Consider the following 72,089-nt stretch of genomic DNA (forward strand, 5'->3'; position numbering starts at 1 on the left):
TTTCTTTTTTTTTAAACCCTTACCTTCCATCTTGGAATCAATACTCCGTATTGGTTCTAAGGCAGAAGAGTGGTAAGGGCTAGGCAATGGGGATTAAGTGACTTGCCCAGGGTCACACAGCTGGGAAGTGTCTGAGGTCAAATTTGAACCCAGGACCTCCCATCTCTAGGTATGGCTCTCAATCCACTGAGCTACCCAGCTGCCCCCAACACTCCTTTTTCTTATCTTAGTGATGGACCTTGCAAACAGTGAGGCATTATTGGGTTAAATTAGATGTGAGTCAATATTCACAGATTTTGGAATGCCAAAACTGGAAGTTACCTTAGAACACAGAATTTCAGAGCTGAAAAGACCCTCAAAGGTCACCTATTCCTATTATATCATTTCAGATGAGGAAACCTAAGCCTAGAGAGGGAAGTGACTTGGCCAAGGCCACACAGCAAGTTGGTGGCAGAAAAGAGTATGTCTTTTCTCTTTAGACCATGTGAGTTTATCTTCCACAGCTTTGTACAATATCAATGTCCAATAAATGTTGCCGGTTAATAGATTGAGAAGATAATAAATAGAAAGAACCCTCATCTAAACCAGAGGACTTCTGTTCCCATCTAGGTTCTGCCTGGGACTCTGTGACCTTGAGTGGGTTCTTTCACTCCTCTGGGACCTTAGTCCCTAATAGGAGAGCTCATGCAGTTCTTGGAATCCATAATGGGCAGCCCAGGAGAGGTGGAGTGGAGGGAGGTGTTTCTGAGGAGTGGAGGTGAGACAATACTGCAGACTTTCCTGGGGGATAAATCTCCCTAGGAGCAATGTAGGGGAAAGTGGAGATCTCTATCCATGGCCTTTCCCTCCCCCCAACTCCTGCAGAGCCATTTGGATCTGGGTCACCCCCTTAGCTCAGACTGGCTGCTGGGTGATGGATGAGGCCAGCCTTGGAGTTGACATGCCTCTCCCTAATTGTGATTAACTACGGGGAGGCAAGGGGGTCCCTACACATCGGCTGCCTTTCCTTTACTCTCCCCTCTTCTTGGAGGGGGAGGCATGACAGCTGCACACTGGAGAGTCCAGGCCATGAAAGGGTTAATGGGAACCGTATCCATCTGAGGCCCCTAGACAAAGGGAAGGGTTAGAGAGCTGGGCTGGAGAGGGCTGTGCACTCATCAGCTGGGAGGGTGGGTGGATGGGTTGGAAGCCACTTCCCTAGGGGAAAAGGAGTGACTGGAGGAAGGGGTCAGGCAGGAGATAACTAAGGTTCTGGTTATGTCCCTGCCCCCATCACCCACCAGTATGCTTTTACTTCCTTCTTGAATCCAGTCCTGCTTGAAGTCTAGAGAGCACCAGAGGCCATTGTATAAAAAATCTTTGGTGCATAGAATCTCGGAATTATGAAATTCTAGAGTAACAGAGCCTCAGAATTATAGAGTACAGTGTCAGAGCTCACAGGACCTTAGGACATAGAATGTTGTTGTTTAGTTGTCTTTCAGCCCTATCTAACTCTCTGTGACCCCATTTGGAGTTTTCTTGGCAGAGATATTAGGGTAGCTTGCCATTTCCTTCTCCAGCTCATCTTACAGATGAAGAAACTGAGGTAAACCAGGGTAAAGTGACTTGCCCAGGTCACCTAGCTAGTCAGTGTCTGAGGCTGGATTTGAGAGTCTTCCTGACTCCAGGCCCAGAATTTTACCCACTGCCACTGCTCCAGAAAACATGGAATAGTGGATCTTTGATGGACCTTAGAATATAGAACATAGGATGTCAGAGCTAGACAGTGTTAAAGATGAGATCCAAAGCATGGAGTGACATTTATCTGAGGGTCACATTGTAAATTCTTAACAGACCTAGAGTCAGTCTCCTTTTGAAAGAAGTCACTATTTCAATTCTTAAGAGTTTATATTTACATTGATAATTGTGAAATGGAAAAGAACAGAGGGGAAACAGGGCAATAGGCCTTGATGGCAAGATAACCTGGCTTGGAGACCTGCCTCTAGAACTGGATATATCAGGCCCCCTTACCTGGAGAATGCTTTAATCTGGCAGTGCCCTAGGCTAATCTCTAAATCTGGGAATTGCAGATTAGTTGCTAATAGGCATTTCAATTTTTTTCACTTGCAGTTTACTGTAGGCTTACTACCATACTGAAATTACAGGTCTGTATTTTTTAAAAGTACAATTTTTAATGTGTAGACAGCTCTGCAACAGAAAATAATGTCATATCTTCTGATACAGAATTGAACCCTCTAATCACTTGCTACAAACATCTTGTGACCTTGGGCAAGTCCCTTAATCTCTCTGGGCCTCGGTTCCTTATCTGTAAAATGAGATTAGATTAGATGGCTTCTCTGGTCCCTTCTAGCTCCAAATCTATGATTCTCTGAAGTTTTTGCTTTTCTTAAACCCTTACCTTCTGTCTTAGAATCAGTACAAAATGGGGTCAGGCAGATGACTCAGTAGATTGGAAGCCAGACCTAGAGATGGAAAGTCCTAGGTTCAAATTTGAATTCACTTACTTTTTAGCTGTGTGACCCTGAGCCAGTCATTTAACTCGAAATGCCTAGCCCTTACTGCTCTTTTGCCTTGGGACCAATACATAGTATTGATTCTAAAACAGAAGGTAAGAGTTTAAGAAAAGCAAAACTTCAGAGAATCTTAGATTTGGAGCTAGAAGGGACCAGATAAACCATCTAGTCTAAGGTAAGGATTAAGAAAGATAAATTCTAGGTTCAAATCTGGCCTCAGACACTTCCCAGCTGTGTGACCCTGGGCAAATCACTTAACCCCCATTGCCTAGCCCTTACCACTCTTCTGCCTTGGAGCCAATACGCAGTATTGATTCCAAGAGAGAAGGTAAGGGTTTAAAAAAATATTTTTAAGAAGATAAGAAAAGAAAAGAAATAAAGTATATAAGTCCTGGTTCTGCCTTGGAACCAATACATAGTATTTATTCCAAGACAGAAGATAAGGGCTTAAAAAATTATTTTAAAAAAACCAATGAAAGATAAGAAAAGGGGAAAAAAAGTATATAAGTACTGGTTCCAAGGCAGAAGAGTGGTAAGGGTTAGGCAATTTGGGTTATATAGTGACCCAGATGGGACATATAGCAACTCCCCCCCCAGGAGTCCTACAACATTTATCTGTGGGAATAACCTGAGGTGGGGAGAGGAGGCTAAGGAAATGGGAGAATAATAATGTCTCAAAGACAGAAGTAGAATCACATAGGGAGTAATGCAAACTCCAAGGGGATAGGAGGAATGAGAGAATAGGTGGGGAGTATCAACCCCTTGATACTCCTAGACAAGAGAGTCTGCTTTGGGGGCGACAACGTTGCTATGAAAGAGTGGAGCCTCGGCTCCTGGTACCTCTATAGCAATAGTAGGTACTGGGGCGACTGAGTCGATATGAAAGAGATATAGTGAAGCAAGAGAGTAAGCTGTGAGGAGGGAACAGAGGGAGAGAGGAAATGAAGGGCGAGAGAACTAGTCAGAGAGAGCTGGTAAGAGAGAGCAAGAGAGGAGTTAGAAAGGAAGGAGTTTTGCTATTGTTCCCAGTATTTATTGAGGGTTTTAGGAACATATAAGTAATATGACATAGGTTTTTAACATTGGTTGAATTGACAATGACAAGATCAAAGAGGTGGACTTTTAATCCATCCCACGCTTTGGCTCCGAGTGAGAGTACCCGCATATTGTACTCCCAGCGGAGGCAGCGTGGCTGTCTATGCCTAGCCCAAGAATTTGCCCGTCCCTTGCTAGTCCCCTGAACTGTCCCTATTATACAATGAACATTAAGAGGTCTGACCATGTGTCTGGTAATACAATATCAATACATCAATCATACTTCCCAAATGCCAACGTGCGTGGTATGCTACAGGTTAAGTGACTTGCCCAGGGTCACACATCCAGGAAGCATCTGAGGTCAGATTTTAATCCAGAATCTTCCATCTCTAGGCCTGATTCTCAATCCACTGAGCCACTTAGAGTCTCTACTTTTTTTTAAAGCCCTTTTGTACTTATGGTCTCATTTTCTTATACCCTGAAAAAAAAGTGTTTTTTTTTTCTTTTTAAGCATATGGGTTCAAATGTATCCTCTGTCACTGACTCCCCCTGTGACCTTGGGGAACTAAAGAGTGGTCAGTTTTCCAGTCTGTAAAGTGAAGGAGTGAGATGGTCTCTAGAGTCTCTTCCAGCTCTAATCATGTCTGACCACATCCATATTTGCTTGTCCTCTCCCAGTTCACTATTCCCCTGACTAGAGCCACGGGGCCACCTGGTGGCACTGAACCACACTGCAAGGCAAAATTGTTGATGGAGAAAGATGCCCCAGAGTCCAGGAAAAAACCCACAACCATGATAGCCCCCAAATCCAGCAGTGGGCCACTGGCACATTATCTCAAATATCAGCAGGATTAGGAGGAAGGGAAGCCCACACACCTGTGTGACAGGGTAGAATTAGTCAGAAATCAGCAGGTGGATTGGGTAGGAATACTTCCTGAGGCAATTCTCCCTTCTCCCCTACTCCAGTAAACTCAGCCCTAGCCCTCTCCAGTACCCTTCTCTTCTCTTCTCCTTCTACCCTTTTGAACCTTCTGCTGGTGTAGTCTTCCCTCCCTCCTGGATTTCTTCCTCTTGAATTCCTTACATTACCTGGTACTCTCTACTGATGTGTGTATTCATGTGTTTAGCCCATATCTTCTGTCTTAGAATCAATACTAAGTATTGATTCCAAGGCAGAAGAGTGGTAAGAGCTATGCAATGGGGGTTAAGGGACTTACCCAGGGTCACATAGCTAGGGAGTGTCTGAGGCCACATTTGAACCCCGGTCCTCTTGTCTCTAGACCTGACTCTCTCTCCATCAATCCACCTAGCTGCCCCTTAAAACCCATTTTTTTTCTTAAGTCACTATCTCTTGCCATTCTTTCTGAAGCTAACTGCTCCTTCTCTGAGCAAACTGAGACACAGGGCCATAAGGAAGGGTTGGCATACTCCTTGCTCCCCACTGTCACTTTAAACTCTTCTTTCTGAATGTGTTCTACACTCTTTAATCTCCAGATATTTGTTATTGTCATCTATGAGCCTCTAGGCTGCTCTCTTTTTTCTTTTTTGTTTCTTTTCTTTCCTTTTAACTCTTAACTTTCTGTCCTAGTAACAATTCTAGGACAAAGGGGCAAGAGCTAGGTAAATGGGGTTAAGTGACTTGCCTAGGATCATACAGCAAGGAGGTGTTTGAAGTCACATTTGAACCTAGGTCCTCCTGACTCTAAACCTGGTACCCTGTCTACTGTGTCCCCAAATTCCTTTGGCCGCTCTCTTTTTCCCTCAGTAAGTTCAGGAATTGAAACTGAGTCTTTAGCCCAGCTACAACTTCTTTCAAACTCTCTGACCTCCCAGATTCCTTACCCTTGATCTCAGTCTCTAAGACTATCTCTACCTCTCTTTACCCTGACCCCTTACCCAACTAAATTTGTCCCAGGTACTAGAATTCCTACTCAGGGCTCTGCCTGAGTCATAGAACCTTAGAGATGATCTAGTCCAACCTTCTCATTTTATAGTTGTGTAAAAGGAAACCCAGAAAGGTGAAGAGACCCTCTAAATTCACATGGCTAGTAAGTGGAAGAGCTGGGATTTGAACTGGGTTTTTTCTAATGCTAAGTACCGGACTCTTCACTATATCTTGCACCTATGGTGAGTTCCCTTTGTACATTTCATTCCAGTGGAAGAATGGGTTTTTGGAAGGCTTTGGTAAGGTTGATGAAATCCTTCCACAGCTTATCAATCCCCTTCCTCATAAAAATTGGGCCTAGGATGGAAGGAGACTCCTCATGTTGCCTGTTGTAGCCCTGGGAGCAGGGCCTCCTCTTCTTTTTCCTTGAGGTGAGAAATGTGACCCATAGCAAAACCAGGAAGACAGCATTTGGGCTGTGGAAAGAGTCTGCTGGACTAGAGTTTAGGAAAGTTGAGTTCTATCACTGGATCTGTCTTTGACTCAGTATATGACCTTGGACAAGCCCATTGCCTTTAGAGGGGTTAAGTTGCCTCATCTGCATAATGAAGAGGTGAGAGGAGCTGGCCTTTAAAGACCTTTCCACCTTGCACATTCTGTGTTCTGTGATTCTTAGGAGTGGGGAAAAAACGCTAATGGTGGGATTACAGACAAAGTAGGAGAGATTCTAGGGGTGGGCTGGGGTAAGAAGCAAAGGTTTTCACCATTGAATGAGGTAGGTCCTCGGGGCCTCCAGCAGATTTAGAAACAAGCTGTGTATTAAACAGAGTCAGCAATTTGGACCTTCTTCCTAATTAGCTCTCCTGGTGGGTGAGATTCATTCCTTCTTCCCTTACCTTTCTTCCCTCATCCCCATCCTGCGGTCTTTACATTGTACCTGCCTCTGAAGGATTGGGGTCAACTCTGATTCAAGTGTCTGACTCTAGGGGAAGGAAATCCTGTGAACCACATCTTGTGGTCTTTATATTTGAATTTTGGAGCATTGGGACCCATTGGGAAAAGAGCTGGATTTTGAATCAGAGGAAGTAGAGTTTGAGCCCTGCAACTTTTAACCTGGTTAGGCCTAATTTTTTTTTCTTTTATGAATAAATGGAATGGTGCCTATAGTCTTAGGGCTGAAAGGGACCTTGGTGGATCCATATTCCATTCTCCTTCTGTGGCAGAGACTAAAGCCCAGAGAAAATAAATCACTTATCCAATGTGATAAATGGTTGAGGCAAGATCTGAACACAGGCCCTCTGACTTTTACATCCATGGCTTTTCCCAGAATACCACAATTTCTTCTATGATCTTTTCAATTTATCAATCTAGAATTCTATGAAATGAGGGGGAAAAAGTTTAAATAAGTATTCTATAGGGCAGTGATGGCAAAACTTTTAGAGACCAAGTGCCCACACTGCAACCCTCATGCTGCATGGGAACTGCTCCCTTATCCCAGACAGGGGTGGGGGAAAGTGTTCCCATTGGGCTGCTGGACAGAGGGGCAGGTGATGAGAAAAATGTCTTTGGGTGTGGCTGAAGAAGGGGAGGGGAGCAGCCCCCCTGGCACAAGGACCATACATTTGCCAACACAGCTGGGGGGGGGAGGGGGAGCAGGAAGGACAATTGGCTTCCACCCCTTGGCCTAGAGGTTAATGGAATTAATTGCTCTGTCACACTGTACCATGGGCTGGCCATCTAGTCCTGCCTCTGTCCATTATGATCTTGGTGAAATTACTTTCCCTCTCCAGGTCTTAGTCTCCTCATTTGTAACATGGGGATAAGAAACCTACAGTGCTTTCTTTAAAAGGCTGTTGGGGGGGCAGCTGGGTAGCTTGGTGGATTGAGAACCAGGCCTACAGATGGGAGGTCCTAGGTTCAAATCTGGCCTCAGACACTTCTCAGTTGTGTGACCCTGGGCAAGTCACTTGACCCCCATTGCCTAGCCCTTACCACTCTTCTGCCTTGGAGCCAATATACAGTATTGACTCCAAGATGGAAGGTAAGGGTTTAAAAAATAAATAAATAAAAGGCTGTTGACTGGGGCAGCTAGGAGATTTAGTGGGTAGAGTGCCAGGCCTAGAGTCAGGAGGACCTGGGTTCCAGGCTGGCCCCCTATATTTGCTTAGCTATATGACCCTGAGAAAGTCACTTAATCCCTTAACCCCATTTGCCTACTTCGTTACTAAGATAGAAAGTAAAACTTTTTTTAAAATGCCATTGGTGCTTTATAAGTTGCCCATCTTTAATGACTGGTGACTAGTTGTTATTGCTGGCAACTCCCGGGGCTCCCAGATACACATATACACTGTCTACTTCAGCCTCAGTTGTCCCATCTCACCATTTCTGGAACATCCAAGCTCCTTCCTATAATCTGTGTGTAGGCCATATGGCGCCTGGAAAGCGGGCTGGATTTAAGGTCCCAGGCCCTGTGTTTGAAGCTCAGCTCGACCACTGGGTGCTCTTGACTGCTATTTCTCCTTTTGGGGATCCTCCATTTCTTCATACAAAATGAGGGAAGAGGAAGAGGAGGAAGCACAGGGAGTGAAAAGTCTTCCTTGGATTCCCTCCCTCCCCCCCCCCCCCCAACACTGACCTCATCCTCCTCTGAGTATTTACTGTTAAAGACAAGGGCCTTGAACTGTTTCCCTTGGACCAGTTTGGTCCAGGCTGGAAAGCTAAGCATTCTTCTGTGGAATCCTGCCTGGAGTTGGGCCTGGCTTTCCCCTTCCCTCTCCTCTCTCTCTCCCCTCTGCTTCATCTCCTCCCTGTCCCAGCCCCAGCTCCTTCTGAACTGCTTCCAAGTGTCAGTAAGGACTTGTGGATCGCCACAACCCAAGCTTTTGTATTAAATGCTTTTTTGTTCCCCAAGGTCAGGAAATGTGAGGTTGCTTCAGATACGTGGGAAAAACGGAAAACCTTTGGGTACATTTTGTGCCTTTTCAAGGCTGCTTCTCCTGTGTTATAACTGGCACCACTTGAAGGATCAGAGGAGCCTGAAGTGGGGGTGGGGAAAGGCATGTAGGAGGGGTGAGGAGTGGGAGCAGGCTGGGTAGAGGCCAAGAAGACTTTGCTTTCTTCTCCAGGTGGATGGAGCCCTAGCCTAGGAAGAGGCAGGACAAGTGACTTCTATTCTTTGCTCTGCACCAGTGACAGATGTGCCCTTTGTACAAAGCTCCTGTTTGCTCTGTGTCATCCTCTTCTTTAATCAATCAATCAATGGCTAAACCCCTTACTTTGTTTTAAAATTGATACTGAATATTGGTTCGAAGGCAGAAGAGCTAGGCAATGAGAGTTAAGTGACTTGCCTAGGGTCATGCAACTAAAACGTCTCTGAGGTCACATTTGTACTCAGAACCTCCTGTTTCTCTTTCCACTGAGTCACCTAGCAGCCCTAATCAATGAGCTCTTATTAGACATTTATTATGTGTCAGGCACTGTGATGAAGGTGGAGGACTACCAATGCCTACAGCCAATCATTCTGTGCAAGAAGTTTGCATTCTAATTGTGAAGACAAGTTCCATGTGGAAGTGTAAACAAAATAACTAGAAAGGGAAGAGATACAGTGTAGTTGAATGCAAGGATGTTTGGGAGGAGGGAGGACATTAGTAACTGGTGGCAGGGGGATAAGGAAGTACCATATAGATGGTTCCTATCCTAAAGAAAGGGATTCTGTCCATAAAATGAGGACCTTAGATTGGACAATTCTGATCCTTTCTGGCTCTTAATATATGATTATGTGATTCCATCACTTCTGAAATATCAAGATTTTCTCAGGCTGGGGGCAGCTAAGGTGGTTCAGTGGAGAGCCAGATCTGGAGAATAGAGGTCCCAGATTCAAATTTAGTCTCAGATACTTCCTATCTTTGTGACCCTGAGCAAGTCACTTATCCCAAATTGCCCAGCTCTTGCTGCTCTCCCACCTTGAAACTAATACTTGGTATCAAATCCAAGACAGAAGGTAAGTGTTTAAAAAAATATTTTCAGGGTGGAAATACTGGGACTCCTCACATGATCAGCACTAGAGCTTTGACCTGCTCCATGTTTGACCTAGGTCAATTTGTTTTTTTCCTAGGTATCCTGGTGGCCCCCTCCTCTTTACAGGAGCTCACTTTATTGATGCCAAACTAATTGTTATAGCCAACTGCAGCTCAGAGTTCCCAGGTTCAGCTTGATATTCTTTATGCTAAACAACTAGATAGTATAGTGGATAAAGCTCTGGATTTGAAGTCAGGAAAACCTGAATTCAAATCCAGAACCAAGCTTGTCAGCTACAGGAGTGGGAAGGGAAGAGGAGAGGGAAAGAAATATTTTTCCATGGTTATATGATTCATATTCTTTCCTTCCCCTTCTCCTTCCCTCTCCCATAGCCAATGAGCAGTTCCACTGGGTTTTACATGTGTCATTGATCAAAACCTATTTCCGTGTTGCTGATGTTTGCACTAGAGTGATCATTTAGGTTCTACATCTCCAATCATATCCCCTTCAAACCATGTGATAAAGCAGTTGTTTTTCTTCTGTGTTTCTACTCCCACAATTCTTTCTCTAGATGTGGATAGTGTTCTTTCTCATAAGTCCCTCAGAATTGTCCTGGGTCATTGCATTACTGCTAGTAGAGAAGTCCATTACATTCAATTGTACCACAGTGTATCCATCTCTGTGTACAATGTTCTCCTGGCTCTGCTTATTTCACTCTGTATCAATTCCTGGAGGTTATTCCAGTTCACATGGAATTCCTTTCAGTACAATAGTATTCCATCACCAACTATTCAGCCATTCCCCAATTGAAGGGCATCCCCTCATTTTCCAATTTTTTGCCACCACAAAGAGCAAAACTATAAATATTTTTGTACAACCTTTTTTCCTTATTTTCTCTTTGGAGTACAAACCCAGCAGTGCTATGACTGGATCAAAGGGCAGATAGTCTCTTATTGCCCTTTGGGCATAGTTCTAAATTGCATCCAGAATGGTTAGATCAATTCACAACTCTACCAGCAATGTTTTAGTGTCCCAACTTTGCCACCTCTCCTCCAACATTTATTACTTTCCTTTGCTGTCATATTAGCCAACCTGCTAGGTATGAGATGATACCTTAGAGTTGTTTTGATTTGTATTTCTTTAATTATAAGAGATTTAGAACATTTTCCCATGTGTTTATTGATAGTTTTGATTTCTTTATTTGAAAATTGCCTATTCATGTCCTTTGCCCATTTATCAATTGGGGATAAAATAAATAAAATTAAAAAAAATCAAATCCAGAACCAGACTCCCTAGTGACCCTGGGCAAGCCATTCAACTCCAGTTGGCTAGCTTTTACTGCTCTTCTGAAGCCTTGGGATGTGTACTTAGATGTCAAAGTCAGAAGGTAAGGGGTTTTTTTAAGTGCTATGTAATTGCTAGTTTGGTCACAGCTGATTGAGGGCTGGAATTGCAATCTGGAAGACCTGAGTGAAAATCTTGCTTTAGACAACTTACTGTATGACTCTGGTTTAGTCACTTTACTCCTCTCAGGCTCAGTTTCTGGTTTGTAAAATAGGGGCAATAAAAGCAAAGGAATGTTGTGAGAGCCAAATGGGATAGGTAAAGCAGTTCTCAAACACTTAAAGTACTATGTATGGGGCAGCTGGGTGGCTCAGTGGATTGAAAGTCAGGCCTAGAGACAGGAGGTCCTGGGTTCAAATGTGACCTCAGACACTTCCAAGCTGTGCGACTCTGGGCAAGTCACTTAACCCCCATTGCCTAGCCCTTACCACTCTTCTGCCTTGGAGCCAATACACAGTATTGACTCCAAGACAGAAGGTAAGGGCTTAAAAAAAAAAAAGCACTATGTAAATGCTATTGTTGTATCACTAATGTATTGGTATCACTAACCATTATTATTATTCTAATAACTCCTCCAATCCTGAAAATAACTTTCATTTTTTGAAATTTAAGGATTTCCTGATCTAGAAATAGTCATTAGCCCAGATCCTTTATGCCTTGGAAGAGATAAAAAGCTGATTTTTATAGATTCCTACAGTGAGTGTATAGGCTGGTCTTTGAAGACTGTACCAAGTACAAAAGTAAGGAAGTTCTCTATTGATCCTGGAACACTGTGACTTCAGACCCATCAGAAGGCTGTAGTGGCTGGGCGTTAGGGGTGTTTGGGAACTTGTGATTCTGTGGACCTTGAACCAACAATCACAAGGCTATGAATGCAGGTTTCTCATTAAAAGGTATATTCAGCCAAGTATCTTCAGGCCCCTATTGCTGTTTATATTTACTGTTTCAGACGCTTGAACCAGTCTCCATTTTTTGTCCTCTGATATTTGAGAGAACAAACTGGTCTTGCCTTCCTTTCCTCTTTGGGTTAGGAGCCCCAGATGAATCTTATGGCTAATCCATCTTATGGTTTATCACTCTCCACTCCTCCGCTCACAAATCTTGTGGCGATTCTTCTATAAGGGAGTTGCCTACTTCGATGCTATTTGTATTTATCTTTCATTTCTCACTGGATCACCATCTTGCATCCTCCTCTCTTGATCTCATTATGTTCTCTCTCAACTTTAATCCGTTTTAGCTCTCTTGTTTCATATTCCTTCCATTTCTTAATAATCTTGTAAGCCACCCTCCACCCCTCAATACACTGCATCCCTGGTTACTTTCTCTGGCACTGAGTGTACCTTCCCTTATGTCCTTTTGACACTGGCCAAGGAGGAAGAGTAGACATATTCACTACTTCTTACTAGTCAGCCTCTTCTTTGAGGTTCAATTCAGCCAGCCTTATCAACCCATCAATATCCTTGTTTTAGCCACCCACTAGCCCTCAGGTCATTTTCCTTCCTCTCTAGTTCAGTACCTGACACACACAGATTTGCTTTCAACCTCAATCCTCATCCTTCAGTATGGAGTCCTTAGTATCTCTCTATATATTGATATCCCTTCAAATACTTTGACCTCCAAGTTCATCAACTTCCTTAATTCCAATGAAATAGATGGTCTGCTTATTTAGATTTACAGATGACATATAGCTGAGAGAAATAACTAGCATATTGGCAGGCTGAGTCAGACTTCAAAACATTTTTATCATGGCTAGAAAATTGACCTATATCTTAATAAGAAAATTTAGTAAAAACAAAAGTAAAATTTTATGCTTGGGTTCAAAAAATCAGAATCACAAGTATGAAATGGCATGGCAAAATAGCAGTTAATATGAATAAGATACTAGGATTTTAGCAAATATAGGGTGATATGGCAGCCAGAAAAGATAATACAAAGTTAAACTGCATTGAGAGTCAAGTAGAGAGTTGACACTGCTAGGTAGCATAGTGGATAGAGTGCCTGTGGAGTAGAAGGACCTGGGTTCAAATCTAGTCTTAAATACTTAACCATATTACACTTAACTCTGCCTAGCTTTTGCCTATCTTCTTTTTAGAATTGATTCTGCTTTCTCAGTCCATCATTCTTGCTTTGGTTTCACTCTCCTCTTTGTGATCTTGACTCTATTGTTAACCAGTTTAATTTTATATTTGAATCTTTTTGCCCCTCGTGTTGTTTCTGTTCATACTTTGACAGACTCTGACTCTGGGTCACCCTCTCTATCCAATTTCTTTACCCTTACTCCCTTGCTGTAGTGTGAAGTCACATCAGGTCCATTAAAAGCTAAATTCTCTCTTAAACCTAGGACTCACCACTGCATTGTTTCTCTCACTCCCAGACTTGGCTGCTCCAAATCATTTTTTCTCTCTTTGAGCATTAGATACCACCCATGCTTCCCTTGTCCTATTAGCAGAGGTCCTTGCTTCTTGCTTTACTGTAAGGCCATTCTTTGTGAGCTGCCCTTTCCTTTTCATTCTATATCTCATTCATCCCCACCTGCCCCATTTCCCTTCTCAGCACCAGGTTTTGGGAGAAATGACTGTTCACTTTGCCAAGGTAAACTGCTCTACCTGTGCCCTTGGTTGAACCTATCCCTTTTTGTTTGCTTCAGGACCTTGCCAATTGGACCAGATTCTCTTTCTTCTCTTATTCTCATGTTCAATCTCTCCTTTTCTGTTGGCTCTTTCCATACCACATGGGCTTAGATCATGCCCAGGTGATTCTCATTTTTAAAAAGGTCACCTTCCCATCCCCTCAAGCTAATATCTAATATCTCTTTTTCCTTTTATAAACACACCCTTCTTTACCTCTCCTCGTATTTTGATACATCTTCCTCTTGGATACTGTTTACTTCTTGACTTCTATGACATTCATTCTTCTTTGCTTGATCATTCTTTCTCAGTCTATTTTATTGCATGTATGGAATCTATGTCTTAACTCCTAACTATGGATATAACCTAATACCCTATGCTGGTTTCTCTTCTCTCTTTCTGCTTATTTTCTTTTTCTCTTTCTCTTTATTCCCGTTTCTCTGTCTGTGATCTCTTTAGATTCCATGTGTTTGATGATCATGTTTATGTACTCGACTCCAAAATCCTGACTCTCATCTCTTTCCTCACCTCCAGTCCTACACCACAAACTGGCTGTTGGATAGCTTTACTTGGATGTTCCATTTTAAAATTAACATGTCCAGTACAGAATTTTTATTTTCTCTTATTAAGCCCATCCTTTTGCTGGTGCAGTACCCCCATGTTTCTATTTCCAGTCATTCGGGTTTACAAACTCAAGAATAATCTTTGCTTCTTCTTTATCCCTTTCCCTGATTTCACCAGTTGCCTTTTTCAATTCTATCTTAAAAAAAAAAAACCCCAAAACAAAAAAACTCTTACCTTCCATCTTAGAATCAATACTATGTATTGGTTCCGAGGTAGAAGAGTGATAAAGGCTAGGCAATAAGGATTAAGTGATTTATTGCCCTAGGGTCTCACAGTTAAGAATTGTCTGACTTCCTATCTTTAGGCCTGGCTCTCAATTCACTGAACCACCTAGCTGCCCCCTCACTTCTGTCTTCATTACATCTCTGTCTCTCATTCTCTTCCCTCTACTCAAACTACTTCCCAGTTTAGGCAATAGGCAGGCAACAAACATTTAAGTAGTGTATGTTAGGAATTTTGTTAAGTGTTAGAAATATAAATACAAGAAAAAAAAAAGATAATCATTGTCCTGAAGGCTCTTATATTCTAATGGGGGAGAAAACATGAAAGAGAGCAGAAAAACTGGAAGGTAGGAGATGAAAATATTGAGAGTGGGAGAAGGGTATTAAAATTTAGAAAGTCAAAAGCACATTCTGGTAGGGAATGAAGCTTGGTTAACTTGGGCCTCTCCCCAAAATGAAGACTTGGGAGAACCTCACCAATGGATGAATGGGGCTAGTGATTCATCATTTATGACCTCTGTCTTAGACTATTTTGATAATCTCCTGGCTGGTTTCAGCTGTGATCTCTCTTTTCTCCAATCCTTTTTCTACATAAGTGCTAATATAATCTTCCTCCAGCACAGTCTTGGTTGACTCTATTGGTTCTAGGACAAAATATAAAACCTTTGATCTGGTGCTTAGAACTCTTCATAATCTAATACTAAGTCTCTCATTCCAGATATATCTTGTAATTCATCTTTTTGTGTGTTCTATATTTCAGCTATTTGCTAAATTCAGTATTCCTTCATTTATCTTTGGGACTTTCCACAAGTGCCCCCTTGTCTGGAATGTTCTCTCTTCTCATCTGTGGTTTTAGAATCCTTAGCTTCTTCTTTTTTTTAAACCCTTACCTTTTGCCTTAGAATCAATACTAAGCATCAATTTCAAGGCACAAGAGTGGTAAGGGCTAGGCAATTGGGGTTAAGTGATTTGCTATGGGTCACACAGCCAGGAAATGTCTGAGGTCAAATTTGAACCGTCTCTTTCCAGACCTGGTGCTCTATACACTGCTACACACCTCACTGCCCCACTTAACTTCTTTTAAAACTACTGATGCTACCTCCTATGGGAAGCCTTTCCCAGTAAACTCAGTTATTAACACTCTCTTCTTATTCCAATTATCATATGTTTGTTTGCTATTTACAAATTGGATTCCTCATTAGAACATAAACTTGAGGTGTGTGAGGATTTTTTTCTTTAAAGCATTTCCTCTTTGTATCCATAGTGTTATGCACATAGGAAGCACTTAATAGATAATTGTTGTATTGAATAAGATAGAAAACTGATTTTATTGATCTCAGAAATGAATGCATGAACTCATTTGAAGTACAAAAGCAAGGAAATGTGCTGTAGTGAATAGGAGGTCAGCCTCAGAAAGACCGAGTTCAAGTCTTGCCTCTGTCACACACTGGCTGTGTGATCCTGGACAAATGACTCAATCTGTCAGAGCTCTAGACAACTAGACTACTTTCCCCCAAGGCAGAGCAGGCACCCAAATGCCAATAACACTGGTTTCCAGAAATACTGACCTGACCAAGGTCCTGACTGAAGTGACTCACAGAGTCTCCCGGATGGCTCAGGTTCTGGGGGCTTTAACACTGCTTGGGGTAGGGGGGAGGAAAAGGAGAGGTGAGAGTGTCTGTGCCAGCGTCTGAGGGAAACTCGAGATGAGGTCATGGTTGTGTCGCCACGGCTTTAGCTCTGGCCAAGTAAAATTCAGTCTAGAAAAGTTGTCCTGGGCATGCTCAGCTGGGACACAGCTGGCTGTTTCCATCAGCAGACTTAAAAAGGTGAATCACGTTGACTAGAGGAAACATGAGTAGCGCCCCAAACGCTGAGCCCAACTGTTCCGCTGCACCGCACCACACGAGGGCGCTGTGGCTCAGGTTGCGCAGGTGCACCCCAGTCATCACCTTCACGTAGCTCAGGGTCCCCGTGAAAAGCACCCAAGAGATGACCTGAAGGCACAAAGGGAGACAGAAGCCCGTCGAGCTGATCTGCCAGTGTCGCCAGAGCCCCAGTAATACGCTATTTTCCCTTCAGCACCAATAGAGGCCACCCAAGATGCCAACCCCAAAACCAAACAGATGGTCTGAACCTTACTCCAGTCCAGAAGGAACAGAGGCAGAGAAGGGGAGAAGAGGGAAGGATGGAAGGAGAGAGGGGCAGAAGTACTCACGATGATGGCTTCTCCCCAGCGGGAGCCCTTCAGCAGAGGGCAGGGACTCAGGACAGCCATAGCCATGTTGTAGGCTGCAAAACCGGTGCCCACCACTGTGATGACCCCCAGCCACGGGAGAGACCTGGGGAGGGAAGCAGAAGATTCTGATGGGAAGAAGTGACCCTGACTCAGAATTTTCACTATCTGGAGTGTACATTTCACTTCCCTCCCATGTCCACACCTCTAAAGTACACTTAAAAAACAAAAAAAACAAAAACCCATATCTTCCACCTTAGAATCAATAGTGTGTATTGGTTCCAAGGCAGTAAGGGCTAGGCAATGGGGGTTAAGTGACATGCCCAGGGTCACACAGCTGGGAAGTATCTGGGGTCAGGTTTGAACCTAGAATCTGACTCTCTATCTACTGAGCCACCCAGCTGCCCCTAGTAAACTTCTAAGACGAAGAATTTATGTGACTCAAATATGATCATCTGCCAGCAGCCATGGAAGAATGTGATGAGCCTGGAGACTGAGAGAAGCTATTATTGTCTGGCCTATTTAGTCTATGTCCCCTTGGGGAAGTCCCTTCTCCTTTTTGAGCTTCAGTTTCCTTATCTATAACATGGAAGTTTTTGACTAGGGTTACCTTCCAACACTGACGTAGTTGACAGAAGAGCTACCTTTGAACCCAGAGAGACTCTGAGAGACTCTGTTCAAGCCCTGCCTCTGACATACTGACTATGGGGCCTTTGGCAAGTTCATTAACCTCCCAGGGCACTAGGCAGTTACCTCAGACTCTTGACAGAAGATGCCAAACTGCATTCCTAAAGGGAACCTCCTCCTCAGAAGTTCCCTACACAAATCAAATTACAGGTCCAGCCCCTATTCATGTCTTCCTTCCTTCTTTCTTTCTTTCTTTCTTTCTTTCTTTCTTTCTTTCTTTCTTTCTTTCTTTCTTTCTTTCTTTCTTTCTTTCTTTCTTTCTTTCTTTCTTTCTTTCTTTCTTTCTTTCTTTCTTTCTTTCTTTCTTTCTTTCTTTCTTTCTTTCTTTCTTTCTTTCTTTCTTTCTTTCTTTCTTTCTTTCTTTCTTTCTTTCTTTCTTTCTTTCTTTCTTTCTTTCTTCTTCTCTCTCTCTCTCTCTCTCTCTCTCTCTCTCTCTCTCTCTTTCTTTCTTTCTTTCTTTCTTTCTTTCTTTCTTTCTTTCTTTCTTTCTTTTCTTTTTTCTTTCTTTCTTTCTTCCTTCCTTCCTTCCTGTCTTTCTTCCTGTCTTTCTTTCTTTCTTCCTGTCTTCCTTCCTTCCTTCCTTCCTACCTTCCTTCCTTCCTTCCTTCCTTCCTTCCTTCCTTCCTTCCTTCCTTCCTTCCTTTCTTCCTTCCTTCCTTCCTTCCTTCCTTCCTTCCTTCCTTCCTTCCTTCCTTCCTTCCTTCCTTCCTTCCTTCCTTCCTTCCTTCCTTCCTTCCTTCCTTCCTTCCTTCCCTTACTTTCCATCTTGGAATCAATACTGTGTATTGGCTCCAAGGCAGAAGAGTGGTAAGAGCTAGGCAATGGGGGTTAAGTGACTTGTCCAGAGTCACACAGCTGGGAAGTGTCTAAGGCCAGACTTGAATCTAGGACCTCCCGTCTCTAGGCCTGGCTCTCAATCCACTGAGCTACCCCAGCTGCCCCCTACTTTCTTTCTTTTTTTGAACTCTCACCTTCCATTTTAGAATCAACATTTTGTATTGGTTCCAAAGCAGAAGAGCAGTAGGAGCTAGACAATGGGAATCTCACAAGATCCCACAGCTAGGAATTGTCTGAGATCAAATTTGAATTCAGGACCTCCTTGAATTCTAAGCCTGGCTCCCAATCCACTGAACCACCTGGATACCTCCTCCTTATCTACTTTCTAAGACCCTTCTAAGCTTTGATTTTCTGTGATACTCATTTGGATTTGTTTATGTTAACATTGTAAATATTCTTAAGCTTTTTCCTACTTACGAATACTGTCTCCATCAAGAACTTGTAATGTCTTGGAGGGAAGGGACAGTGCCTTCCATGTTTTGTCTCTCCCAGGCTCATAACCTCCTAATTTAGGGTTCTACACTTAAGGGAAATTCAGCTTATGTGATAAACACAGACTGGTGAGTTCAGAAAGATCCTTTGGCATTCTACTTTTCAGGGCATTCTATTCTCTTCTGCCCTTCCTGGACACAAGGTGGGAGGTGACACTCATTTGGGACCTAGCATACAAACAAGCCCGGTAGTGAAACTCATCAGGACCTCTCTCTCTACTTTTAGCTATCAATCTAGCTCCCACCCAAAGGTGGGCAAATCAAAACAGGATAACAGTAAAAGTGTTTTAAAAGAATCAAGACTTATGTGGTTGGGAGGAACTAGTGTAAGGTGACTTAAATGGTAACTTGCATTACAAACTAAGGCATATAGGCCTAGTCCTGCTCCAAGAACCTTTGTCCTGGAATGGACCACCTTAGAACATTGAATATTTGAGATGGACCAGCCTTAAAAATCAGTGGGAAACTGCATTCACTGATTTCAGAGTCCAATGACTCAGTTCAAATCCTATTTCTTGACCTTTTGTTCTTCTTCATCTAAGAATATCAGCTTCCTTCTAAGCTCAATTCTGGCTTTATCTACTCAAGAAAACTTTCCCTTCAGGTCCTTTTAATTGTCCTATAATCCTTTAATTCTTTTCTTCCTCTTCAGTTTATCTTATTTCTATTTGTCTATTTATATGTTATAAACCTAGTTTATAACTTATAAAAAGATTAACAGTCAATATTTAAACTAGGTAATTTATTTAACTTCCCTGGGCCTCAGCTTCCTTATCTGTAAAATGAGAGGTTGGACTAGATCAATGGTTTTTAATGTTTTTTGTATCATAGACTTCTTAAATTCTTTCTCAGAATAATGTTTTAAATACATACACTTAAAAAACAAAACAAAACAAGTTCATAGCTCCAGGTCATTGAACCCTGGACTAGACAGATTCTGAGATCCTTTCCAGGTGTGGATCTATTCTTTAATTTTGTTCAGGTTAGAGAGAGAGGAAATTGAGGCTAAGAGGGGATATGATTTGCCCAGGTTAATGACAGAGCTAGGATTAGACCAGAGGCCTTTATTTCCTGTCTCAGTCAAGCATTCTGTGCCCTCCACCTCTCAGTGGGGCTGCTTCTTGGTTGCTCTCTCCTTCCCTTCCCCCTAACTCTTGCTTATCCACATTGCTCACCCCTTCAATGGAGAGATCATTCAGGGGTCAGTCACCCACCTATTGGACAGGCACATTGCCAGGATGCCAGCTAAGGGGTTGGCCATAGCACTAAGAGCTGCAGACAGGTGGTAGGCCATGGAACCATAGGACATGCAGGAGTAAGTCTGAACAGAAGGGAGGATTCCATTGGTGAGGGCATTCACAAAGACCACCAGTGTATAGATGAAGGCTAATTGGGCCTGTGGCCAAACAGGGGTCTTCTTCTCCTCAGGCAGGGCCACTGATGTGCAGCTGTCTCTGTTGCTGCTGCCAGTTGAGGTTTCTTGGAGCTGGAAGGATCTGAGAGTCACCTGGCTGACCAGGAGGTCCTCAGTAGAGAGCTCCCACTGCTTAGGGAGTCGAGTCAGGCCAAAGAAGGCAGCCAGGCAGCTGGCCATCATGATTGACAGCAGAATAAAGAACACAAAAGGGGAGAAGTTGGCTGGCAGGTAACAGGACTCTGGCTGAGGGTTCAGAGTAATGTTCTGTGCCCGAAGGAAGAAGGATGCTTTAGTGATGTTCGGCAGCTCGTTGGTTATAGAGTCATTGGTGATCTGAGCACAGGTGTTAAGCCCTGAGCCTTGAGCCAGAGCCACCAGAGCAGGGAGGAGACCACTCAGCCCTTCCCCAACAAAGAAGGTAGTGAGGTACTGGGTTGGCAGGCGGGCCATAAAGGGCAGGAAAGTGACAGAGGAGGTACAGTCCACCAGGGCCAGGAAGAAGGTGAGGACCAGGAAGGCTGTGCTGTGGGGAACCCCTGCCACCACTGAAGTCTTCTCCCACAGGAAAGAGAAGAGGAGGCAGGCTGTTGTGCCCAGGACCAACACAGCAAAGATGACCGGGACCTCAGGGATGCAGCCAGGCCGGAATCGGTGGAACAGGGTGATGCAGAGTGGCCCCACATTGGCTAGCTGGATGATGATTGTGAGGTAGGAGGGTAGGTACCAACCCTCAGGTAATTGTGATACAAGCAGAGGCAACTCTACCCATAGTCCATTAATGGCCACCCAGGAGCCAGAGCCAAAGATGCAGACCAGTAGGTGGGTGAGCAGAGACATGGAGTTTCTTTCCCTGGGCTTCCAGAATTGTCTAGGGAGTCACCTATTGAAGAGAAGAGGAAGTTGTTAAATTTTATAAATTTATCCACAGAGCTTTTTGTCCCTTATGCCCACACTGTTGCATCTAATCTCAAGGGGGAATATTATGTCATTGCCATAAATTCTCCCTCTCCTTTCTCTCCCTTCCTCTGTTTCCCCACAAGGCTTAGCAAGAGCATAAGAAAAGGCGTAAACAGCATAGAATCATATGTATCAGAGCTGAGAGGAGCAAATGATCACAAAATTTTAGAGCTGAAAGTTGGACCTGTTTTATTCAGAAAGAAACTGAGGCTTATGGGAAGAGGCTGGAGATGGGCCAGGAGATAGATATGACCAGGAAGCCTAATAATGGATTACAAAAATGAGCTCTAGCCTTGAGGGGCTGTGGGGAGTGGGAGGAGTGTGGGCAAGTAGAAATAAGAAAGAATATGTTGAGATGGGAAGCAGGAGGAGGGCAGCTTCAAAATTGACAAATATGGGGATGAAGCAACCATTTGGGTATATGTGAGTGAAGAAGTATTGTGGAAGGGGAGAGAGGAACGTGGCCTTTTGGCTTGAAGTAGAGGTTTTGTTTGGGAATTGGTCAAATATCCAAGGAGAACCCAAAGAGATAATAATATAAAATGAATGAAGGAGACAGAATGAGAAAGAGCCAGAAGGCCTAAATGAGAGTTAGACATAGAGAAAGAGAACGAGAATGAGTGATTAGTAGAGAGACTGCAGAAGAAACAGACAGAAAAGAAATAGAACAAGAAAATTAAAGAGAAAGGGTGAGAGAGACAGAAGGGAAAGTCAGAGTGGAAGAAAGAAGCAAAAAGGAAGTAGCCAGAGAATAACTAAGGAAGAGAGATAAAGAGAAGGGAGTGAAGGGAGCCAGCAAAAAGGAAAGAGAACCAAGAGTTGGGTGGTGGATTTGGGGTCGAAATGGAGAGGATCTGTGACTAGTTAGTGGAACTAGCAATTCATTAATCTGTGTCTTTTCCCCCACCTCTAGGCAGAAGCTCCTCTTCCCTTCCCACTGGTCCCTCCCTACCACAACCCACCCTCTCCACAAGCCCCATCCATGGCCCTTGGCCTCCTTCCTGAACCAGCCAGAACTGTGAGAGGAGGGACTAGCCTTGGAGAGGACATAAGCTGCTATATCTGCAACAAATAATACTTTTCTAAGCACTTGTCCAATTCTTGTTTGGGTCTCACAGCCAGGAAGGGGGCAAGGCAAGAAATAAACTAATTTTATGTTTTTATTCAGGACTTATGTCTTGGGGTGGGAACTCCCTCCACTACAGTAGATAAGCAACTCATCAGTAACTTACCATCTTAGAAAGACTTTCCTGGTGAGTTGAGAAGTTAAGTGGCATTCTTGTGGTCACACAATATTTGTGATCACAGGCTTGCCCCCGACCCATTATGGTATGTCATATCTTTAAAAAAATTTTTTTTTAATTTAAAAATATTTTTCCATGTTTCCAGGATTCATTTTCTTTCCCTCCCTCCTCCCAAAGCTAACAAGCAATTCCACTGGGTTGAACAAATGTTATCACTTGTGGTATGCCATATCTTATACCCCAATTTCATAGAGAAGGAAGCAGAAACAAGGAGGAAGGTCCTCTGCATCGTGGCTGGGCTGACCTTGTTTGACAGAGGTGGAGCTGATGGGCATGTGTTTGACTGTAGTGAATCAGAATTACCAGTTGGGACTTTCATAATAAATAAAAGAATGTCAGGACATCGAGGTAGTGTGATAAGTGCATAAAGTGCTAGGCCTGGGTGTGGGAAGTCTTGGGTTCAAATCTGGACTCAGACACTTACTAGCTGTGTGACCCTGGGCAAGTCACTTAACTCCATTTGCTTAGCCCTTACCTTTCTGTCTTAAGAGTTGTTACCAGGACAGAAAGTAAGGATTTAAAGGAAAAAAAAGTATACCCTAGCATTTAGCACAGTGCCTGGCACATAGTAGCTGCTTAATAAATGTTTATTGGATTGAATTGGGAGTTGTGAGAACCTTGGTTTTTAATCATTCAGCTTCTTTCCCCACAGCAGTTTACCTTGACCCTGCTGAGACCTTTCAGGAGAGGGCTGAGGGCATGAGCTAACTGACTCCTTCCTAAGGATGGGTGCCTGGTCTATATCTAAAAGTGATCAGCTTTGTCCTGGGAAGGCTCCAGACAACCCCTGAGTTCTTTAGTAGGACATGCCCAGGGATTGTGGTGGGAGGTACCAAAGGGTTGCAAGGAGAGAGGTCAGAGAGAAGTAATAGCTCTCTTAGTTCTTCCACTCCTGGTTTTGGAGAAACCTAGAAATTTAAAGAAGCCTATTAAATCTTCTGAATCATGGTTGGGTTTCTTTACTACATTTAATTGGATTGGGAGTACTGTTAGTGGGAGTAGGAAGGGATGTCTCCTACATTCCAGAAAGTGCTAAGTTACCTGTCTCATAGTTATTTCACTACTCTGAAATGTGACTATAAGACAATATGATTTTGCATAACCTGAAGAGCTGAGATTTTAAGCACCTATTGAGACAGATAAAGAATAGGATATTGGATTTATTATCAGGTTCAAATTCTGCCTCAAAAAGTGACCCTGGGTAAGCCACTTAACCTCTCCGTGTCTCAGTTTCTCCATCTGTAAATGAGAGGAGATGGATTTGGTAACTTTTACTTTCCTCTTAGCTCTAAATATATGAATCATCCACATAGTGGAACAGAGCCAAGTAGGATTCCAGACTTAGAACTGGAAGGGTCTTCCCTTCTACCCAAACTTTATAAAGTTAAAATAACATGATTTAGAGCTAAAGACCTTAAAGATCCTCTGCTCTACTGCCTTTATTTTACCCAGAAAGCAGTCTAATAAGTTATGGAGCCAGAATTAGAATCCAAGTCTTCTGATCTGACCTTCCTACTGTACCTGTCATTCCTTACTCTTTCCAGGAAAGTCATGGAATTGAAAAATAAACCTTCCCACCCTGCAAAGGGCATAGGGATACTGAGGCTGAGCAGATGACAGATGGGCAGGTACCCAGCCACCCCCCCCCCCCCCCAGAACAAAGGAATCTCTTCTTCACATCAGATATTATAAATTAGGCAAACATTGACACTGAACATAATCCTGGGGTGAGGCTCAGAGTTGTTTTAATTGCCTGAGCCCTTTTCATGAGTCAGAACTGGATGGGTTAGTTTTCCTGCTTTTCAAGAGGACTTCCTGAAAAAAAGGGAATTTTCTTTAGACTACTTCTTGGTTCTTTTGCTGCCTCTCCTGGCACCATTCCTAGGGGAAGTGCTCAGTTTCAAAACCCCATGGGCTCATGGGATTTAGAACTCAAAGGACTTTAGAGTTGTTTTTTTTTTTAACTATAACCCTCTCATTTGGCAGAAGAAGAAACTGAGGCCCCATGAGGAAGATCTTGCCTAAGGTCACATGGAGCTGAGACTTAAAGCCTGTGATACCAAGGCCAACACTCTTTCCTTAAATCCCTCATATCCACTTAGCTTGAAACCCAACTGTGTTGGTTCCTGCTTTTTAATTACAACCCATGTTTTCAAGTTAGGTGATTTGATTATGGCAGAATACTTGAGAACAGAAAGGTCTGGCCAATATCATCTCTTCCAGTCTTCATTCTAATCAGGCTGTCTTCTAGTCATTGAACCACACTCCTTGCTCCCTCACAATCATTTCTCTGATCTTCCCTGAAGTACCATCTCCATCTCCAACCCAGACCAGGTAGTTCTAAATCCTACCTTTCCTGTAAAGGCCCATTTCCTTAAAATATTTATTTGTTTGTTTGTTTGTTATAGCTGAGGTACTCCTGGGTCTAGGACTAGGAATCAGGAGAACTGAGTTTAAGTTTTCATTTCTACATTTCTTGGGTGATCATGGGCCAGTCCCTTCCCTGCTCTGGACCTCAGTTATTCCACTTGTCAAATTAGAATATTAACATAGATTTTCTTTTTCTTAAAAGAAACCCCCCAAACCCTCTTACCTGCCATCTTAAATCATTGCTATGTATTGGTTCCAAGGCAAAAAAAAGTGAATAAGGGTTTGGCAATTGGGGTTAAGTGATTTGCCCCATGGTCACAAAACTAGGAAGTGTCTGCCACCTAGCTTTTGCATAGGTCTTTTTTTAATAGCTGGTATTCAATTTTCAAGTGCTTCTTCCCATTCCAACACTCTTTATCCTTTTCTGAGACCCTTTTGTATATTGATATTCCATATTCTAGATTCCCTGCTAGCTAAAAAACTATGAACCTAAGCTCCTACTAATCATAGCCCACTCTAACCATCCATCCTTATATCCTATTACTTCTCATTAAGGCCTTACATTTTAGCCAGTCCCACACAACAGACTCATTCTGTCCTTGATCATGTAATCATAATGTTCTCCATAACTTGGACTGCCAAATCTCCACTTCTACTTATTCCAATGCTTCCTCTCCAAACCTGGCCATCCTTCAAAGTCAGATCTGGTGTTGTCAGAAAATCTTCCTGAAATGATTAGAGTCCAAAAATATCAGGAAGAAGGGTTATGGACCATCCAAAACCCAGCAAAGGAAAGTGATTTCCCAAGATCACATTATAAGTTAGCAGCACAACTGGGACCATTCCTCAGTTCTGCCATTTTATGATCTTGTGGGACCTTGTGTGAGACATTTAATCTTCCTCAGCCCCAATTTCTCCTTAAGATGAAAAAGTTGGATTAGCTGCCTGATAAAGCTCCTTCCAGCTCTAAATCTATGGTCTTTTGAGCCCTAGGACAGGGATTCTCAAGTCCACAGTTATCACTTCATTTTGTGAACTGTTTTGGTACTTACAGTCTGTACCATGCAATCAGATACTCAAGCACAAGCTGTCTTCAATGGCTCAATTGTTTCTTGTGCATAAACTTTGTCTCCTTTGTCAAATTGTAGCTAAGAGGTTGTCAAATTATAACATTCACAGTGGAATGCATGTCTAATTCCTGGGTATACTCCTTGGCCTCATAATTATTGGGGTGTACTGGAACATGCTCTGGTTCTGTAAATAGAAGATCTGATTTCAAATTCTGTCACTGATAATCACTACCTGCAGGAACTCAGACATATCAATCTATCTCTCTGAACTTTGGTTTCCTCATCAGTAAGTTAGGAGGTTTTACTATATGTCTTTGGGGTCTCTTTCTGTTTATGGGTTCGCTTCCTCTGAATATCTCTTCCATTCAGTGATCCCTAGTGGGAATTTATGCAAGTTGGCGGAATCAGACAGCCAGAATGAAGAACATCATATATTAGAGATGGAAGGAAGAGAAGAGAAGGATCCTAGAATGGGTATGACCTGACTAAAGTGGAAGGTCCTCATCAGAAGGAATGAGTGTTTAGATGGCTAGATTGAGGCATGAGTAGAACTCCAGACTGCTTGAGCTGAGAGAGACCTTAGAACATAAAGAATATGGGCTCAACTTCTGATTTACTGACTAGATAACTAAGACAGAAAGAAGTGACTTGGTCAAAGTCACATAATTTTTAAGTAGAAGAGTCCTGAGTCCAAAGCTAGGCCTCTTCATTAGTGCAAAGTACCTGATGCTAGCCGCCATATCTGTGATGCTTTATACTTTATAGAACCATTGACAGAAGTTGTATCATTGCAACTTCCCTGTTATAGGGAAGGAAGGTTGGACTATTATCCTCATTCTACAGTCAGACTGGGAAAAGGGAATTAATATGCTCCCTATCACATAGCTAGTAAGTAGCAAGAAGAGAAACAATCCCAGGTCCTCCAAACCCAAATCCCGCCATGCCAGAACTGCTTCATCCAGTTATAGGGCAAGAAATTAATGAGAAGGGAGGATGCCAGGATGAGATAAAGAGAAGCAAGATTCCTAAAGGTCCTTAAGGCAAGAGAGGAGCAAAATTCCTCAAGTCATTCTCCTTTCTCAGGCAAGCTTGCTTTCTAAATCCTCCAGAAGGACTTCTCAGTGATATCCCATGGAGACTCCCAGAGCCTCCTCCAAAAGCTCCCAATAAATGTTTGTTGATCCATCATCAGCCATGATTGGGAATAGGCTTCTGCAAAAACTATGGCATAGACTTCTTCAATCCTGTCAGTTTAGTTTTCCCATGACACTGGTGCTCTTTGTCTTGGTCAGTATCATTAGTCAGTCAATAAATCTTAATAACTACTGTGTGCCAGGCACTGTGCTAAGAGGAAATAACCCCCCAAAATGGCAAGACAGTCCCAGCCCTCAAAAAGTTCACAATCTAACAGGAGAGTCAACAAGAAAATAAATAATATATCAACAAGCTCTCTACCTGGATAAATAGGAAACAGTTAACCAAGGGAAGGCATTCTATTCTAATTAAAAATGGGTGAGGAAACACTGACTATAGAAGTAAGTCCTCCTCTGGGAGTAGCAGAACTCCAGATACAATTAGAATGATTGGATTTGGTGCCAGAAGACTTGGTTTCAAGTCTGGACTCGGGCTATTTATTAGGAGTGGTGTAATCTTGGGCAAGTCCATCTCTGAACCTCCCTCATTTCCCAAACTGGGGTGGGGGAGATCTCTGGAGTTCGTGTTAAGTGATATCTGGAGATCTTGGTCCTGTAAACCCATGAAACCAGAAGTGTGTCCTGAAGCAGGGCAACCAGCCTCCATGCTCCACTCCCACCACCCAGGCAGCAGGAACCCCGGCTGCCCAAGCCTTTGCCTCGTCCTTCTCCTCCTCCTCAGCTATCCCTCTGTAGAACTCCCAGCTCCCTTTTCTTCCCTTAGCTTGGTAGTTCCCCATAGCCCAGTGTCCCAAGAGTATTTACCTGGAGGCAGCCCGTGTCGGAGGACTAGGGGAGACTTGTGAGTACTGGCTCTGGCCCAGGCCACTCTGCCCTGGCTTAGGAGCCTTTCTTCCCTCCTGGGCTCAGTCTGGGGACGTAGTGCCCTAGTGCTTGCATGAACAGATGCCAGATGTCTGAGCGAGGTCAGCACCAGCACGCCCCAGCAGGGGAGGGATTCATAAACCATTCTCTGGGTCCCTCTGTTTTAACCCCTTCCTCTAATTCCCTCCCCCAACTTCCCCTGTACCTCCCTTTTCCCCATCCTTTACCCCCTCCCTCTCAATGGGTGGAGATGACAAGTAGGGAAAGAGGGGGCCCCTAAGGAGTTGGGGGAGTGCCCCTGTCACCTTGCCAGATTTTCAACTGGGGAGGAGAAAAAGAAGCCAGGGAGCCTGTTGAGACCTTGTCCTTCCTGTTCCTACCAAAGTCTGTGACTGGAGGAAGGTAGGGGAAATCTACCCCAGACTTCCTTATCCCATTTTAACTGTTTGGAAGAAGACAGAAGAAAACGGGAAGGTCTCTCTCTCTCTCTCTCTCTCTCTCTCTCTCTCTCTCTCTCTCTCTCTCTCTCTCTCTCTCTCTCTCTCGCTTTCTCTGTCTATCTGTCTGTCTGTCTGTCTGTCTGTCTGTCTGTCTGTCTGTCTGTCTGTCTGTCTGTCTGTGTCTCTCTCTGTCTCTGTCTGCCTTTGTCTCTCTCTGTCTCTGTCTGTCTGTCTGTCTCTCTCCCTCTCCTTCCCTCCCTACTTTCTTCTGCCCCCCTCTCTCTCCCTCCCTCCTGGATCATTCAGCGGAGTCTGGGGTTCTCTCTCTGTCCCTTAGAACTTCAAGTCCCTCCTTTCACTCATTGTTTTATTCCACCTGAGGTTACCTGCATGGCAAGTTCTGGGTCTCCTCTCAGGAGCAGCAAACAGGCAGCTAAGCATTAACCTGGTCCCAGCTTCTTGCCTGGGGACCTGAGGAAGGTTAACTGAGGATTCCAGGGTCACCTGATACCCTTGACTAATACTCAGGTGACAGCCTTCTTCCCTCTTATACAACCCCCAACTCCTCCCCTCCCTTTCCCATCAATGTCCTTCTCTGGGGCATTTTTGCTAGATTCCAAACCTAGTACAGTGACATTTAGACTAAGGTAGGTTAGATGGGGTCAGAATTTGGAGATGATTGTGGGTGGGACTGGGAGAATTAAAGATGATCTGGAAGCTAAGGTGATCTTAGTACAGTCCTGGAACCTGGATTCTGCTCCTAACCCTGCCACCAATTTTCTGTTTGACTGAAAAAACCCGTTACTGTTTCTGGGCCTCAGTTTCCCCATATAGAAAATGAAATATTGATCTAAATGGTTTCTTTCTATCTTTAAGGATCTTCTTTCTAGTTCCGAGAGACTATTTTTTAAGTTCTTTCTCTGTTGCTTTGTGATTGCCCATTGGGTACTAGGGCATGTGCCAGGGAATTGTACTCATTCTTTATTGTCCAAAGGTGAAGATCTTAACCACCAAGCACTCCATACCAGTGTGCCCCCTGTTCCAGCTCCTCTCTGAAGCACAAAGGATACTGTACACTCTCTTGTGTGTACCTTAAATTGGAAAGAACTAGAAAGGATCCTAGAACAGAGAATGTCAGAGTGATGAGGGACCTCAGTAGAACTATAGCTAGGATACTTGGGCTTGACTTTTTCTTTGTGTGCTTGTGGGGGTTTCTTTTTTAATATTTTATAATTTTCTAATTATGTGTAAAAATAATTTTTAACATTTCTTTTACAAAATATTTTAGTCTCCTCTCTGAGACTGTAAGCCGTTTGATATTGGTTATACTTGTGTAGCCATGTAAAAAGCCCATAAAAAACTAAGAAAGTAAAAAATGATCTGCTTCGATCTGCTTTCAGATTCTGTCAATTGTTTTTCTGGTGGTAGATGGTATTTTTCATCATAAGCCCTTTGGAATTGTCTTAGGCCTTTGTATTGCTGAAAATAGCTAAGCCATTCACAGTTGATCATTGTACAATATTGCCATTACTATGTACAATGACTCCTTGTTCTTCTCACTGAATAAGTAAATTAACTTGGGTAGAATTGTCATTTTTATTGTATTGCCTTGGCCTGCCCACAAGCAATTTCAATTTTTCCAATTGTTCAGACCTGATTTTATTTAAAAGGTGTTTTGTAATTGTGTTCACATAGTTCCTGCGTTTGTCTTGACAGGTAGTATTTTATATTTTACTTACATTCTCTATAGTTATTTTATTTTATTTTTCCTTTTTTTATTTAGAATATTTTTCCATGGTTACATGATTCATGATGCCACCCCTGTAAAAATTAAATTAGTATCTAGTAATAAAAATATTATATTTTGTGAGGTTTATTAAAGATTATTAGAAATCAAGGATACATTAAAAACCACATACCCAGGGCTGATTAGCCCATCAAAGCTTACTTACTACATCATTGCCATGGCAGAGAAGAGAGCGTGGGAGGCATTACTGCCAGTTAAATATTAATTGTGATCTCGCCCATGTGGAGACTCAGGTGAGATTATAGAGAATTCTGGGAAATACCAAGGACTTCTGGGGATTGAAGTCTGGGGTTCAAAAATCTCCATTTTTACACCCCCACCTGCTCTTTCCTCCTCTATCTTGAAGCTGACAAGGAGTTCCATTGGGTTATACATGTATTATTGTTCAAAATCTATTTCCATGTTATTCATATTTGCAGTAGAGTTATCCTTTAACATCAAAACCCTAATCATATCCCTATTGAACTATGTGTTCAATCATATATTTTTCTAATGCATTTCTGTTCCCATAGTTCGTTCTCAGGGTGTGGATAGCATGCCTTTGTAAAAATGGATTGGAATCCAGGACTTCAATCCCCATAAGCCTTTGCTCCACTTCCCCAGAATGCCTTGTAATCTCACCTGGGCCAAGATTGAGAGGGATTTAACCTGATTGCAAAGGCTTTTGGGCTCTCTTTTGGACTTTCACTTTGGGGCAGATGTGGCTCTTTACATAATGTAGGTGAGGTCTTGTCAAGGCCTCTGGCCTAGGCACGTGTTTTTTCTTACTTGTATATTCTTAAATTCTCAACCTTTAATAAACCTCTAAAAATATAATACTCCTTGCAGAGAGAAACTAATTTCTACCTGCCTCAGTCTCCTAAATTTTCATCTTTACAGTTTTTGGCGACCACTAGATTGGATGAGAACTTCTCAAATTTTTTAGCCTAGATAATGATTTTTTTTAAGCCACGTTTCTCCAAGACGCTTTTTAGAAAACCATCTTGATCAGCTCCTGCCTGCGGCCCTCTCCGGCTCCTGCTTCTGCTCCTGGCCTCTCACCTGGTGCCCGAGCTCCCGGCCCTGCTTGTCTGCGCTCTGGCTCCCAGCCCTGCCCACCCCAGCAGTCTGTCTCTCACCCATCTGGCCTCTGACCCAGATGGCTCATCACCCCAGCCCCAGCCCCACGAGCGTGACCCCAGCCAGCTCATCACCCAGATCCTTGGAGCAGATCGCTCAAGACTCATTGCGACCAGCTGGTAACAGTATTGGCCACGTGGGTGGAGGGGAGAGACGAGAGGGAAAGGAGAATGGGTAATTTTCCCTTAGGCTAAGCCTCCACTTGGATGGGGGTATTGACCATAGGGGGTTCATAGCAGGGGAGAGAGAAGAAACAAACTTTTCAAACAGAAACTTAAAAAACAATGGGCTGTTTAAAAGGATACCTTTTGACTGTTCTGGTAATTTCATTGATTTCACCTGTGTGCCAGAAGAAAGATTCAGCCCAAAGATTCAACTTTGGGGAGGCAAATGGGTGTCTCAGCAAACTGAGAGCCAGGCCTACAGACATGCGGTCCTGGGTTAAAATCTGGCCTCAGATACTCCCCAGCTGTGGGGTGCTGGACGGGTCCCTTAAACCCCATTGCCTAGCCCTTACTACTCTGCCTTCGGACAATGGACATTTACATGCATAATTAATTAAAAGAAAACAAAAACAAAAAAACATACACCTAAGGAACTTTAAAGACTGGAGGTTATGATTTTAAGGCATTTCAGACTCCAATGGTTTATAAAAATCTCTGTATTCTATTGCATTTTTTGTTTAAGGTTTAACTTTGTGATTTTAAGTTCATATATTACTGGATTCAATATTCTGTTACACTGAAGGTTGATTGAATTTATTTTGAATGTACTGAGTTTTGAAATTCTGTTGTTTTCTCCCTATAACTGTGCCAAACAAATATTATAGTAATTAAGCCCATATGAAAAAAAAACAGCCTTTCTATTTTGACTTTGTAAATTATCATATAGATGAACTTAAGGACTGGTTATAATTTTATAATAACCTTTGGAAAATTTAATATGCTAAATATCTCAAATGATTTTAAGGGTTTTTTTTTAATATGATTTTTGGAATTTTTTTTAACAATCTCTGGTTATTTTTGCCTGCCCCTACCATGAGGTAAGGCCCATTACAGTAGCTGAAGTGAAATTTATTTTATAACCCCCAACCTTCCCGCATTTCTAAATATGTGAATGGAAGTTGGGCAGTTAATCTCAGGGCATTTGTAGCCCTAAAAAGCCTCCAAAAAAGGAGCACCCCTTTATTTATACTCTTCAGCTCACTACTTTACTTGCATCAGAATGATATATAGATTTCTTGATTATGTTCTTAACCCAAGATGAGTTTTACTTTGTTTTAAAAAAAATATGTTTGAATACCAAGGTTGAAAGATTGCTATGTTTGTAAAAAATGTGACAAATATCCATCAATTCATAGGCTTTTAAATGTCATACAACTTATGTGAAATGTGAAAGTGTGTTTGTTTGCTATTGTAATTAATTGGGCTATTGAGAATTTTGGGGATTTTGATAACTACATATTTGTACTACTGTATTTTTAAAAATGAAAAAATTGTTACCTTGTTCAATTCATTTGCCTTCTACTCACAGTGAGCATGGCCAGATATTAAGAGGAAATGGATCTCATTTTTGGTGAGAAAGCCTTGCATTTTATATTTTCTTAGCTGACACTGAGTGCCAATGATTATAAGCTATATTTTTGAATTTTAAAGCTCTTTTATTATTATATTTTTCTTGCATGTGCAATATACTATTTTTTTCCTCTCCTTTTATATTTGAAGCACATGTCACCAGCATTAAGATTTTCTTTAACTTTTTGACTTTTCAGTACTACAAGTTTAAGATACATTTGCTAATGCATACCCCAAAAAGCTTGTGACTATAAAAATGATGCCACTAATTATTTAAATAAATTATTGGACTTTGCTTAATGATTCTGTCTGATTCCAGGACAAGATATACACAACAGAGTCATTGCACAGAGCCAAAGAAAAGCCAATCCAGGATGGATTGATGCACTTCTAGGCCAATACAAAGGTCTTGAACCTAGTGTGAAGACTCAAGGTTACTGTGTTTAACACGTTGTTATGACATAGGTTTTCCTTGTGTCCATACTCACTCTGAAGATACTCACAGACGAGTATCCCCAAAACCTTGGCTCATATAATCTGGTCCCTTTCTTTTCTGCCTCTCATAGTGTGGCAACTTTCTGTAGTCCTGGCTATTGACTGGGTAAATGCATCATTGCTTAGATCATTTTGATTGGGCCCTGATAGAAGGACCTGTTATAGATTTATTTTTCTTTTACTTGGAATTTTTACACACATAAGACTTTGATAGTCTATATTTTCATCCAGAAATTTTTTTTTAATTTGGATTTTTCTGATATCCTTTTAATATCTCTTGCCAATTGATTCATATACCTCATACCTCAGCCATGCATCCCTAAGTGATCCTGTATTTGTCAATCACCCTCTTCATGGGGGAATGTAAAAAATATCATTTAAATTGCAAAGTTTAAATTCTTTTTGAGAAGAATTTTAGGTAAAGAAGATGATACCTCTCTGAATCCAGAACTGAATTGTTGGAGAAGATACTATGAAGAAGCCTCCAGACCAGCCAGCTGCACAAAAATTGAACTTTGGGTGTGGTTTATTGAACATTTATGTGTATGTATACTTTCATGCCAAAAGGGGACTGCCCCCTGACTGGCTTTTTGTCAATGCGTTCAGCAATTATTGGTTTTATTCTTTTTGTTTCTCTTATCCTCAAATTACTTAAATGTTTAAGTTGATTATATTCTCATGATCCTTTTTGGGGAAACTTTGCCCCCCAACAACGATCATATGGAGAAATGTAAAAATGGATTGGAATCCAGGACTTCAATCCCAACAAGCCTTTGCTCCACTTCCCCAGAATGCTTTGTAATCTCACCTGGGCCAAGATCCAGAAGGGATTTAACTTGATTGCAAAGGCTTTTGGGCTCTCTTTTGGACTTTCGCTTTGGGGCAGATGTGGCTCTTTCCATAATGTAGGTGAGGTTTTGTCTAGGCCTCTGGCCTAGGCATGTGTTTTTTCTTACTTGTATATTCTTAAATTCTAATCCTCTTGTGAATTTCAAAACTATTCAACCCTGTTCAAACCATTCTTTAGAGGATGGGATTTGGCTATTTCCTGATCAATAACAATAGAGATACTTGGAATGACAGAATCAGGTCTTGGAAACTACAATCTCCACCCTACTCAAGGTAACAGGATTTAGGAAGGGCTGCAGCAAAGCTCAAGATTTAATTATTTGAGAATATGACCTTCAACAGATATGTGCAAAGGGGGGCAGACCTCTGGGCAGTCCTGGGTGAAGCTAGAGCCACCATTGGCACAGGTGAGACACAGGAAGTGAGGTAGAGGACAGCTGAGGAGTTCTGGGGACTTTCTGTGTGAAGGAGAGGAGGTGATTGGAGCCTGGTGCTTTGGAGTGGAGGCGCTCAGACTGTTTCTCCATTTTGGTCACGTGAGTGATAGGGACTGATCTCTTTTCTTTGCCTCAGCTATCCAAGGCCTTGTGCCTTTGGCCCAGCCTAAGCAGAGTGGGTATTTAAATTTAAGCCCTATTCCCTTCTCATCCCTTTCTCTCTCTCTCTCTCTCTCTAATACCTTTCTTCCTCCTGTTTGAAATTAAAAACTCCATAAAAGGTTGACTGCTGACTTGAGTTTTCATTTAGGAATTACATAGCTGAATTCCTTGGAGACCTTAAATTAATATATATCAGTCTTTTAATGTGATTTCCATCTCACACTCTAAAAATATAATACTCCTTGCAGAGAGAAACTAATTTCTACCTGCCTCAGTCTCCTAAATTTTCATCTTTACACCTTCTTCTAAGTTCCTCTGGATTGTCCTGGGTCATTGCATTGCTGGTAGTAAAGAAGTCCATTATATTTGATTGTGTCATAATGTATCAGACTCTGTGGACAATGTTCTCCTGGTTCTGCTCCTCTCACTCTGCATCAATTCCTGGAGGTCTTTCCAGTTCACATGGAATTCCTCCATTTCTATATTCCTTTTAGCACAATAATATTCCATCAACAATGTATACTATAACTTATTGAGCCATTCTCCAATCAATGTGTACCCCCTCATTTTCCATTTTTTTGCTACCACAGAGTGCCATAGTTATTTTCGTATAGTTATTTTAAATGGAATTTCTCTTTCTTTCTCTTGCTATTGGATTTTGTTAGTAATATGTAAAAATGCTGATTTTTTATGTGGGTTTATTTTCTATCTTGCAACTATGCTAACATTGTAAATTATTTCAACTAGTTTTTTAGTTAATTCTCTAGATTTCCTCAAATATACCATCATGTCATCTTCAAAGAGTGATGGTTTTGTTTCCTCACTGCTTATTTTAAATCCTTCAATGTCCTCTCCTTTTTATTGTTATAGCTAGCATTTCTAGTACAATACAAATAATAGTGGCAATAATGGACATCCTTGCTTCTCCCCTCTTCTTATTGGAAAGCTTTTAACTTATCTTCATTACAGATAATGCTTGCTATTGGTTTAAGATAAATATTATTCATCATTTTAAGGAAAACTTCACTTATTCCTTTGTTTTATAGCAATAGGAATGAGTGCTGTATTTAAAGTTTTTTCTGCATTTATTGAGATAATCATATGATTTTCTTGGATTTGTTACTAATATGGTTAATTATACTGATAGTTTTCTTAATATTGAACCAGCATTGCATTCTTTGTATAAATCCCATCTGTTAATGTATAATCTTTGTGACATATTGCTGTAATCTTCTTGCTGGTATTTTATATAAAATGTTTTTATCAGTAGTCATTAGAGAAATTGACCTATAGTTTTCTTTCTTCATTTTTATTTTCTTCTATTTTTTATTCTTTGTTTTTCCTCTACCAAGCTGTTAACTCTTTTTTTCATGCTTCTTGCATTACTTAAATTTCTTTTCCAATTTTTCCTCCACCTCTTTTATTTGTTTTTAAAATAATTTTTGAATTTTTCCAGGAATTTTTTTTAGAATGTTTGATAGAATTCATTTGTGATTCCATCTGGTCCTGGGGATTTTTCTTAGGGAGTTCTTTGATGGCTTGTTCAATTTCTTTTTCTGATATGGGGTAATTAAGGCATTCTATTTCTTCTTCTGTTAATCTAGGAAATTTATATATATTTTAAATAAACTCTTACCTTCCATCTTGGAATCAGCATTGATTCCAAGGCAGAAGAGTGGTAAGGGCTAGGCAATGAGGGTCAAGTGACTTGCCCAGGGTCACACAGCTGGGTAGTGTCTGAGGCCAGATTTGAACCTAGGACCTCCTGTCTCAAGGCCTGGCTCTCAATATACTGAGCTACCCAGCTGCCCCATAATTTATATTTTTGTGAATATTCATCCATATCTCCTAGATTGCCATATGTATTGCCATATAATTGGGCAAAATAGTTTTTTAATGATTGCCATAATTTCCTCTTCATTAGAGGTGATGTCTCCCTTTTCATCTTTGATACTATTAATTTGGTTTTCTTCTTTCCTTCTTTTTAGTTAGATTGATCAGCACTGTCTATTTTATTTGTTTTTTCAAAGTACCAGCTTCTAGTCTTATTTATTAATTCAATAGTTCTTTTACTTTTGATTTTATTAATTTCTTTAATTTTTAGGATCTCAAATTTAGTTTTCACCTGAAGATTTTTAATTTGTTAGCTTTCTAGTTTTTTAATTTGCATGCCTAATTCATTGACTTCTTCCCTCCCTAATTTGTTAATATATGCACTCAAGGATATAAATGTCCCCCTGAGTATTGCTTTGGCTGCATCCCATAGATTTTGAAAGGATATCTCATCATTGTCTTTTTCTTCAATGAAGTTATTAATTATTTTTATGATTTGTTCTTTAACTAACCTATTTTGGAGAATCATATTATTTAATTTCCAATTAATTTTTGATTTGCCCCTCTATGTACCCTTGCTAATTTTAATTTTTATTGCCTTATGATCTAAAAAAGGTTGCATTTATTATTTCTGCTCTTTTGCACTTGTTTTCAATGTTTTTATGCCCTAGTACATGGTCGGTCTTTGTAAATGTACCATGTGCTGCTGAAAAGAAGGTGTATTCCTTTTTGTCCCTATTTGTTTTCTCCACATATCTATTAACTCTAATTTTTCTAAGATTTCATTCACATCTCTTACCTCTTTCATATTTATGTTTTGGTTTGATTTATATAAATTTGATAGTGGTAGGTTCAGGTCTCCCACTAGTATAGTTTTACTATTTATTTAATCCTTGAGCTCCACTAGTTTCGCCTTTAGAAATCTGGATGCTATACTATTTGATGCATACATGTTGAATACTGATATTTCCTTATTGTCTATGCTGCCTTTTTATCAGGATGTAATTACCTTCCCTATCTCTTTTAACTAGATTTTATTTTTACTTTGGCTTTGTCAGACATCATAACTGTTGACTCTTGCCTTTTTTTCTCAGTTGATGCCCAATAGATTTTGTTCCATCCACTTATCTTTACCCTGTGTGTATCTATCTGTCTCATGTGTGTTTCTTGTAGATATGGTATGATTTTGGTTTCTAATCCATTCTGCTGTTTGCTTGCTTTTTATTGGTGAGTTCATTCCATTCACATTCAGAATTATGATTTCCAGCTGAGTATTTCCCAACATTTTGACTTTCACTTGTAAAAATAGACTCGAATCCAGGATTTCAATTCCCAGAAGTCCATGCTCCACTTCCCCAGAATGGTTTGTAATCTCACTGAATTCTCACCTGGGACGAGAGCAAAATATTATTTAAAGGTTCTCCACCATAGGTGGGGTCTCTTTTTTTTTCCTCTTTTTACTTCTGCTTCAGAGCACACGCGGCTCTTCACCTAGAAGGCAAGATGTGAGTGGTCGTGAATAGGCTCTCTGGGCCTAGACATGTGCTTTTCTTACTTGTGTTTTCTTTTAATTTTAATCTTCAATAAACCTCATAAAAATATAATACTCCTTGCAGAGAGAAATTAATTTCTATCTTGCCTCAGTCTCCCCAAAATTTTAATCTTTACAGTTTGGCATAACCACTTCGGGAAAATGAAATATCTCAATCTTCTGATTCTTTTTGGATTCTTTTCTCTACTAAGCTTTAATAGCTAGTGCCTAGAAATTTTTTTAAGCCAGGTTTCTCTGGTCAAGGTTTTTTTTACCCTTGCAAAGCTGTTGCTCCTTCCAGCCATTAGATAGCTCCCCCACCCAGCTCGGCCAGCCTCTTCTCTGTTCCTGCCTGCAGCCCCCGCTCCAGACCTGTTGCCTTTGCCACCCACCTGGCCCCTGGCTGCTTCATTCTGCCTGCCTGTTTTTCCTGCTGCTGCTCCTGACCTCTCTCTGTCCTCACCTAGTCCTGGCCCTTCCCACCCTGGCTGCCCACTCTGGTTCCCGGCCCTGCTTGCCTGTGTTCCTGTCTTTCCTGGCCTACCCCGGTGCTCTCTCTAGCTCACCCGGTCCTTGTTCAACTCAGATCCTTGGAGCAGAACACTCAGGACTCATTTCTACCAGCTGGTAACAAACGGGGGTATCAGCTCCACATGAGTGGACTGGGCTCCACCTGGGTGGATCGGACCATAGGAGGGGAGAGGGAGAAAAGGGAGAGGAGAAGAAACAGATTTTTCCAAACAGGAACTTAAAAGCAATGGGCTATTTAAAAGGATACCTTTTGACTGTTCTGGTAATTTCATTGATTTCACCTGTGTGCCAGAAGAAAGATTCAGCCCAAAGATTCAACTTTAACTTTGAAGTTGCAAATGGGTGGCTCAGCGAACTGAGAGCCAGGCCTAAAGACATGTGGTCCTGGGTTAAAATCTGGCCTCAGATACTCCCCAGATGTGGGGCCCTGGATGGGTCCCTTAACCCCCATTGCTTAGCCCTTACCACTCTGCCTTCTGACAATAGACATTTAAATGGATAAGAACCCCAAGGAACTTAAGGACTGGAGGTTATATATTTTAAGACATTTCAGACACCAATGGTTATAAAAATCTCTGTATTTCTTCTATTGCATTTTCCTGATTGTTTTGTTTAAGATTTAACTTTGTGATTTTAAGTTCGTATATTACTGGATTCAATATTATTCTGTTATACTGTTCATTTAATGTACTGAGTTTTACACTGAATCATTTGAATGCATTGAGTTTTAAATACTGTTATATTCTGTTGCTTTTCCCCCATATATTGAACAAATATCATTGTAATTAAGCCCGTATATATAAAAAAAAAAAACAGCCTTTCTATTTTGACTTTGTAAATTGTCCATAGAGGATAGATGGACTTCTTCAGAACTGGTTACAATTCCTATAAAAACTTTTGGAAAATTTAATGTGCTAAATATCTCAAATGATTTTAAGGTTTTTTAAAAAATATCATTTTTGGAATTTTTAAAAACAATCTCTGGTTATTTTTGCCTGCCCCTACCACAAGGTAAGGCCCATAGCTGAAGTGAAATACAATTATAACCCCTAACCTTCCTGCATTTCTAAATATGTGAATGGAAGTTAGGGAAGTTAATCTCAGGGCATTTGTACCCCTAAAAAAGCCTCCAAAAAAGGAGCATCTCTCATTTATACTCTTCAGCTCACTATTTTACTTCCACCAGAATATATAGATTTCTTCATGATGTTCAAAACCCGAAATGAATTTTACTTTGTTTAAAAATATGTTTATTCACCAAGGTTGAAATATTTGCTATGATTGTAAAAACTTGTGACAAATATCCATCAATTCATAGGTTTAAAAAAATGCCATACAGCAACTTATGTGAAATATGATAATGTGTTTGTTTGCTATTGTAATTAATTGGGCTATTGAGAATTTTGGGGATATTGATAACTACATATTTATAATACTGTTCTTTAAAAATGAAAAATGTTACCTTGCTCAATTCATTTGTCTTATACTCACAGTGGAGCATGGCCAGACATGGAGAGGAAATGGATCTCATTTTTGGTGAGAAAGCCTTGTATTCTATATTTCCCTAGCTGACACAGTGGGTCAATGATTATAAGTTATATTTTTGAAATTTTTAAAGCTTTTTTATTATATTTTTCTCACATGTGCAATATACTTTTTCAGTTTTTTTCTCTTTTTTATATTTGAAGCACATGTCACCAGCATTAAGATTTTCTTTAAATTTTTGATTTATCAGTACTACAAGTTTAAGATATATTTGCTAATGCATACCCCAAAAGCTAGAAGACTATAAAAATGATGCCACTAATTGTTTAAAAAATTATGGGAGTTTGCTTAATGATTTTGTCTGATTCCAGGACAAGATATACACAAAAGAGCCATTGCACAGAGCCAAAGAAAAGGGTATCCAGGATGGATTGATGCACTTCTAGGCCAATACAAAGGTTTTGAACCTAGTGTGAAGACTCGAGGTTACTGTGTTTAACATTTGTTACAACATAGGCTTTCCTTGTGTCCATACTCACTCTGAAAATATTCACAGATGAGTATCCCCAAAACCTTGGCTCATATAATCTGGTCCCCTTTTCTGCCTTTCATAGTGTGGTAACTTTCTGTAGTCCTGGCTACTGACTGGGTAAATGCATCATTGCTTAGATCATTTTAATTGGGCCCTGATTCAAGGACCTGTTATAGATATATTTTTCTTTTACTTGGAATTTTTACACACATAAGACTTTGATAGTCTACATTTTCATCCAGTATTTTCTTTTTTATTTGGATTTTCTGATATCTTTTTAATTTCTCTTACCAATTGATTCATATACCTCATACCTCAGCCATGCATCCCCAAGTGATCCTGTATTTTTCAATCACCCTCTTAACAGGGGAATGTAAAAAAAAAAATCATTATTTAAATTGCAAAGTTTAAATTCCTTTTGAGAAGAATTTTAGGTAAAGAAAGATGATACCTCTCCGAATCCAGAAACTGAACTGTTGGAGAAGACACTATGAAGAAGCCTCCAGACCACAAGCTGCACAAAAATGAACTTTGGGTGTGGTTGATTGAACATTTATTTGTATGTATACTTTCATGCCAAAGGGGACTTCCCCATAAGTAGCTTTTTGTCAATGCGTCTAGCAATTATTGTTTTTTTTTCCCCTCAATTTCAAATTATTGTAATCTCTAAGTTGATTATGTTTTCATGATCCTTTTTGGGGAAACCTTTCCCAATAAGAATCAAACGGGGGAATGTAAAAATAGACTCGAATCCAGGACTTCAATCCCCAGAAGTCCATGCTCCACTTCCCCAGAATGCTTTGTAATTTCACTGAATTCTCATCTGGGACTAGAGCAAAATATTATTTAAAGGTTCTCCACCGTAGGTGGGGGTCTCTTTTTTTTCTCTTTTTACTTCTGCTTCAGAGCACACGCGGCTCTCCACCTAGAAGGCAAGATGTGAGTGGTCGTGAATAGGCTCTCTGGGCCTAGACATGTGCTTTTCTTACTTGTGTTTTCTTTTAATTTTAACCTTCAATAAACCTCATAAAAATATAATACTCCTTGCAGAGAGAAATTAATTTCTATCTTGCCTCAGTCTCCCCAAAATTTTTATCTTTACACACTCCTAGTCTTGCTCTTTATACTTTCACTATTTTCTTCTACAGCAATGTTTTGTTTTTAATTGGTCCCCCTAATTCCCACCCTTATTTTGTTTCCCTTCCCCCCTTCTTATCCCCCTATTTTTTTCTTTACGGTCTTTTTGAACTCCCCCCCCCCCACTCATACTCCTTTGTATTGCTTCCCTCTCCACCAGTATCTTTGTGACCCTTCTACTTCTCTATAGGGTGCAAATCAATCCAATGCCCCAATAGATCTAATTGTTCTTCCCTCTTTGAGTCAATTTCAATGCACATAAGAATCAAGTATTTCCTGTCTCCAACCTCTTTACCCTTCCAGCGTATAGGTGTTCTTCCCTACTTCTTCATATAAATTTACCCCATTTTGTCTCTTTTCCCATTTCTCTTAGTATTAACCTCTTTTTTTTACCTCTAATTATATATATATACATACTGTAAGGGGTAAAATTAGGGTTTTTGACTGAAATATAAATTTAATTGGTCAGCAGGGATTAATTCAAATCCCAAATAAAATGCTCAAGTGTGATGATTAAAATAGTGGGAGTCATAAACTGTTACATATAAAAGAGTAGCTGGGTTAAATTGTGACCACAGAAAATATGGTTTTAAGACAGCGTCTTGTTTTAAATCAAATATAAGGTAGTCGCCAGGGAAAAATTCCCAAATATTAAATATACCCAAGTCAGCTGGGTTTTACAGAGATTTTAATTAATACAAATGAGGAATTAATGAAAGAGAGAGAGAGAGAGAGAAAGGAAATAATGAGAAAAAGGGCTAGACCAGCCTAGGCCAGCATGAGCCAGCCTAGGCTGAAAACCCTAAGAGAGAGATCAGTCAGTCTTTTATCCACTCACCACAAGATTTGTCCAAGCAATATTCTAGTGTTCAGAGAGACACCAGCTGCCTCCTCCAATTCAGCTTTTCCCAGCTGAATCTCCTGAGACCTCCTTTTTGACTTCCTTTTAAAGGGAATTTTCTCCTATGTCACCTCCCCTAAGTTCTCATATCTACCAATCACAGTAGACATTTTTCCAAAGGACAGACCATTCTTAATTCACACCTGAGTAGACTTTAACTTTCGATTAAGTTCACACCTGAAAAAACCTCTGAGTAAGTTCTCACCTCTTTGCTCCTTGTAAATTCACAAGTTGCCTGACGTTTATAGGTACTTAGCACCCTTTTGTATTAGATCTAAAAATAGGCACAGCTTAAGAACTTTTGCCTTACTATAAGTATGGGTTTAAGTAGTTTTCATTGTTCAGCAAGGAGTTTGTTCACTTAAAGCATGCTTAAGTAGGGGTGGAGTAGAGGTCTCACATTCCTGATCTGAGTTCCTTCATTGTTTAAAATGGGGAATGGTCTTAACCAAATCTTATGAAGTAGGGTCTGAGAATTTTTAAGATTCACACACGTCCCTTTGGAAATCTTATGGTGGCTTAATTAATATAGAGAGAAAGAATTAAGAAGAAGAGAGAGGGAAAAGGGTATAAGATTTCTCTGGCCTAGCCTGAGCCAAGGGGAATTCAGAGACCTTTAAGCCACGAGACCTCCTCCAAGATGAGGGGCCTCCTAGGAGGATGATGTTTTTAGGAGGTAAAGGGGAAAAAAAACGAATCAACCTAAACTCTGAGAGAGCTCAGGGAAGATGCCTCACCTGACCTACAATATATTTTTTAAAACCCTTACCTTCTGTCTAGGCCTGGCTCTCAATCCACTGAGCTACCAAGCTGCCCCCCTGACCTACGATATTAAGCATCTCCTAGGATTGTATAAAGGATGCTCACTGCCAAACCTGGACAATAGCTACAACCTTGCCAAAATGCCAAGACTCCAAGCACACTGCCACCAGCCACCTCCCCGCCACAAGAGCCAGAGCCACCTCTCCACAAACAGAGAGCCTAAGAGAAGTACCGCAAAATATATAGACCATTTTTTACATCACTTCCTGTGTCTCACATGTACTAATGGTAGCTTAAGCTTGACTTAAGACATCCCAGGGGTCTGTCAGTTGTTTCTGATTTGTCATTTGCTAGCACATGTCTGTCATAGGCCATCCTTCTCAACACTTAATCCTTAAGTAGGGGTGTAGACATTCCTATTTTGTTAGACTAAGCAGGATGAAAAAAATCTAAAATTCACAATACACACACACATATACACAAACACACACATATATATGTATATACATTTCATCCTATATAGTTTATCACTGTTCCTAAGTATAATTCTTCTAGCTACCCAAGTAATAATAACAATTTTTAAGAAATACCAATATCTTTTCTTATAGGAATACAAATAATTTTAACTCATTGGATTGAGAATTCAGGCTTTTTGGGGGGCATACCTTTTAAGTTGAGTCCAGCAAGAGGGTTCCCTAGCTCTGTCTTATTGTTAGATTTGGTTTTCTGTCCCCTTGAAGCACTGTGTTTGTTTTTTAAACCCTTACCTTCCATCTTGGAATCAATATTGTGGTAAGGACTATGCAATGGAGGTTATGTGACTTGCCCAGGGTTACACAGTTGGGAAGTGTCTGAAGCCAGATTTGTACCTAGGACCTCCCATCTCTAGGCCTGGCTCTCAATCTACTGAGCTACCCAGCTGCCACCTGAAGCACTAGGTTTTTGATTGATGTGGAAGGGTCTCCAGAGATCTGGACTTTTGCTGCTTTTAAGCTGCCATCTTGACTTCACCTTAAATATGAATTTTTAATAAATGAAATGTGTTGCCTTTGTTGGTGCTGAATTTATAGAATATTAGGATTGTTAAGGAGAATTCAGAGGTCATTTACTCTCCAAGAATTCTTTTTAGTACTGAAGCCAATTCACATTTTCCTTTTGAAGTTTTGGATTTAATAGTTTTGACTTTGTTGTCTTCTGGGTTTGTGTTTTGTCCTTCTCTGAGTCTTTAAAAGTGAAAATTGATGGTTGGATAATAATTTTATGAAATTATATGGTCACCAATACTCATTATATCTTGAGTCAGAAATTTATTTACAAAATAGAGAGGAAAAAATAAAGTAGAGAAATGTGAAAGTGATAGAAAAGTTATCCATCCTATCTTAATCCAAGCAGAGGTTAATTAGCTCTCAACCAGGAAGGTCGGTAGTGAATAATCATGCTGTCTCCTCCAAGATAGAAGGTAGTCTCTTCAGAAACTAGGAAAAGAGTCAGCCTTTCACTTACTCCACAAAGTAGTCCAGGAGTCAGAGTCCAAGATGAAGCTGAGCTCCAAGCCCATGATTCAAGCTCCAGTCTCCAGCTAAGCTCCCTCAAAGACTATCTCCAATCAGGAAACTATCTCCATAAGTCTGAACCAAGCCACAGGATCCATGGCTTTTTATGGTGATTTCTTGTCCCTTCCCCTCTTCACAGGGGCCAATCACAGTTTCCAAATTGTCTAGCACTGTCTAGGGGGCAGTGTTTGTAGGAACCAGTTCTCACCTTCTGGAGGGGTGAATACTTATCAAGTGGGTTTATAGATTCCTGGCTGATTGAGTTTCTGAGGGTATAAACTCTGATCATAGGATTTGAAAGTTTGGGACTGAGTTAAAAGGGTGGAGCTCTCTAATTAAGTGACTTGTAAGTTCTCCAAGTACCTTGATAGCTTCTCACCTAGTACTAAGTAGGGTGTTGAATCTTTTATTGATTCAATTCAAAAGTAGACAAAGGAGAGTTAATCCTGTCTTCACAATCTAAGTAGGGGCATTTAAGTTAGTGTTAACTCAAAATAGACAAAGGGCATAAAGGATTCCTTCTCACACCATAGTAATTTTCTATGGTCAGGCTCTTTTTTGTTGTTTGCTAATTTTCACAGCCTATTTATTGACCATTTTACTTTATGCTAAAGTGGGACTCTGCTCCTGAGGTGGAGGGTTTTTCATGCTGTTGTTTTCAGAGGTAATTCTATAGACCTATAAATTTTCAGTTCTTCTAAGGTGGTATGATCTAAGGTGTGGTTGATGTTATCCAGGCCTGTGCTATGGTCTATGAGAAATAACAAACACTCTTTACCAAAATCTCCCCCCCCCCCCCACTCTGACTGCAAGCTCTCATATGCTAGTGCTCCTTATTGCCCTGGGGCTATGACTTGGGCCTGAGACCTGAATCCCTGTATGAATAGTGCAGCAGAGTCCTGCACCTAGTGACAACAAAGTAATCCCTAGTAATCTCTTTCTCTCAAATTGTGTAGCCCCCTTACCTTCTTGGGGTAAGAGCTCTGGAAGTTGATACCACCAGTTCTGTCACCTTCAAGGACTGCTGCTGGCTTGCCAAGACCTAGTCTAATGATCTTACAATCTGGGTTGGATTGTTTTCCACTCTCACTCTGGTGTGACAGACCTTTCCTGCAGACCTTCTAAATCCTCATTGGTGAAGACACAGAACATCTGCAGAGCTGGCACTCAGGGAGCTACTACATTTCCCATCTTCCCAGCACTGGAGGACATTTTTTTCCCCATGATCCACCCCTCTCTCCAGTAGTCCAAAGCATGCACTCTGTACCTCAACTCTTTAATTCAGGAGCTCACAGATAGCTTGAATTTGCCTTCTAGGCACTCATACTTGTGAAAGGTTCACCAACACTGTTCTACATTACCTTGGGTTGGAAAATTGTTTCACCTTTTCTTTTTATTGTTTCTTAAACTACAGAATTTGTTTTGAAATGTTACTTTAAGTTGTTTGGAGGGGAATTTGGGAGAGCTCAGGTGAGACCCTGCCTTTATTCTCTCATTTTGGTTTATCCTTTTTTGGGGTTTGGGTCTTGAGTTACTATAATTACTTGTATGAAAAAAATCACTCTTTAGACTTCAGTTTCCTAAACTAGAATATGAAGATTATGGATGATCATTGTAAAGATTAAAATTAGGGAATATGGAGAGACTGAGGCAGGTAGAAATTAGTTTCTCTCTGCAAGGAGTATTATATTTTTTAGAGGTTTATTAAGGATTAAGGATTAAAGAAAATACAGAATAAGAAAAAACACATGCCTAGGCCAGAGGCCTAGGCCAGATAACCTCACATCACAGAAGAGATGCATCTGCTCCAAAATGGAAGTCCAAAAGAGGCCTCAAAAACCTTTGCCACCAGCTTAAATCCTTCCTTGATCTCAGCCCACCTCAGAGTTCCCATAAGATTACAAAGCATTTTGGGGAAGTGGAGCAAAGGCTTGTGGGGATTGTAGTCCTGTATTTGAGTCTATTTTTTACATCACTATGTTCTATTTCAGTTCTGATAGAATATTAGAGTTAAAAGTTAAGGACCCTAGAACACAGACTGTTAGAGTGAGGTAGGATATAAAAAATGATTCAATTCACTCCCTTTTTTCCACAGATAGGTAAACTGAGGCCCAGAGAAATTAAATGACTTTCTGAAGATCAGACAGTAAGTTAGTGACTAAATCAGGAATCCAAGTCACTTGTCTTAACTCCTAGCCTAGTTTTCTTTCAATAAAACTCAAATACATCCCTCTGTTTCATATGATCTAGTGTTACTAATTATTTACTGTGTGTAAGTCATATCTACCAGCAAGAATGTACATTATTTGAAGGTAAGGACCATGACATATATTTCTTTGTATTCTCCAAAGTATCTATCACAGATCTAATAATTGCTTAGTACAGTCTCATCGATAATTGGTTCCAGGTTATAGTTTTGGAATTCTCAGCTGACTAGAATAATTGGCCACACTGACTAAAATGATAATGAGAGCGACTAGAAGCTGTGGAAAGGAAACTAAAACAAATTCTGGACTTCCTGCCACTATGTTGGAACAAGCAACAGTGGGAATATTAGAGAGAGAAGAAATTGACAAGACTGACAGTTGGTGGGGGAAGGGGCATGTGAAACTTAAAACTTCTCAGACTCTACGTTAGAACATTAGGTTAAAGCTATTCCCCATTTTAAACAATGAAGGTACTTGGTCAGGAATGTATTGGGAACTTTACATTACTCCACCCATACTTAGGCACACCTTAGAGGAAGATAAAGTTGTAAAACTCCTTAGTGAACAATGAAAGTACTTATCCCATACTTATAGTGAGCCCTTAAGCTAGGTATATTTTTATATCTAATACAAAAGGGTACTAAGTACCTATGAAGGTCAAATTAATCACTAAAAGATCAGGCAACTTGCAAGGGGCAAAGAGGTGTGAACTTACTCAGAAGATTTAATCTACCCAGAGAAGGTGAGAACTAAAAACTAAGAATGGTCAGTGCTTTGGAAAATATCTACTGTGATTGGTAGATGTGAAAATTTAGGGGAGGTGACATAGGAGAAAATTCTCTTTAAAATGATGTCAGAGGCCTCTGGATTTAGTCAGATTAGAAAGCTGAATTGGAGTCTCTTGGTGGCTGAACTTAGTTGAGCTCAGGAGCTGAACTGGAGGGTCTCTCTGAACACTAGAGTTTTGCTTGGAAGGATCTTGTGGTGAGTGATTAAAGACTGACTTGGTTTCTTTCTTGGGGAGAAAGGCCTGGGCCATTGGCCTAGGCCCTGGCCTTTTCCTCTTATTTCCTCTTACTCTGCCTCTCCTTTTCCTTAATTCCTTCATTTGTATTAATTGAAAATCTCCATAAAACCCAGCTGACTTGGGTATTTCATATTTGGGAATTTTTCCCATGGCGACCACTTATTTTTTATTTAAATCCATATTTTCACGGTCAGAGTTTATGGCAACCACTCTTTTGTCTGTAACAGTTTATGGCTGACCACGAAGATTGTGATGAAAAACCCTCAAAATTTCTGTGAAATCTCTTTCCTTTCTCTCTTTATTACTTGCTCTGTCAGTCAGTCTTTTTAAACATTGCTAACTCAGCTTCCAAACACAGCTGCAAGAGTGGATGAGTAAAAAAATTTTGATTTCTCCTTAAATTAAATAGAACACAGCTGTTTTAAATCTTAGCAACAGGGCACTAAGGTCCTGGCTAGGAGAACTGTTTCTAAATCTCCTTCCTTTAGGGAACAACTGCCTAAATTAGGATTAAGGGAAACCTGGGGAAAGTTTTGGCCTTGTCCTGCTCCCCACTTGTTTACTTTAGAAATATGTGGATACAGCCAGTTCACAATGTACTTAACAATTGGCTATTCAGCTCCATGACCAACCTTGTAAAATTTGCATTCATTGCCTCTCTGAAATTTCTCATACCATGGGGCTTATGGCAAAGTATAATCGACACAGTACTCCCCCTTGGGATTTTCATTGTTATAGTTGTAATATTGTATTTCCTTACAAAACCCACTTCTCAGTCAAACCAACCAAGTGTCCCTTCTACTACTCAACAAAATGCAGAAATAAATACTCTACTTGAGCTTATAGAGGAAAGTCAGGGGGAGATCGTAGATTTTATGAGAAACATTAAAAGAAAGTTAAGAACATTATCAGAATCTGTCCCACCCTGCTCTGGACACTAACCCTCCTAACCAACCCACCCCTCCCCCTGTCCCCTCAGCCTCAGAAAACCATGCACCTAACCAACCCACCCCTCTCCCTGCCTCCTCAGCCTCAGAACCCTACTTCTAACCAACCCACTCCTCTCCCTGCCCATGCTTCCAATCCCACACCCTCCATTCTAATTTCACACCCCACCCATGCTTCCCACCCTACCACCTCCACCCTGAGTTCACACCCCATCCACACTGACCATCCTAATGCCTCACACCCTACTCATTCCTCCAACCTAACAGCTCTGTATCTTTCCCCCAGTTAATAACACTTCTTCCTTTGCCCCTCCTTCCCACCCTGCCCAATTCAATTCCCATATCCTTCCTACCTCTGATCTTTCTGGCACTATGGGACAACAAGAAACCCTCTCCCTCAGTGTGCCCAACTCTTATTTTTCTCATACCTACCCCATTGAGAATGGAGCAAGAAACCTAGAAACAGAAACAGGAGTACCAAATAATTCAGAGAGGTTATTTCTTTTAAGGGAAGTACCCACTTTTAATAAAAATGGAAACTTGGTATCTGTAAGACATCATACATTTTTTAGCCCTGAAGATTTAAATAAATTTAAGGAAGATCTTCCATCATTTGAGGAAGAACCAATATTAATTATAAAAAATTAGAGAACATATTCAGAACTTTTGACCCCACTTGGACGGATGTTGAAAATTTATTAGAGTTATTTTTAACAAAAAGGGAAAAAATAATATATTCTCTCTGGCTAATCAAAAACGAGGTAGAAAAGGACATTATTGGCCAACTGAAGATCCACATTGGAGATCATACAAAACTAAACCAGGCCAGAGAAGCATTGTTGACAGCCAGGAGGGATTTCTCTGATAGACCTGAAAAATGATCAAAATTTGAAAGAACCTGACAAGAAATTGATGAAATACCCTCCCAGTTTGTGGACAGACTTATTGATGTAGGAAATACATTTATGGACCTTGATTTATCCAGAGAAAGGGACATTAGGCAAATACATAGGCAATTCGTTGAGAATTGTTGTTCAGTGGTAAAAGACTACTTTAAAGCTAGTTGTCTTACTTGGGATTCTATGGACTTCGAAGAATTGAGGAGAGTAGCAACCTATGTTTATAAAGGCCATGTAAAAAGACCTGAGGAACACAATACATTAGTGGAAGACTTAAAGAAAGAAATTGAAATGCTAAAAAGACAATTGAAAAATAAGGGAGAGAACACAGCCCCTTTGAGGGAATTCACGGATAAATCAGTAACCTGCCACTTCTGTGAAAAGAAGGGCAACAAAATGATAGAATGTAGAACTTTTCTCAAGATTATCAGAAGGAATACACAGTTTAATAACAACTTTAGAAATAATAACTATAGAAATGATGATAATAATCATAGAAATCAGAATTTTAGAAATTATAATAATGATTATAGAAATAACTATAATGACTATAGAAATAAGAACTTTAGAAACCTAAATTATAGAAATAGGAATTGGGAAAATAATGACAGTGTTCCAAATGAAGAAAATGATAATACCCAACAAAAATATATAAGAAATGGTGCTTGTCCAAAAAATACTAGAGGTGCTAATGCCCCTCAGAGGGGTGCCCTTCAGGATGGTGCCCAAGGAATGTCCTAAACACAATGAAGGTGTCTGGGGTGGGGGGCTGGGGCACATGAATCAGAGGATACAACCTTTGATTTTCTGGACCCTGATGTCCTACTACCTGTTGTCCCTATCCACTGCCCTCCCCATACTAACGAACCCCATGTTACCTTAAAGGTGGGTAACACCTATTATGATTGTCTCTTAGACACTGGAACTACCAGGTCTCTATTAAAGAATGTACCTTATTTAAATTGTTATTCTGTTGACTCACAAAGTATAGTGGGAGTATCAGGAATACCCCAAAGAGTTAAAAAACTTCCTAGAATGGTGTCTATAGAACCCCATAGAGGTACAACATTCCTTCCTTTTGATGCCTGACCCCCCTTTAAATTTTCTGGGGAGGGACCTTCTATGCAAACTCAGAGCCACAATAACTTGCTCCCCAGATGGTTCCTTAACATTGGAAGTACCAGAGGAATCTTTAAATTTACTCCCTGTACTTCTCTCAGGGAGCCAGGAGGCAAAAGAGCCTCCCATTTTTGAAATACCTACGGATATACCAGAGTCTCTTTGGGCCACATCTTCTTCCAATGTAGGCTTACTTAAATCTGCTGTTCCTGTGCAGATAAAAACTAAATCTAGCCCACCTCCTTCCATTCCTCAGTATTTCCTCTCAAAAGAGGCAATTGAGGGTATTACACCAGTAATTAACTCATTAATTGATCAGGGAATAATAATCCCTTGTAAATCTGAATTCAACACACCCATCCTGCCAGTTAAAAAACCAAAAAGGGGGCCTGATGGCAAGCACCTCTATAGATTCTTACAATCTGAGGGTGGTCAATAACCACATTATAAAGAGACAATCCATAGTTTCCAACATAAATACTATTATTTCCTCTATTCCTAGCATAGCTACATACTTTACAGTAGTAGACTTGTGCTCAGCTTTCTTTTCAATACCTATACATGAGAACTCCAGGCATATTTTTGCTTTCACCTAGAAGGGCTCACATATACATGGAGTCGCCTGCCACAAGTCTATGTGGAAAGCCCGAGTTTATTTGTGCAAATTTTGAGCCAAGACACAGATAATATAACATTTAAAAGTAAATTAATCAAATATATAGATGATCTACTCTTGGCTTCAACAGATGCAGAAACATGTCAGGAAGATAGCAAACACCTTCTTTTGGAATTGCACAAAAGAGGAAATAAAATCTCAAAGGATAAAGTTCAGTGGTGTCTCCCTGAAGTAGAATATTTGGGATTCATCCTGACTGTGGGTGCTTGTTATATTTCTCCAAAACAAATTGAGACTATTCAAAATTTAAGCACTCCTACTACTGAGAAACAGCTGAGAGCAATTTTAGGAGCAACAGGGTTTTGCAGACAATGGATTCCTTGCTATGGGGAAATTACTAAACCCTTTATAGCACTAACAAAGGATTCTGTCCCTGAACCCCTCAAATTAGAGCCAGAACACTTGTCAGCTCTATCAGATCTAAAAAAAGGCTATCATGTCTGCCCCTGCTCTAGGCATCCCAGATTACAACAAGCCATTTACTTTGTATGTACATGAGCAAAGAGGAGTAGCTTCAGGTGTTTTAACTCAGACTTTTTAACTCAAACTCGGTTTTAACTCAGACTCAGGCCTTCTCAGCTCCCAATTGCTTATTATTCTGCCCAACTGGACCCAGTAGCAGCAGGAGCACCACCATGTCTTAGAGTAGTAGTTGCTACAGCCTTACTTGTGACAAAAACTGTTGATCTAGAATTGGGATGCCCATTAACAATTATGTGCCCACCTGAGGTAGAAGCATTGTTGCTAAGGCATAGAACACAGGCATTTTCATATCAGAGAATTACAAGGCATAAAATAACCTTGTTAAATAGTGAAAACATTACTTTGAAACATTGTATTTTTTCCCTTTTTTCTCATTTCTTCTACTAAAGGTACATATAATTAATATTATTTTTTGCAGTAATACAAGTTTAATACATATATATACTTGCTATAATGTCAATGCATACCCAAAAGCTTTAAACTATGGGAATCTGCCATTTATTGATAAAATGTTATGGAACTGTGATTAATGTTTGTATCTGATTCTAGAAAAAGGGATACAAAACAAGGAGCACAGACTTAATCTGAAAAGTGCCAAAAATAGCACACAGGAAATACTAATGTGAGACTCGAGGTTGCGACACTTGCCATATGTTAAGTCATAGGACTTCCTTGTATCTACATTCTTTGTGAAGTACTCATACAAGTACAAAATTTGACTATCATGCTGGCTCCCTATATCCCTGAGAATGACAAAAAAGTCAGACAAGGGAATGATGCTTCCCTATCAAAATAGAATTCTAATTCTTTTCCTTCATATATTACAACTTCCTATAGTCTTGGCTGCAAATGGCTAAATGACATATTACTGCATTCTGTCCTACAGACTTGTGGGATAGAAATTACTTTAAATTGGACCTATACAAGGACGTATTTTGAATTTTTTTCCTTGTGTTTTTCTATTCTTTTGATAATTGACTCATACACCCCCATAACTCAACATTACATCCTGAGCAGAACTGGATGTCTTTTTAACACCTACTTCAGGGGGGATTGTATTTTAATTTAAAATCCAAGATTTTTTATCTTTTGTTTGAGATTGTATTTTTATAAAAATCCAAGATTTTAATTTTGTTCGAGAAAGATCTTCAAGGAAGAAGTTTGCTAACTCCTAAATCCAAAAAATGAACTGTTGCAGAAAGATGCCAGAAAACCTACACTACATCTAGAAGATCAAGAATGAACTTTGGATATGGTTGATTGAACATTTATTGTAAATGTACACTTTTATGCCAAAAGGGACTGCCCCTAATTTTGCTTTCTGTCAATGCGCCTAGCAAAACATTGGTTTTGCTTTCTTTCTTTTCTATTCCTCCCTCACTACTGTAATTTCTTCTTAAAAAATTGAATGTTGTATACATCTGTAGTTAGAAGTGCATTTAGGACTACAAGATGATGATGTTAAATGAACAATGGGGAGACTAGTCTCCCAATGATCATCAGGGGGGATTGTGAATCTTAAAACTTCTCAGACTCTACCTCAGAACATTTGGTTAAGGCTATTCCCCATTTTAAAGAATGAAGGTACTTGACCAGGAATGTATTGGGAACTTTACATTATTCCACCCATACTTAGGCACACCTTAGGGGAAGATAAAGTTGTAAAACTCCTTAGTGAACAATGAAAGTACTTAACCGGGAGAGCAGATCTGCATCGGGGCTGATGGTGGAGCAGAACTTTTGAAGAATCTAAAGAAAAAAATGTCAAGACGAAGTAGCCGTTTTCAAGCTAAACAGCAGCCCCAAACTAGTCAAACAGATAGTCCTCAGGAAACTCAATTCCTTCAAGCCAAAAAAAGGAAAACGACTCAGGATGTAAAGAAAAGAAAAGAGGAGACTGGAGCCAAGAGGCAGCAATATGAAATTAGGAATTGTTGGCCACCTGTGTTATCTGGGGGTATCACTCCTTGCATTATTATTGAAATCCCACTCAAAGAAACTGTCACCAGTGACTTCTCCAGGTTTACTAACTACAGGTTTAAAAACCTTTTGATAAATCCTTCACCTCTACCTGACCTAAGGTATGTAAAGTGTACACACTTCACAGGGAAATATTTTATCTTTCTCAAGATTTTTTTGATAGATTTATGTTGACACAAAAAGATATAAACAAAAATATCCTTCAGCTTATTGGTATTACCTCATTATTCATTGCTGCAAAACTTGAGGAACTCTATGCTCCTAAATTACAAGAATTTGCTTATGTTACTGATGGTGCTTGCAGTGAAGATGATATCCTAGGGATGGAACTCATTATATTAAAGGTTTTAAAGTGGGAGCTGTGTCCAGTAATAGTTATTGCCTGGTTGACTGTCTTTCTCCAAGTCTATGCTCTAAAAGATGTTCCTAAAGTACTCCTACCTCAGTATTCCCAGGAAAAGTTTGTTCAAATAGCCCAGCTCCTGGATCTATGTATTCTCTCTACTGACTCATTAGAATTCCAATATAGAATATTGGCAGCGGCTGCTTTATGCCATTTTACCTCCATTGAAGTTAAGAAAGTGTCAGGTTTAGACTGGGAAAACATTTCAGAATGTATAGAATGGATGGTACCTTTTGCCAGAGTAGTGAACGGTGGGCCTCCAGTGAAACTGAAGATTTTTAAGATTTCTGTAGAAGATAGACATACTATCCAGACACACACAATTATTTGGCTATGCTGGAGGAAGTCAATTATGTGTCAGCTTTCACAAAGGTGGGACAATTGTCACCAGTGTGCAACGGAGGCATCATGACACCACCAAAGAGCACAGAAAAATCCCCAGGAAAACACTAAAGGCAAAGTTGAACTGAGCTTGCTGAGTGGATTTGTTCTAATTTGGCAGTATAATATTATATTCCTTTTGGAGTACTAAAAAAGCTAAAACAACTTTAGTAATAGTCTTAACCAATTCAGAAATTACACTGCCATGAACGAGTTAAAAGCCTCTACCCATTCAGAATTGGATAACCATAGTTCAGATCTTAGCTGTCAAACACACAAAAAAACCAAACAAACAAAAAACAGCTGAACTAGTTTACAAATATTAGTATTTCATTTCCAGTGTAAAAATAGACTCGAACTCTGGACTTCAATCCCCAGAAGCCCTTGCTCCACTTCCCCAGAATGCTTTGAATTCTCACGTGGGCCAAGATTGAGAAGGGATTTAAGCTGATTGTAAAGGCTTTTGTCACTCTTTTGGACTTCCGTTTTGGAGCAGACGTGGCTCTTCCATGATGTCAGATTATCTTGTCTAGGCCTCTTTGGCCTAGGCACATGTTTCTTATCCTGTATTTTCTTTAATCCTTAATCTTTAATAAACCTCATAAAAATATACTCCTTGCAGAGAGAAACTAATTTCTACCTGCCTCAGTCTCCCCTAAATTTTAATCTTTACAGTTTTGGCTTATCACTTCGGGAAAACAAAATACTTTCAATCTTCTGATTTCTTTTCTGATCTTTAGTTCAGCTTTTAATATCTAGTGCCTAAAAAAATTTTTTTAAGCCATCTTTCTCTGGTCAAGGTTTTTTTTTTTTTACCCTCGCAAAGCTGCAGCTCGTTCCAGCCATTAGATAGCTCACAGGCTCCGGACCTGTTGCGTTTGCCGCCCACTCCACCAGGCTCGGCCCGTCACTTCCTGCCTGCAGCCCCAATTGTCCTCACCTGGTACTCTGGCTCCCGGCCCTGCCCACCCTGGCGGCCCACTCGGGCTCTGGTTCCTTCTCCTGGCCTCTCACCTGGTACCCGATCTCCCGGCCCTGCCTGCCTGTTTCTGCGCCCCAGACCCACAAGCGTGACCCCAGCCGACTCATCACCCAGATCCTCGGAGCAGATCGACCAGCTGGTAACAAACAAACTGGGGTATTGAGCATGTGGGGGATCATAGCAGGGGAGAGAGAAGAAACAGACCTTTTCAAGCAGGAACTTAAAAGCATGGCTATTTTATAAGGATATCTTTTAATTGCATTGATCCTTTTATTGATTTCACCTGCATGTCAGGGAGAAGATTCAGCTAACTTTGGGGAGGCAAATGGGTGGTTTAGCAAACTGAGAGCCAGACCTACAGACATGTGGTCCTGGGTTAAAATCTGGCCTCAGATACTTCCCAGCTGTGGGGTCCTGAGCAGATCCCTTAACCCCCATTGCCTAACCCTTACTACTCTGCCTTCGGACAATAGACATTTAAATGGATAATTAATTAAAAGAAAAACAAAACCAAAAAAAACACACACCTAAGGAACTTTAACTACTGGAGGTTATGATTTTAAGGCATTTAAGACTCCAATGGTTTATAAAAAAACTGCTGTATTTCTATTGCATTTTTTGTTTAAGGTTTAACTTTGTGATTTTAAGTTCATATATTACTGGATTCAATATTATTCTGTTATACTGTTCATTTGATGTACTGTGTTTTAAAAAAATTCTGTTGTTTTTCCCCTATAACTGTGCTGAATAAATATTATTGTAATTAAGCCCATATAAAAAAAAAAACAGCCTTTCTATTTTGACTTTGTAAATTGTCACATAGAGGATAGATGGACTTCAGAACTGGTTACAATTGTATTAACAACTTTGGAAAATTTAATGTGCTAAATATCTCAACTGATTTTTAGAATTTTTTAAATGTGATTTTTGGAATTTTTTTTAAACAATCTCTGGTTATTTTGCCTGCCCCTACCACGAGGTGTAAGGCTCACTCTAGTAGTTGAAGTGGGATACATTTTATAACCCACAACCTTCCCACATTTCTAAATATGTGAATGGAAGTTGGAGCAGTTAATCTCAGGGCATTTGTACCCCTAAAAAGCCTCCAAAAAAGGAGCACCCCTTTATTTATACTCTTCAGCTCACTATTTTACTTCCACCAGAATGATATATAGATTTCTTGATTATGTTCTTAACCCAAGATGAGTTTTACTTTGTTTTAAAAATATGTTTAATTACAAAGGTTGAAAGATTTGCTATGATTGTAAAAATTTGTGAAAAATGTCCATCAATTCATAGACTTTTAAAAATGCCATACAGCAAATTATGTGAAATCTAATAGTGTGTTTGTTTGCTATTGTAATTAATTGGGCTATTGAGAATTTTGGGGATATTGAAACTACATATTTGTACTACTGTTCAATTAATTTGCCTTCTCTTCACAGTGGAGCATGGCCACATGAAGAGGAAATGGATCTCATTTTTGGTGAGAAAGCCTTGTAATCTTTATTTTCTTAGCAGACACAAGGTGTCAATGATTATAAGCTACATTCTTGAATTTTAAAGCTCTTTTATTATTATATTTTTCTTGCATGTGCAATATACTTTTTCAGTTTTTTTATTTTTTCTGTCTTTTTTATATTTGAAGCACATGTCACCAGTATTAAGATTTTCTTTAACCTTTTGATTTATCAGTACTACAAGTTTAAGATACATTTGCTAAAGCATTCCCCCAAAAGCTTGTGACTATAAAAATGATGCCACTAATTATTTTAAAAATTATGGGATGGGGGCAGCTGGGTAGCTCAGTGGATTGAGAGCCAGGTCTAGAGATGGGAGGTCCTAGGTTCAAATCTGGCCTCAGACACTTCCCAGCTGTGTAACCCTGGGCAAGTCACTTAACCCCCATTGCCTAGCCCTTACCACTCTTCTGCCTTGGAGCCAATACACAGTATTGACTCCAAGATGGAAGGTAAGGGTTAAAAAAAAATTATGGGACTTTGCTTAATGATTCTGTCTGATTCCAGGACAAGATATACACAAAAGAGCCATTGCACAGGGCCAAAGAAAAGCCAATCCAGGATGGATTGATGCACTTCTAGGCCAATACAAAGGTCTTGAACCTAGTGTGAAGACTCAAGGTTACTGTGTTTAACACGTTGTTATGACATAGGCTTTCCTTGTGTCCATACTCACTCTGAAAATACTCACAGACGAGTATCCCGAAACCTTGGTTGATATAATCTGGTCCCCTTTTCTGCCTTTCATAGTGTGGTAACTTTCTGTAGTCCTGGCTACTGACTGGGTAAATGCATCATTGCTTCGATCATTTTAATTGGGCCCTGATAGAAGGACCTGTTATAGATTTTTCTTTTTACTTGGAATTTTTACACATAAGACTTTGATAGTCTATATTTTCATCCAGAGTTTTTTCTTTTCTTTTGGATTTTTCTGATATCTTTTTAATATTTCTCTTACCAATTGATTCATATACCTCATACCTCAGCCATGCATCCCTAAGTGATCATGTATTTTTCAATCACCCTCTTAATGGGGGAATGTAAAAATATCATTATTTAAATTGCAAAGTTTAAAATCCTTTTGAGAAGAATTTTAGGTAAAGAAGATGCTACCTCTCTGAATCCAGAGCTGAACTCTTGGCGAAAATACTATGAAGAAGCCTCCAGACCAGCCAGCTGCACAAAAATTGAACTTTGGGTGTGGTTGATTGAACATTTATTTATATCTATGCTTTCATGCCAAAGGGGACTGCCCCCAAATGGCTTTTTGTCAATGTGTCTAGCAATTATTGGTTGTTTTTTTTTCTTTTCCTCAATCTCAAATTATTGTAATCTTTAAATCCATATTTTCACGGTCAGAGTTTATGGCAACCACTCTTTTGTCTGTAACTGGCAGTGGCAGTTGGTCTTGTGACTAGCACTTCCTTCCTGGCCTTGGAAGGGGAAGGAGCTTTTTCTTCTTGGGCTCTGGATAGAAGTGCCTCTATTTTCTTCAGCCCAAGGAGACAGACCCAACCAGCTCTGAAGGTTAGAACTTTCTTGTTGCTTACTGTCGACTGCTAAGATTTTGAAATTAAGAAAACTAGCACAGATATAGGGTAGGCAGGAATAAGAGAAACCCTCCACCAGCCTGTGAGACCTGGCCTCAGCTCCAAAGCTGAGAAAGACTCAAAACCTTATCTAGAGAAATCCATCTTCCCTCTTCCCTGATACCTCTCCAATTCGAACTGGTTATTAAAAATTATCTTATTTAGAGGGAGCTGAACCTCAGTTCAGTCATCCAACTATAAACGGTCCTTATTGGACCCCTGTTGGGCGACCAAAGTCTGGGGAAAAGCTTTTCCCTCAGGAGGGTCCGTGTTTACCTGCTCCGGGGCATCTTCGGCATCAATCCATAGAGAAGACATCCCCACAGGCTAGCATAAGTGACCCATTTCTTGGATACCCCATTTTGTTCAAAAATAGTCTCTCAACAGGGGGCATCTCTCTCCTTTTGCCTCACTGGCAGACATATTCCCTCTCTCCTTTCAACTCCTCCATTCCCTGCTATTAACCTTCCGTATCCCCTGTTCTTCTTATCCACCCATCTTTCTCTAAAAAATATTACAAAGCTGTCAATAACACAATGAACAATCATGTTAAATACTCATTGTGAAGAGGCTAGAATGCTGGTATGGGAGTCAGGTATATTTGGGTTAACTTCTACCTCTACTACATATTAGGTGTGGGATAAAGACAAGTCACTTAACCACTAAGCTCCTGCATGTGTCAATTTGCATTGGTAGAACGAGTTTCCTCATTGAGAGTTCCCTAAACCAATGAAATCACAGATAAAAACAAATATTATCTAATTTGATTCTCAAAAAACCCCTTAAAGTAGGTGTTATTATAGCCCCCATTTTATAATGGAAGAAACTGAGGATAACAAAACTTTAGTGGCTTGTCCAGGGTCACCTTCCTAAGTGTCTAAGGCAGGATTTGAACTTAGGTTTTCCTGACTCCAGGCACAGTGCTCTATCCTTGTACCACCTAGTGACCTCAAAAATTTCTAAGTGAAATGTAATGGGTATAAATGGAAATTCTTATATTTGAGTTTGAAAAATATCAACTATACATTTAGAGAACAGAGGAGGTTTGATTAGATCAGAGTTTGAATTAAAAAAAAAAAGAAAGAAAATTTTAGTGATTTTCAAGTACAATCTGAATCATTGAAATCCTATGGCAGCCACCAAAAAAAAAAGTAACTTGGCAAAAGAAATTATGAAAAAAAGTAATGATGAAAAGAGAATAGCACTTATAGGTCTCAATTTATATAATACATCAGTGATCAGTTAAAAAATAGAGAGATAGATCAATGAAACTTACTAGGCAAGGAAGATTCAGAACAATAGAAATCAATAACCTAGTTGATAAATTAGAAATATGTTGCCTGGGGAAAACTCCCTATTTGATTAAAAAAATCTTCTGGGAAAACTGGAAGAAATTGGGCTTAGACAAGTAGTTTTCACCATGGTCCATAATACATTGTAAATAGATATGTGACCTTTTATACTTAAAATTATACTATAAAAAAGTTATGAGGGAAAGAGATCATGTACCTCTTACAACTCTTGGTAAGAGATGTGTTTTTAACTAAAGAAATAGAAGCAATGACAAAATTAGATCAATTTGATTATTTGAAACAGAAAAACTTCTGTACAGGCAAAATTAATACATCTAGAATAAGAAAGGAAGTCATTAAATGGGGAAAAATCTATCAAAATTTTCTGATCAGAGTTTGGTATCCAAGATATAGAAACAATGAATAAATATATATATGATTAATAGCCATTTCTGAATAAATAAATGGTCAAAAATATTAACAAAGCATTCTCCAAAAAATTTCAAAGTATTCACAATCACATAAAAAATACTCTACACATCAACAATAATAGTAGAAATAAAAATGAAAACAACTCTGATATTTCACATCACAGCATGCAAATGGGCAAAAATGAAAAAAATGGCAATATTTTGGAGGGGTAATGAGAAGATAAGCATACCAATACATTATTGGTGGACCTGTGAAATGGTAAAAATCATTTTGGAAAGTATTATGGAATTATGCAAATAAAATGACTAAAATGTCCTTATACTTGCCTGAACCAGAAACTCCATTATTGAATATCCCCCCCCCCCAGGAGGCCACTGGCAAGAAAAAGCTCCAAATACTCCAAAATGGGGAAAAGATGATGTAAAAATTTCTTTAGAGAGCAGGGTCAAGATGGTGACGAAAACACAATGACTCATCTAAGGGCTCCTAAATTTCGTCTCCAAACAATTTTAAAATAATGGCTCAAAATGAATTCTAGTACAGCAGAACCCACAAGAGGACTGGGTGAAACAAACCACAAAGGAACAGGGAGAAATAATTTTCCATCCCAAGATGTCTTAGAAAGTTTGTAGGAAATGTCTGTCCCACTAAGCCTTAGTGACTAAGGTGAGGATGGAAGGTATTTTAGTACAGGCAATTCCCTGGCAAGGCAGAAGCAGCCCATGGCTTTGGTAAGACATCAGTGAGGCCCTAAGTCAGAAGCAAGTCATCAGCATACCTTGAGGGTAATTGAATCGGCAGCCAACCTCTTCTGTAGCTCTCATTTTGAGTCATTATTTTAAAATTGTTTGGAGGCGAAATTTGGGAGTTTGTAGATGAGTCATTGTGGGAAGGAAACAAGAACAAATTCTGGATTTTCTGCCACTGTGTTGGAATAAACAACAGTGGGAATATCCATAGAGAGGAAATTGTCACTACTGACAGTTGGTGGGGGAAGGGACAACTAGGAGTGGCAGTTGAGTCTTGTGACTAGCACTTCCTTTCTGCCAGGTTTTCCTTCCTTCCTGGTGTTGGAGGTGGGAGGAGTGTTGGCTTCCCAGTCTGGATTAGGAGTGCCTCTACTTGGTTCAGCCCAAAGACACAGGCCCAACCAGCTCTGAAAGTTAGAACTGTTCTTGTTGCTTTCTGTCTATTGCTAAGATTCTGAAATTGACAAAACTAGCACAGATATAGCGTAGAAGGGAGTGGGGAAAACCCTCCATCACCCTGTGAGGCCTGGCCTCAGCTCCAAAGCTAAGAAAGACTCCAACCTTATTTAAGGACCTCCCTCTTCCCTTTTTCCCTAATATCTCTCCAATCCAAACTGGTTATTAAAATTTCTCTTATTAGAATATCACAGACAGATAAATGGACTATCTTTTCTGGGTATAGAGGGAACTGAACATTAGTTCAGTCATTTAATTACAAATGTTTCTTATCGGTCGCCTGCTCCTGCCTCTCAGCAGGGGGCATCTCTCGCCTTTGCCTTACCAGCAACAATATTTCCTCTCTCCCTTAAACTCCTCCATTCCCTGCTATAAACCTTCCTTATCCCCTGTTTTTTTTTCAATCCCCTCATCTTCCTCAATAAATATTACAGTTTTTGGCAGAGCCAGCTAGGTTTTCCAATCTATTTTGTCAAGAATTTGAGGAAAAAATGTCAGTTTGAGGTGTCAGGGAAAAAGCCCGTGTGACTGTGGAAAGCAGCCATTTTGAGAGCAGTGTTGAGTGCAACTAATCTGCCTAGTGACACCACACCCAAAGGAGTGACACACACTCCTTATGAAGGGAAAGGTGACCCTTAAAGGCTCAGACTTAAAAACATTTTTTCTGTTGCAAAAGGCTTTTCAAGATACAATACGGCAAAGAAACTATTACTTGCCATGGGTTATCTAGCCAGGATTGGACATTTCTTTTATATGTCTTACAACTTTTTTTTGGGGTCAAGATTCAGGATTATATTTATTTTCTGCTTAAGATCTATGAAAGTTTGCAATGGCTGGATATAAGTATATATCACTCGATTTCATTCATTCCTACATACACTGGAGCATTATTCTTCTTAATCCAATTATACTATGCCCTAAAAAAAAGGTGTGCATCTAATTTATGGAAAAAAAGCAAAAGATAATGAAATGGTTATGATGATTTTAGCCATGAGGGAGGAGATGATGCAACTAAAGCAAATGATTAAGCAACTGACTGAGGAGAAACAATGTGGCAAATGTATTAACATACAACATGACATACTTAAAAATAATAATGTAGTTAAGCAAGAAAATACAGATGGGGCTTAAGGTGGAATACCAATATTGCCACTAAGAGATCAAACAAGCCAACAATCAGATAGTGGCATAATTAATATTAAAACACATAACCGGGATTTCTGGGTAAACATGGAGGCAATCTAAATGTGAATTGCTTTCTCTCCCCCATACTGAATGAAACAGACTACCTCAAAAGAGCATAAAAATCATCTTTGGAAGATCAGAGGGACTCTCCAGCAGCTCACAGCAATGAAGGTACATGGGGTTTGAACATTTCCACACTATAAGAGAGAGAGAAAGCTTGCTGCCAAGCATGAGCTGAGCTGAGCTGCCCTACCCTGCCACATGTACAGAACTGGAGTAGGGACCAGCGCACTCACCGGAGACAGCGAGTGAGTAAGGAATGTCTCCGCAGTGAGTGGGGGGAACTCCAGGGTCCATGGGATCTAATGAGGACTCCAAGGGAACTAACCCTCAGAGCAGTTTCACTGGAGAATGAGCAGACCGCAGGGGCTCCTGCAAACTGTGAATGCCTTGGAGACTCTAGAAACGGCCTGAGGCAAAATATCCTCCAATCCTCAATATAGTGAGGGTGAGGGCTTGCCAGAGTCCTTGGGAACTGACAAGGACTACCAGGGAAACACCCTGCGGAGTGGTTTTATAGGGGAAGTCTGTGTGCATGGGAGAGAAGAGACCACAGACCACGTGGGCAGGCACACTAACAAACTTCAGAGGCTGGGCAGAATCAGCCTGAGGCAAAACCATCAAAATCTGCTCACCTCACCCAGATTCCTGAATAAAGAGGAAAGGGAAATCCACCAAAGGGGTGGCTCAGAGTGCCCAAGATCAACCCTCCAAGAAGAAAGGGAAAAAATGACTATTGAAAACTTTTACAGAGGGAAAACGCAGGCTACAGAGGAAAAAGAGGATGAAATGCAAACAAAATCAAAACACAACCCCCAAAATGGAAATTATCCACAAGCTCTGGAAGAACTCAAAATGGAGCTTATTCAAAAGATGGAAACCTTCTGGCTAGAAAAATGGGAACAAATTCAGAAAGAGGTCTTCAGCCTAACAGACAAAAACTCGCAATTGGAGAAAGAGTTGGAAGACTCTAACAGAAGGGCAGACCAAACTGAAAAGCAAAACCAGTCCTTAAAGACCAGAATTAAGCAACTGGAAGACAGTGAACTTGTAAAACAGCAAGAATTAATAAAGCAAAGTCAAAAAATTGATGAATTAGAAGAAAACATAAACTATCTCACTGACAAGGTGACAGACTAGGAAAACAGAAGAAGGAGAGACAATCTGAGAATCATTGGTCTACCTGAAAAACCAGAGATTAACAAAAACCTCGATGCCATACTACAAGAAATCATCGAAGAGAATTGCCCTGACGTTCTCAAACAAGGGGGCAAAATAGAAATCAAAAGAGTTCATAGAACACCCTCTATACTAAATCCCCAAAAGACAACCCCCAGGAATGTAATCGCCAAATTCAAGAGCTCCCAAGCTAAGGAGAAAATATTACAAGAAGGTAGGAAGAGAAACTTCAGATACAGAGGTGCATCAATAAGGATCACATAAGACCTAGCAGCAAAGATGCTAAGAGACCATAAAGCCTGGAACATGATATTCAGAAAGGCAAAAGAACTGGGTCTTCAACCAAGAATCAGCTACCCATCAAAACTGACTATACACTTCCAGGGGAAAGTATGGGCATTCGACAAAATAGAAGATTTCCAAATATTCATGAAGAAAAGACCAGAACTCAGTGGAAAGTTTGACATCCAAACATAAAGAGCAAGAGAAACATGAAAAGGTAAATATGAAAGAAAGGGAAATGGAGAAAACGTTTTTTTCTTTCCTTTTATTCAAACTCTCTTCTATAAGGGCCACAATTAGATCAAATTACATATACAAACATATGAAGGAAATGTTATGTGCAATTTTCAAAAATTGTGTGCATTAATAGAGTAATCAGAAGAATCACTCATAGGGAAAGATTGGGGCATTAACATGATTTGGAGGGGGGAGAAAAAAAGAAAGAAAAAGGAAGGGGGGAATCAATGATGATACTAAGATATACTTGAAGAAATAGAAATAAATTAAATAGAACAATCTTTGTCACATAAAGATACACACGGGAGGGGGAGGGGAAGAATTATCTTATAAGAAGGAGAGGTAAAGAGTGCTAATTGGTATTACTTAAACCTTACTCTCAGTGAAACCAACTCTGAGAGGGAAGAGCATCTACATCCATTGGGATCTTGAATTCTCTTATCCAACAGGGTAAGGGAGAAGGTAAAACCAAGGGGGGTAGGGGGGCAGAGAACATAAAAAGGGAGGGAAGGAGAGGGGGGAGGGGAAGGGAACAAAAAGGGAGAGGCTAGAAATGGAAGCATAACAAGGGAGGGGACTAGGCAGATTGATTTAAAATAAACCATGGCTTTAAAAGTTAATAGGAAAAGAAGAAAGGTCAGAAGTAGGGGAGGATATCAAAATGCTGGGGAATTCACAAATGACAATCATAACATTGAACGTGAATGGGATGAACTCACCCATAAAATGTAGACAAATAGCAGAATGGATTAGAATCCAAAACCCTACCATATACTGTCTGCAGGAAACACACATGAGGTAGATAGAAACTCACAAGGTCAAAATTAAAGGTTGGAGTAAGACCTAATGGACCTCAACTGACAGAAAGAAGGCAGGAGTAGCAATCATGATATCTGACAAAGCCAAAGCAAAAATAGACCTGATTAGAAGGTATAGGGAAGGTAAATACATCATGATAAAGGGAGTATAGACAACAAGGAAATATCACTAATCAACATTTATGCACCAAATGGTATAGCACCCAAACTTCTAATGGAGAAATTAGGAGAATTGAAGAAGGAAATAGATAATAAAACTATACTAGTGGGAGATCTGAACCAACCACTATCAAATTTAGATAAATCAAATAAATAAATAAATAAACAAATAAATAAATAAATAAGAGGTAAAAGAGGTGAATGAATTTTTAGAAAAATTAGAGTTGATAGATATAAGGAGAAAAATAAATAGGGACAAAAAGAATACACCTTCTTTTCAGCAGCACATGGCACATTCACAAAGATTGACCATACACTAGGTCATAAAAAATGGCATACAAATGTAGAAAAGTCGAAGTAATTAATGCAACCTTTTCATATCATAAGGCAATAAAAATAAAGATCAATAAGCATATGTGGAGAGCAAAATAAAAAATCAATTGGAAATTAAATAATATGATGCTCAAAAATCAGTTAGTTAGAGAACAAATCATGGAAACAATTAATAATTTCATTGAAGAAAATTACTATGGTGAGACATCCTTTCAAACCTTATGGGATGCAGCCAAAGCACTACTCAGAGGAAAATTCATATCCCTGACTGCATATATTAACAAATTAGGGAGAGCAGAGATCAATGAATTGGACATGCAAATCAAAAAACTTGAAAGCGAACAAATTAAAAACCCCCAAAAGAAAGCCAAATTAGAAATCCTAAAAGTTAAGGGAGAAATTAATAAAATTGAAAGTGATAGAACTATTGAACTAATAAATAAGACAAGAAGCTAGTACTTTGAAAAAACAAACAAAATAGACAAGGTACTGGCCAACTTAATTAAAAAAAGAGAGAAGAAAAGCAAATTAACAATATCATAGATGAAAAGGGGGACCTTACCTCCAATGAAGAGGAAATTAAGGCAATCATTAAAAATTTATTTGCCTATTATATGGCAATAAATATGCCAATCTAAGCGATATAGATGAATATTTACAAAAATATAAATAGCCTAGACTAACAGAAGAAGAAATAGAATTCTTTTTTTAAACATTATTTTATCGAATAGTGGATTTTTGTCCCAAAAGCTGGGATCTTTGGGTTTATCATATACTGTCTTGCTGAGGTTGCTTTCCCCCAGTCTATTCCAGTGATCTTCCTTTCTGTTTCTTAGCCAGTACCAAATTGTTTTGATGACTGCTGCTTTGTAATATAGTTTAAGGTCAGGGACTGCAATGTATGGATAGCCCCTGGTATAACTACTATAGCCTCTAAAGTATGTTCAGCCTGCTCTATTTGCCAGGCATATAACCAAAATGCATATCGTGGAAAAGCCTCTGGGGGACATCCTCTGGCTTACATACCATTTGAACATCTACAGATAGATTTCATAACAAAGCCAAAGGCTGGACGTTATAAATTTTGTCTGGTCATAGTAGATCAACTAACCAGATGGCCGGAAGCATTTCCTATGACCCGAGCCACAGCAGATTTTGTTGCAAAGATATTTTAAGGGAATTTATTCCATGTTTTGGACTGCCAGCACGTATTATATATATAAAGTTTATATCAAGAATTTCAAGCAAACTGGAGCAACTCAACCTTCATGGGAAGGACCATTCCAAAAATTATTAACTACTCCAACATCTATAAAGATTGGAGAAAGAGACTCTTGGATTCACTGCTCATAGTAAGATTTTACTGTTATAAAAATCAAAGATTTTGATTCTGTTCGAGAAAAGATCTTCAAGAAAGAAACTTTTATATCCAGAGAATGAACTGTTGCAGAAAGATGTCGAAAAACTTACACTTCATCAAGAAGATCAAGAATGAACTTTGGATATGATTGATTGGACTGAACTTTTGATTGAACATTTATTGTAATTGTACACATTTATGCCAAAAGGGACTGCCCCTAATTTGGCTTTCTGTCAATGCGCCTAGCAAAACATTGGTTTTGCTTTCTTTTCTTTTCTATTTTCTCTCTCACTATTATAATTCTCTTTAAAAAATTGAATATTGTGCATATCTACAGTTAGAATTGAATTCAGAATTCCCTTCTCAGAGTAACAGGATTTAGGAAGGGCTGCAGCAAAGATCAAGATTTAATTATTTGAGAATATGACCTTCAACAGACATGTGCAAAGGGGACAGACCTCTGGGCGGTCCTGGGTTAAGCTAGAGCCACCATTGGCACAGGGGAGACATTGACAGTGATTGGTAGATGTGAGAACTGAGGGGAGGGAACTTAGATTTTTGGCTTAAAGATAGCGGGGTCTGAGGACTGAGGGAGGTTGATGCTCTGAAGAGGTTGATGCTCTGAAGAAGTTGATGCTCTGAAGGAGGGCTGAGAGGAGAGAGGTCCTGGAGGGAGAGCTCCTGGAGAGGTCTTGAAGGAGGCTGTGGAAGGAGAACTCAGGAGGAGTCAGGAGGAGAATTCTCTGGAAACATTTCTTGAAAGGAGGCTCTCTTGAAGGTGGAGCCTGAGGTTGGCATGAGAAGCCTTACCTAGAGAGATCTTGGGTGAGTGATAAAACCAACTGACTGATTTATCTCTTAGGACTGAGGTCTAGGCCTTATTGGCTTGAGGCCCTTCATTCTTATTCCTTTCTTACTTTCTCTCCTTTTCTATTGATTAATCAGTGTATTAAATTTCTCTATAAAATTTAATTTCTCTATAAAACCCAGTTGGCTTGGGCATATTCATAAATTGGGAATATATTCCCTGGCGACCATATTATATTTATATAAAACCAAGACACAGTAGAAAACATATTTCAGCGGTCATAATTGTTATATATTTCCCTTGCTCCCAAACATTTTAATTATCACATTTTATGGCTCTCACTCTCTTATCTACAACTATTTAATGCTCAAAACTATTTTAAATCTAACACACAGAACCATTATATCCAATATTTGATTCAGAAAGTGAGGAAGACCAAGAACCTTATGAATATATCAAACTTCACAACCAAAATCACAAAGCTTTACAAGAGGGGGAGACAGATGATTTCATTAACAACTCAATTCAAGAACAAACAGTCCTGTTAGAAGAGTTAGTTCAGGACATAAAACACACAATCTCATTTGAAGAAATGCTGGCAGCATTGGAAGTTAAGAACTATCAAGAACTTTGTGAAAAGTATGAGTTTGAGGAAAAAGACACTAAATTAGCAGTACAACAAAATCATATACCTGATAGAAAACAAAAAGAAGAAGAAGCAAACAACGTAATGATCCTATCACATCTTCCTTTCTCTGACGTAGAACTTCTCACAAACTAGACTGTCAATTAACAAAATATTTACAAGCTTTACAAACAAGAATAGCAGAGTTGCATGAAATGGGCTTGATACAACAAACAGTACCCCTGGATTACAATTTGCACAGCATCAAACTAGGAGACACAGTATACTTAAAAAATTTCAATAAAAAATTAGCTACAGACATAAAATGGACTGGACCATATGAAGTATTGCATACTATCCCAACAGCTATAAAAATTGCAGGGAAAGACTCGTGGTTCCACTGTTCCCACATAAAACCAGAAAAATTCAACATCACTGTAACAGACATAGAAGATAATTAGACAAAAAATAGTGCTGAGAAATGAAAACAAAAACTGATTAACATAAAAAAGTACACCACAAAGAAATAATAGTGACACATAATGTTTAAGACCACTTTCCAGCCCAGAGGAAAAGCATCCCAGAGGAAAAGATTTTAAACCAGCCCAGAGGAAAAGCATCAAGAAAAGCTTGTAGACAGAAGAAATAAAGAAAAAAAAAGTTGAAATGGACAGCTAAGACTTTGAACTTTGTAAATTTGTTTATATAAGAAGAGGACAGATGGAAAACGAGACATATGTAAGACTGTGTTGAAATAACAAAACAAAGGTAATTTAATATATTAGGCATGCATCACTACATAACTTGGAAGAAAGAAGAGATCCATAAGTCAACATGAGAAGTGGAAATCTGAAGAAACTTGATAAGTATTAATTCAACACAACACTATTAGACACAAAACACAGAATCACAAACTGACATATTGGGAGAGCTTGTTTAAATAAATAAGTGTCTGAAATTGTATTTATTCAAAATGTAAATATGTATATAGTTAGTTCCATAAGGTCTTAGGTAAATAAAAAGATCAATAGATATTTCTATTTGACTGACATCAGGATGTGGAACAATGTATATTATTGTATTATATGTAAAAAATCTCTATAAATAATGTATTGTTAATTTTAAAACTATTCTACCCTAATCAGAACATACTTTAGAAGATCTGATTTAGCTATTTCCTGATTAGTAACAATAGAGATACTTGCTTTAACAGAATCAAGTCTTGGGAACTCTACATTTTTCCATCCTGCTCAGTTTAACAAGGTCAGGAATGTCTGCTCCATACTCAAAGATTTAATTATCTGAGAAAATGGCCTTCAACAGACATGTGCAGAAAACAGCAGACAGACCCCTGGGCTGTCCTAAGTCAAGATAAGTCATTATTGGTACAGATGAGACTCGGGAAAATGACATAAAACCATTTATATAAGGCACGTCACTGGCTCTCTTCATCCTCTTTTCCTGGAGAGGCGACTCTGGCTGGCAGCATGCTAGGCATTCTGACATCTTGGAGTGGTAGCAGTTATTTTTCTGGGTTTGGCAGTGAGTTTGCCCTTGAGCTGATTCAGGTTCAGGCATCTTGGCTGAGGCCTTTTGGAGTTCAGGCTGATTCCTTTCTCCTTCACACTCCAAAACCTTACTTTCTAAATTTCCTAACCTTCCCGCCCAGTACTAGCCAGGCGGGAGAAATACTACTCCCTTTCCTTCTTCCTTCTTCTTAATCTCCTCCATTATATCAATTAAATCAACATAAAATTTCCAACTGACTTGGGTATTTTATTATTTGGGATTTTCCCTGGTGACCAATTAAATTTAGATTTTAAGTCACAATGCTAAAATTATCCTTTACAGTTTATTCTATAATTAGGTTAATAACATAGGTTAATAACATAGTGATAGAGTCTGTAAATATTTAGCATAGCATGTATATATGTTATACATAAGATAATAGTTATAATAAGTAGGGAATAAATTAGGAGTAAGTTAAGTTAAACATAGTATAGATAATTGGTTATACATAGGAACAGACTTAAACTGTATTTGCAGATAGTAAACTTAATTTTTTTTTGTAAAGCTGATGCTGAAATTGTGTTTAATGGAAATATATATATAGATATCTGATAGGAAAACTATTTGTTTTAGTTAACTTAGCAAGAGTAAGTAGTATTAGCACTAAAATTCAAATTTCTTGTAATGGTTTTGTTTAAACATTTATTGTACTGAATTTATTGTAAAATCCTAAAACTATCCTTACCCAAACCCTAAAACTACCCTTATCCAAACTTTCTTGCATAGAATTTCTTAGAGTAGATTTAGTAAATTGATAATTGTAATAAAAATAAGTGACCTTGGGAAGGCCACTACAAAAAAAGGGGAAGACTGTGGGAAGGAAACAAGAACAAGTTCTAGACATTCTGCCACTGTGTTGGAATAAACAACAGTGGGAATATCCATAGAGAGGAAATTGTCACTACTGACAGTTGGTGGGGAAAGGGGCAACTGGGAGTAGCAGTTGGGTCTTGTGACTAGCACTTCCTTCCTGCCAGGTTTTCCTTCCTTCCTGGTGTTGGAGGTGGGAGGAGTGTTGGCTTCCCAGTCCAGATTAGGCGTGCCTCTACTTGGTTCAGCCCAAAGACACAGCCCAACCAGCTCTGAAAGTTAGAACTGTTCTTGTTGCTTTCTGTATATTGCTAAGATTCTAAAATTGACAAAACTAGCACAGATATAGCGTAGAAGGGAGTGGGGAAAACCCTCCATCACCCTGTGAGGCCTGGCCTCAGCTCCAAAGCTAAGAAAGACTCCAACCTTATTTAAGGACCTCCCTCTTCCCTTTTTCCCTAATATCTCTCCAATCCAAACTGGTTATTAAAATTTCTCTTATTAGAATATCACAGTCAGGTAAATGGACTATCTTTTCTGGGCATAGAGGGAGCTGAACATCAGTTCAGTCATCCAATTACAAACATTCCTTATCAGACCCCTACTGCTGCCTCTCAGCAGGGGGCATCTCTCACCTTTGCCTCACCAGCAACAATATTCCCTCTCTCCCTTAAACTCCTCCATTCCCTGCTATAAACCTTCCTTATCCCCTGTTTTTTTC

General features: G+C 39.9%; 1 protein-coding gene, 1 long non-coding RNA gene and 1 pseudogene across 3 annotated transcripts; 2 read left to right on the forward strand and 1 right to left on the reverse strand.

Annotated features, from left to right (window-relative positions):
- Positions 1-7,696: 7,696 nt before the first annotated feature.
- Positions 7,697-27,710, reverse strand: SLC52A3 (solute carrier family 52 member 3). Of its 2 annotated transcripts, XR_008915240.1 has the most exons (5): positions 27,594-27,710; positions 19,732-20,814; positions 16,485-16,608; positions 15,835-16,263; positions 7,697-7,972 (listed from the first exon to the last, which is right to left on the reverse strand). XR_008915240.1 is itself a non-coding variant. In XM_001366416.5 (4 exons), exons 2-4 carry the CDS (start codon positions 20,769-20,771, stop codon positions 16,051-16,053), a joined length of 1,377 nt encoding a protein of 458 aa, XP_001366453.2. In that variant the 5' UTR covers positions 20,772-20,814; positions 27,594-27,710; the 3' UTR covers positions 15,576-16,050. The 2 variants fall into 2 exon arrangements, 1 of the variants encoding a protein (XP_001366453.2); XM_001366416.5 differs by lacking the exon at positions 7,697-7,972 and having other exon boundaries at positions 15,576-16,263.
- Positions 19,394-41,486, forward strand: LOC130456419 (uncharacterized). Its single transcript, XR_008915241.1, has 3 exons — positions 19,394-19,832; positions 20,499-20,753; positions 21,805-41,486. It is a non-coding gene; the product is annotated as an uncharacterized LOC130456419 (long non-coding RNA).
- Positions 41,487-53,651: 12,165 nt separating this feature from the next.
- Positions 53,652-55,201, forward strand: LOC100011379 (G1/S-specific cyclin-E2-like; annotated as a pseudogene).
- The last annotated feature ends 16,888 nt before the right edge of the window (positions 55,202-72,089 follow it).

This window comes from Monodelphis domestica, chromosome 1, assembly GCF_027887165.1.
Source record: "Monodelphis domestica isolate mMonDom1 chromosome 1, mMonDom1.pri, whole genome shotgun sequence".
Classification (NCBI taxonomy): domain Eukaryota; kingdom Metazoa; phylum Chordata; class Mammalia; order Didelphimorphia; family Didelphidae; genus Monodelphis; species Monodelphis domestica.

Bases quoted from the DNA above. Each gene is read 5' to 3' on its own strand.
- SLC52A3 (XM_001366416.5), bottom strand. From the start codon at position 20,771: ATGTCTCTGCTCACCCACCTACTGGTCTGCATCTTTGGCTCTGGCTCC. The intron at 16,609-19,731 runs GTGGGTGACTGA...TTCCCTCCCCAG, and splicing joins GCAATGTGCCTGTCCAATAG to GTCTCTCCCGTGGCTGGGGG. The intron at 16,264-16,484 runs GTGAGTACTTCT...TTGTGCCTTCAG, and splicing joins GCTGGGGAGAAGCCATCATC to GTCATCTCTTGGGTGCTTTT.